Consider the following 72,089-nt stretch of genomic DNA (forward strand, 5'->3'; position numbering starts at 1 on the left):
TGGTTATGAGCTTTAAAAAATAACCTCAAAAATATTATTTTCAATTTAATATTAATAACTTAATTATAATATTAAGTATTATTATTAATATTAATAATATTCAGTTAAATCTTATAATTATTGACAAATACTCATTTCTCATAAAATTATTCTATTCTTTATGTTAGAATGTTAGGCTTATACCTTGTATCTAAATGTATAAAGACGTTGAAATACATATAATCCATCTCACTACCTGGAACAAATTTTAAATTCCGAGTGTTGTTACCTTTATTAAACGCATTGTAATGCTGATCGTTCCGTTAGACAAAAGAAAAACTATTGAGTGGAGAACAGTTCATGTTTTAAATGTAGAATATAATTATAATTAAATATATCGAGTTATATCTTATTTATAAATATATGAATGAATAAACAAATCAGTTATCACTGTATTTGAATTTCATAAAATTTTAATATTTAAAGATCTATGAAACTTTTATTGAAGTGTATTATACACTAAAATATGTCATCATATTTTATTAAATTATACAAAATAAATTTTGTGCTTTTTTTCTAATGAATATTTCAGTTGAATCTGATCTTCATTTTCTTCTTAACCAGAATTGTTAAATAGCATTATGTTAACTATTCCTTCTACTAAAATTCTCATTAATAGAAACTTTAATATGGCAATTTATATACTCCAATAACCACCACTTTATAAGTTGCTGAGAGAATTTTTAATTAAGAAAACTAACGTTTTCGATCTATTCCATAGATCATCCTCAGGTTTGAACTGACGAACAAAAATAATTCCAAAGAATGGAACACAAAATATTTAAATTCAAAAAAACCGACAACGAAGCGACTAATTAAAATTAGAATTAAAGCGCAAAAATTACACAAATGTAAACTAACAAACACATAACAATACCAAAGTTATTAGTACACGCTAACATCATTTAACAGATAATAAAATATTAAAGTTCTCCAAATACGAAACACATCGCAAATCATGAGCCATTTGTAAGTCTCTTAATTGCAAACTTCCAAGCCGACGGTAATCCCTCAGCGTCCCTGGCGTTAATGCGTCTGTTGTCGAGTCTACTCTTGTATATCTCTATTTTTTCCGCCGTCTTTGCTAAAGTTGGAGAATATATTTGTTTGACGATTTCCGCCTCTTCCCATTCAACGACGGATCCTTCGGCCTGGGCCATCTGGGCCAGTATCGTTGCGTTAGAACTTTTCCTTGCATCATATTTATGCTCTTTGATTCTTACACCTAGGTTTCTCGTTGTAACCCCTATATACTCCTGTTTTAGTCCTAATTGCTGGTTTTCATAAAGGATCCTACAAGACCCCAGCTTTATCCTTTTTCTTAATCTCCCCTTTATCAGTTCTCAGAATTTTGTAGAGGTTCGGAGCTCGTTTTAAGATCAATGTTGATTTTTTAATGTCCGCTATCTTCTTCATAATGCCCCGTACATTTTTGTTGAATGTAAACTTAGTATATCCACTAGGCCTTTGTTTAGAGGTTCTTGCGTCACTCTTTTCAAACTTCCTCACGATACCATTAATTACGTTTCTTCTGTAGCCCAAGTTCTCAGCTACTCGCATGATCCTGTCGATTTCGTTAACCCTGTCTATAACGATCGCAATAAGTAAAAGCTCTCCTGACTAAGGTACGAAAGGCTGCCAATTTATAACGAAATGGATCATTTGACTGTGGCGGGATGTAGAGTGGGCTATGTGTGGGTTTAGTATACACTTTAGTGGATAGATGCCCTTTCTTAAAAGTGATATTGATGTCTAAGAAGTGTATCTCAACTGAACTTTTCAGCTCCAGTTTCTGACGTAGGCCGTCTTCGTTATCGTTAATTCTTTCTATAAAGGTACTGATTCCTCGATTACTTCTCCATATTATAAGGATATCGTCAACATATCTCTTGTAGTAAACTGTATTGTTTCTGAAGCTGTGTAGAACTTTTTCTTCAATTTTCTTAACCACTAATTCGCATAGAAGCCCCGACATAGGGCTTCTATGGGCTTCACATTCAATTATAGGAAAGTATAATTGAATGTGAAGTAAATATTTTGATGAATAAAACTATTTTAAACAAAAACTACACGCATTTTTATTCACATTTAAAAAAAACCACATTATTTATTTGATATTAATTCATATATCCTAATTCTCCTGTAAATACATTCCGGAAGAATAGACCTACCTGTTAACAAAAATTAAACTGATAAATATAATTAGGGACATTCCCAGAAATTTTTCTAATTGAAATTATAAACAAAACCTAAATGTGAACAATGTGAAGCAAGCTACGAATACGAAAGAAGTTTTTTTTTTTTCTTAACTGGATCGATGGTGCTAAATAAAAACAAATCGCGTAGAATAAAAATAAAGGGTTAATGTTACCCTAGGTATACGAAATGGCGGCTCGTCTCTGATCCCAACAATCAAAAGACAGGGAACTGGGGACGCACGTTCTAACCTAACCTAACCTAACCTATTCTAATAATTTGGTTGCTAATAATTATGGTAATTTATTAGAATGGGTTAGGTTAGGTTAGAACGTGCGTCTCCACTGTTCCGTCTTCTGATTGCTGGAGTCAGAGACGAGTCGCCATTTTGTATACCTAGGGTAACATTAACCAAATAAAGTTTATCTACGTAAACAGATTAAACAGTGCTTTATCGTTTTTGACTCGATACAATCATCCACACAGTCCAGACCTTGCACCCAGTGATTTTCACTTGTTTCGATACTTAAAGGAGTTCCTTGGTGGTCAACATTTCAACGACGAAGAAGAAGTGAAAACTGCAGTCGTGGATTGGGCTTCTTGACAGGCGGCAGATTTCTTTGAAGTCGGAATTCAAAAAATTGTTGAGCGGTATGACAAATGTTTAAACAAAATGGAAATTATGTAGAAAAGTAGATAAAAGTATGTAGAATATGGAAAAAGATATATTTTAATGATATTTACAGTATTTTTCTTCTTATTAAAAAACGGACCTTATTTAAAAAATAGCCTTCGTAATATAATATTGAAATTGATTCATTAATTACAATGTAATTTTTAAGAGTTTATATACCGATTTTACAATTTTTTTATGATGATTATTTTAATTTGTCGAAAACGGAAAATTGTACGGAAAATTCATCGAAATCAATAAATTGTGTTCTGCCGATTTACCGTTAGAAACCAAAATAAAGGTAATACAAATACATTTAAATTCTTTCTATCCGTCTATAAATTTAATATTATTAAACATTTTTTCTTTTAAAGATGCTGAACTTTATGAAAAGATACGGTAAAAATTCATTTGGATTAAGCATCGGCGGATTCTTTTATGTTGAAAAGAACTTCATCATTCGAGTAAGTTCGTTCAATATATTCTGTTCGACTTTATTAAAGTTGTAGAAATACTATTTATAACTGAGTGTATAATTTACAAATCTATTTTATTGAAAGAATCGTAGTAAATATGTAACACTTTTTAGGTATATATATTAATTTTGTATATATTATTTTATAGACGCTGGGTGATTCATATTCAGCGCTGTCTGCGTTGATAGAACTTGCAAAGGTATTGATAATTGCAAAGGTACCTTCTTGTAAAGTTAAGATTAGAGATCCCATTTGATAAAGCTGCTGAATTAAATTGCCTCACAGGCTGACTTGAAAGTTTGAATAATAGCAGAAGTATTACAAGGAAATGAAGTATTTTTGTGTTCGAAAAAGGATGTCGATTGTAGACTTATCAGAAAAATTGAAATCTCAAAAAAGTAAAAGAAAATACTCATTACGAAACTTCAATATTTAACTCTCGATTCATTCGTAGAAAGTTACGACATTAAATTTATGCGTCAGTACATTTATAAAATATATTTTTATTTTATGTTATTGTTATTTTTTATTAACTTGTTCTGTAGTAATAATTATTAATTTGTTGTTTGTTGTATATTTAAAGTATTAGACTACTTACGGGTTAATTAACACACACGCGCGCGCACTTACACACACACACATATATATATATATATATATACACGTATATTAATATATACATGATATATAGATAACATGGTATATAGATAATACATAAACTGTATGTAGTGTTTAATTAAAGTTATAAATTATGACATAGATGAGTTCGCTTCCTAATAAATTGTGACATTAACATTAGCGTGTTAACGTCACAATTTAAGGAAACGAAAGTATTTATTTTCTTTTCGAGATTTCATTAAGGTTGTGTAAACAAAAGCACTGCACAAGCATCAAACTTCTGTATACTTACAATAAGTTTACCCAGGAACACATAATTCACAAAATTCATTTCTTCTATTATGGAATCTGGTTGTCAGTGGGCGGTTTTTCTGATTTTAGTGTTCACGCCGACGGGGTTGGAAAGTGCTCTACACTAAATTGACAGAATGTAGACTCGATGCGCTGTTTCAGTCCGTTTCATTTTCGGGAGACTACCCATTTTCGTAAATGGGTGGTAGGCTGACCTAACAGACTCCAAATTGCTTTAAAACGGAATCTGTATTTGTTGCGTAATGAACAATTGAGAGAAGCCATCTGAGTCGTGTTTCTTCGAGAATGCGATCAGTCACTTGTTAATTTACTGTACTTTTTATGTATATTGTCATCTTTACTGATGCCTCAAAAGTAAACGACAATGTCCCTTTAGATTGATTGTTCCTTTGTTATCTACCAGAATGACACTGAATCATCCCGTACGCAGTTCCGTTTGGGGGAACACTGCTTTCTCTTTCAGGCTGAGAGATCAGAATCAGATTAGAATCATCACCGACAGCGAATCTGCTACTTCTGAGATTGTTTGTAATTCGGACAACAAATTTTACATCATCTAGACTCGTGCCCACCAAGGAATGACTGGCAACGGACGAACAGATGCACTGCAAACGGCAAAGGCTGCTGCTTCTGACAGCATTCTCCTGACTACGAGTACTTATAGTAATGTGAGTAAAAATTTGCTGTAAAGACTTCTATGAGAGGATTCTATACAAGAATGGAAGCGAAATTGGAACTACTGCATGCATAGTATAACTTATCAGTTTCTGCCTAATGTCCGCGAGGCCACTACCTATAATCGGTTTTCCCCAAACCGTAATATCATGTAATTCCTAACCAACCATTTACAGTACATTTTGCTAGCTATTTGTGTAGTTTACATCACACATCAATAATCGGTGCACTACTTGTGGGGTTGAAGATAGAGCCGTTCATTACCTGTTTCATTGTCCAATTCTTAAAAATGAACGATTGCAATTGAAGCTAATTGTACAAAGCAAAGCAGAAAGTGGCCTTGCGGCTGCAAGAACTTCATAAATTACAAAGAGATTTAATTCCGCGTCCAGCATTTGGTTGTTAGGTGTCTAAAGCTGACAAGGATCCCAACCTGCACTTGACCCAATAGGAACTGGTGTAGGCCTACTGTATGGAATAATAACCACCTCTATAAATTTCGTACGTTCTAGATCTTTGTACGCAAGTTCTTCATTGTAAATATTTTATCATAAATGTATCATAGTTTCACTTGTTTTATAGCGCGGTTGTAATTACGTCTTCACGAATTTGTTCTATTCTCGTGCACACTAAAAGGCATTAACGGATTCACTATGGATATCCTTTGTATCACATCTACTTTATGCTAACACGTCTTACCTTTCTTATCTTTCTAATCTGTTTTCGGGTTTTAATGTAATATCGCCTTTTTTCTACATTACCACGCATTTATCTGTACTATCATACTTTTATATGTTATTGTGCTAAACATGCACACTTTGTGCACACAATCACTGTACCGAGCTCTTCTTTTACTGTTCATCATTACGTTATGTATTTAAACTATTGTTATAATTTAGTATAATTTAATTTGTAAAATTGTATCATCTGTCTAGTTGTGCCTCGCGGTACTAGGCATGTATATTATTTTACGTACCTAAATAAAGAATGAATATATTGAATACTGAATTTAACGGAGGAATTTCACAAATAAACACATGGTATCACGAATAAAGAAACACTTTGCAACTATTGCGGATTAATTTCACACAAGTATTCGACGTAGAGAAAACCAATGGACAAATTGCACGAACTTGTTACGGGAAGATCGAACAGATTAAACGAATGATCGGAAGGATTCATCTTCAACGTGCGGCTTAGCAGGAAATATTTCCCATTGTGCAGAATGGAAAAAAAGAATCCCACAATTTAACGGAACGATTTCGAGTAATTGCGAACAAATTTGTGTCGATAGATTAGACTGTCGCTCTTGCGAAAACTAGTTTGTTTTTACTTTCCCGGATCTGTCTACTAAAAGAGGATCCGGATAGACAGCTTTTAGATGCGATTTTTTTATTTTTCACTACGCTTTAGTATGGTACGTCGTGAGAATGCGTCCTAATAAAAATTTTTTGGAAATCCCCCCGCGTGGAAAAGCTAGAGGGTTAAGGATTACCTTGAAGAACTCGGCTTCTATTGTACTATTTTAGATGCGATTTTTTGCGTTTTTGACTGCGTTTTAGTATGGTACGCCATGAAATGTAGATTAAGAAGGGATTTTTGGAAATTCAAATCTCTGAGGGAAAAGGAGAAAGTTAGTTTTGGTCAGTATAAAGTGTAAATAATAAAGAAGGAAAGTAAATAGTGGCACATATAGTGTACATTTAGGAAATTAATAAATATTTTAATTATTTCCACTCTTCGGGTAACCCAAAATAAACGAAATCGAACGAATATTTGAATTCGTTCAAAATTCGAAAAATTCAAAATAATGTTCCAAACAAGTTTTCTTAGATTTTAGAATTTAAAATAAATCATTTTATTCGGGGCAATTCTCCATTATAATGAGAATTAACTTACTTGCCTGAGCAACGCCAGGCTCATATGCTGGTTATATTAATAAAATGGTTGTGTATATCGGGTTTGAGTTTGTTATTCGCAGTTAATTTTAGTCCCGTACAAGTTGTTGGGGTGCATTATTGTTCGGTTGAAATCCCTGCTGGCTGATATCCCGAGTCTATTTTTGTATGTGTTTAGCTATTTTTAATAAACTAAAATATTTTGTTTGCAATGATGTATTAATTCTTTGTCCACGACCCGTTACAACTAACTTAACATCGGCCGGATGGCTGAGCGGTAAACGTGGCAGCCTATCGCTCTGGGAGACCCAGGATCGATTCTGGACGGGTCGAAAAATCCCCAAGAATTTTTGGGGATTGGTCTGGCCAAATATGTCGGACCCCGTCCCTCATCACTCGGCCACTCCATTGTGGACCTGGCCGAACCCATAATGGGTTTGCTAAAAAAGGCCCTCTTTTAGTGTCTAGAGGGAAAAAAGTTTTTAAAAAAGGGGGTGTACTATAGATTACCACGTATGGAATTTCGGGACTTTGAGTATATATCTGAACTCAGAGGACCGAGACGAGTTCAACGGTACCCTACTTTTGGGCCGGAGGCAAAAATTAAGAAAGTTATCGTACTTTTTTGATGATCGCGCGATAATCGGAAGTCGCGTCGCTCTCTCCGCTAAGCCTATCCCGTGTTTAACAGGCAGTCCGGCAAGTCGGCTATATATACCTTCAACAAAGGCAGATGTTGATCCACGAGCACACTGATCGTCTACAGTTCGAGTTAAGTCCTTTTTGCACACTCTCGCGCTTGTCGACCTCGGGGGCTACGACTCCTCAGTCTCGCTATTGCTCGCGGTCGGCTCGTAATACTAGCCGACCGCGCTGTCGCGATGCTTGAACATGAGAAAAAAAAGGAACTGGCGTTCGACTGTTCGTGCTCTCAACGGACTCCTCCCTGGAGGGGAGCCGCCGGCAGGCCGCTGATTGTTTAACGTCACTAGTTATTGATTCACGGTAGTTCTTGAACAAAAGAAAAAAAGGAAGTGGCATTCGACTGTTAGTGCAATTTATTGCCGTTCAGAGTGCTTTTTTCAAATTTGTTTGCAGACTTTACCACGAGATGGCAGCACTAGCAACTACGGTGCTGTCTGCATGAAAGCATTAAAAAAGTATGATAACTTAAAAACTATGATAACTTTCTTATTTTTGTCTCCGGTCCAAAAGTAGGGTATCGTTGAACTCGTCTCGGTCCCCTCAGTTCAGGTATATATTCAAAGTCCCGAAATTCCATAGGTGGTAATCTATCGTACAGGTATACCTCGCCTTACGTCGGTAATTGGTTCCAGGACAGGCGACGTAAGTCGAATTTACTATCTCCGAATTTACTTGTCACTAGACTAAACCAGAAATTACCATTCCCAGTTCTGTATTTTATTTATAAAGGCATTTTTAATAATATATGGTTAATAAGAATCTATTTTAAGCTTACAAATAAATCTTAGTTTTTAATATAGTGCAGAAAAAAATAATCTAAATTTACGAATACATGTACAGTACAGTACATACTTGTAAATGTACAGCACATGTTTACAATTTGGTGATGTTTACAGTACATCGCGGAATCTTTATTTGTGAATGTAGTTTCTCTAAGACAGGGATGGCGAACCTATGGCATGCGTGCCCAAAGTGGCACGTAAGAGAAATCATCTGGCACGTAATGTATCATACGATTTCTGTCTTTTTCAATCATCCTTTCTGTTTATCACCTGATCATTTTTTTTCAATCGGATTTTTTACATTTATTCGAATTAAAGCGTATTCATTTAATTTCTTTAAATATCATTATTCGAAGTCTAAGACATTGGCACGCATTAACATCTTCAAAGCTAAGTATGCTTACAATATGGCACGCGGACTCAAAAAGGTTCGCCATCCCTGCTCTAAGACATTATAAAATAAGATTATTTTTTAAGGTTAAATAACAAATATAGTTCTTAATTCTGCGATAGTAGAAAATAAACTAATTTATGTTAAATTTACTAATATCGAGCGGCGCTGACAACGATGCCAAATGGTAGACATTAGAACTACAGTGGAAAACTCTAATAATGAGCACTTAAAGACCGCTAAATAAGACGACAACCCAGAAACACATGTTTTCATGTTTCGTTCTCTAGGATTTCTGATGATTATATTAACATTTACTGTAAATGTACATATTTTAATATGGTTTTATGTGCTTTTAACGCTTTTCTAGTGATATTACGACTTAAACTTGATTTTTTCATATACAGTAGAGCATCGATTATCCGACCCCCCGATTAACCGACTTATCAGTTAACCGACCGCGTTCTAGTCGGCAAATTCAAATGTCCGCTAGTGATGTAGCGTTACAATATTTGGTTATGTTTTGGCTACTTTAATATTATTTTTGTTAAATTTTTGCATGTTTTAGTTGGCAGCACTGGCTCGACCATGAAAAGGAGGCTAGTATTTAAACCAGGCCTAACACACTATACTAATAATGTATTTTTTCATACTTTTCGGTTATCCGACCAACCCGTCCCCAATTAAGTCGGATAATCGATGCTCTACTGTACTTTTTTGACAAACGACGTAACTCGATGTATACCTGTATCCCCAAAAAAGTAGGTTTCAGCACCATGTAGAAAACTGTAAGCTTACTTTAATCGGTAACAGAGGAATGAGATTTATAAATGTAATCTCCGCAAGATTCTTGAAAGTCTGTGTATTTGCTGTTCATTAAAAGCACTGAACACTGGAAGTTGCTCGCGAGTTGGCTACTTGGAATTTTTCGGGTTTTCTTCGCGTGTCTAACACCTAAATAGGCGTCTCCTATAAAGTCCTTCCAGGAGGCATTCCATTGGTAAATTGACCATGTGTTGCATTACCATATCCTATTAAACCAAACATTTTCAGAATAATCTTGTAATCACTGTTCCAGTTCTGTATGTGTAAAGCAAATGCTGAAAACAAAGTAAAAGTGGCATTTATGCAGTTTAAGAATGCTATTCTATTTAGCACTAATGGTTATCACAATTAGGGCACTGAACATTTTTTCCTGTGACATTTCAAATAGATTAAGTCCCTAACTCGAAGCACAAATAACTTTTTAATGACAGTATTATGTTGTATAACTAATTTAGTTAATAAGATTACTGTTAAATTAACCCCAATAAAGCAATTTTTAAACTGAAATTACATCCACAAATTTCCCTTTTAGGATGAAACAATTTTTTCTGGTTCCCGATCTTCGAATATATTGATGCCGGTACCAGTGGTCCACAAGAGCTAAAATATGGTCCACAAAAGATTTAAAACTTTTATTCATTTTAAATTATTATTCCCACATTGATACAAACTGAATTTAATTTTTACTAAAAATTTTATGTTTTCTATTATAACAGTACTGCTAAAGCATGTTACTCTTGAGTTTAACCATTACTTATGTTAACAGTTTTGATTAAAGTTTATTTTTAGATTGACACAGTTTATTTTTCTTAAACATTGTGGTCCCTGCTAACAATAATGAAATCAAAGTGGTCCCTGGTCAAAAAAAGGTTGGAAACTGCTGTTGTAAAGGATTTACAGTTTCTTTATGTTCCATAAATAAATATAACTGTAAGTAATAAACAAACATGAAATACAAAATGTGGTAAAATTGTACTTTTCGTTTATTGTTACATAATCAAATTAATTTTACATTTAATTATGAATGCCCATTATAATTATTTTATCAGAGAAAGAACTTACAAATGACAAAATAAATTCATACAAAATTTCTGCAAGATTTTTCTATTTACAGATATCTATTTTAAATCTTTACTTATATTTTACACTATTATATGAATGATCCATTTTAATATCATTAACGATATCAAATTACATATATTTCAATTTTCCATGGAATATTTCAATTCATTAATTAAGGCACTAGTACTGGAATACAGAGGGTAAACATTCAAATATTTTTTAGATAACTGGACAATTTCAACTGGTTTCTCGTAATTTTGTATTTTAAAAATTACGTCAATTTTTTACCCTTTTTTACATTAATATGTATTAGTAATGAAATTTATATTTTTCAAATTACAACAACACAAAGGCAAAAATATAGATAAATGTTCATAAGTACTCACTTCTTGAAATTTTCAATATGCCAAAAATATAACTGAAATTTTTTCCTTATGAAAAAAATTACATTCTGAATGTACAAACAACAAGTTTTGCAGAAAAATCATATCTGAATGAAATATCTGGGTTGGAAATTTAATAGTGGCAACAATGCTATAGAAACCAAACTCAATGCACAGCTAGACCAGATGTTGATTACTTACCTATCTTACATCAGAGCAAATGGACTTGACCATCCAACTCATGTGCCTGTGAAGTGGCAAGAGCAAGGCCTGTTGCTATCACCCAGTCTAGTCATGATATTCTCAAAATTGGAGTAGCGAAGTTGGATAAAGATTGAAAGTGCTGGTCATACTGCATGAGTGTTGTCAAGAACTCTTAGAGGCTTGTGGGAAATCTGCATCATCATACAGAACAATAGCAAGATGGGTAAAAGCTTTCATTGCAGAATGCAAAAACAAGAAACATAAGCCTCCTTTGGGTTGTCTCTGTGTAAGTAAAGAACAAGTGAATGCCAAACCCCAGGCCAGACTGTAAACATACAGCAGTCTATATTTTTGGAACAATGTACGGCCCGCTTTCGGAGAAAAGCAGAAACACTTTCTGTAGAACCCACTCATCTTCTTGAATGGCAATGCTCAAGTGCATGTTGCACTTCTGTTGCATGTTGCATGTTTCATGCTGCATGTTGTCCACAATGTGTGGTCACATTGTTCTACAATCCACTGTATTCTCCAGAATTAAGCCCATGTCTTTGACTTGATCCCTAAATGGAATAGTTCTGAACCACCCACTGCACAGGTGGTCCAGAATTATTCCAAATATTCTTCAGGCAGTAGACCAATCTATTCAGGCAATCAACCAAACAAGTTCTGCTGATGACATCCTGCAACTTCCACATTGCTAACAACAGGTCATATACATTACTAATGACTATATTGAAGGGCAGTGAAAATCTGAAACATGTATGTTTTTTGTACAGATTGTAATTTCAGCATTGCCACTATTAAAATTCCAATCCTTGTATCTTCATGATATTCAAGCTTACAAACTCCAGAATCATATCTGGAATAATAATGCCAAATACTTGTGGAAAACATGATTTATTTTGAAATCAAGTCCTTTGATTTTCTAGTCTTTTTAAATAATATCTGACAAAAATATCTTCATTTTTGAAACAGCATTCATTCTCACAGATTTTAATAGAAAATAATTTGTGTAATTCAATATAAAATTTCAGCATAAATTACAGACTGAATCTTTCTCTTTAATTGACTTGGTAAGGTTTCTCTTCCTTTTATTTAATAATTATAAAACTAACCTGAAAAAAAAAAATTAGTATATTATATAATTTCATTTATAATTGAGAAAATGTACTAATTATTAAAGTTTTCTTAAATTATGAAATTTCTTTAAAATTACATACATGTATCTACATGAAATGAAAAACATTCCTTGCAAATAAAAGGTTTGTCAGGACAGATTGAACAGAATGTGGAAACTTTTTTCGCTGCATATGCAGCATATTTACTTCCGTTAATTCTCTTAATGTTTGCATAGCAGTGTATACATCGTTTCCTGATTCTTCTGTTACTTGCAGTCACAAGTGTAGTTTTTTCAAATTTGTGTTCAAGTTTTTCAGATTTCACTTGTTTATTTTCATCATATTCATCAATTTTCAACATTGCTTTTATCAAATGTTCTTTGAATTTTTTCATGGTCATTATTAAACCAGGATTATTCTCTTTGTGAATAACATAAGCATTAATCACTGAACTTTCAAAAATGACTTCCAATGCCACTTTATGATACCAATTAAGAAATTCTTGTAAGAGGGGTATAAAACTTGGTATCTGATGTGATACATTTGCTTTAACTATTCCTGCTTTATAATCCATAACAATTTTTGGTTTTACAACATATTCTCCATTTCTATTTCTCTTTTCTATTTTAACAATATCTAGGTTATGGTATGTTGATAACATCAGGAAATCTTTCTTATCTTTCCACTTTGCAATTATCACACCATTTTCATTTATTTTACCATATATTTGCCCTCTTTTAAGCTCATTACAAAGCACTTCGTAAGGAATTCCTTTTCTGTTTGGTTCAAGAGTCCCAACCAAATGAGTATTTCTTTTTAAGAGACTATCAGCTAAAAATACCGATGTAAAAAATTCATCAGTAGCAAGAACCCTGCCATTATCTAAATAATCTTCACAAATTTTCAAAACAATTTCCGTTGGGTCAAAATTTTGTTTTCCTTCATAGAGCATCAGGTTATAAGTATAACTATCAGCACTACACAATTTGAAAATTTTAATGTGTTTCTTCTGTGGATTGGAATATCTTATTGGCAAATTATATTTACAAATAGTTAGAACAGTCCCTGGTATCCTAATTTCTTTGAACTTTTGAACAAGTATACTTATTATATACCTTACTTTATAACTGTGATCATCTTCTAATTCATGTTCTTTTTTTGACAAGGGCCAAAACCTGAATATGGTCTCAAACCTATTTTTATTCATAATATTTGAAATATTGCTTTTATATAGTATATTACTGCTCCAATAGTATTCTAAACTTGGAAATTCTACCAAATTCATCCATAGAAGGAGACCAATAAATATTTCTATTTCTTCTTTTGATGTGTGTTTCTGAGATGGATCATTTTCTTGACTAGTTTCATCATTTAACAGAATACAATCTGCATTTTTGTTTGTTTCTTCTACAATATATTTCAACACATCATCAGTTAAAAAAAGCCTAAAGCAATCTATTGGTGTTGGATTAGAAGGAAGTTTAGAATTTATACTAGGTTTTTTATTAAGAATAATTTTTCTTCTGTTAGTTTTTGTAACATCTGTCCATCCTATATCAGTAGTTATTTCACTCTTAAATTCAATATCATCATCTGTTTTCCACTGCATAGGTTGTCCATCATCATCGCAATCACTTAACTGATCAGATGTCTCTGAACTTGAACTATAATGATCTAAGTTGTCACTCCAAGAATCACTCTCAGAATCTGTCTCCAAAGAACTTCTGGAATTATCTGAGAAAGTTTCAGATTTTATCCGTTTGCCATAAAAACATTTTACATTTTTCTTCATGATTTCTTTTCTTCTATCATTTCAAATCTATAATTTTGGAAGATTATAATAAAAATTATAGGAATTTTTGAACATAATTAAAATAAAAAATATATTATTTCATGAATCACTAACAGAATTAATATAGGCCTATCAATGATAAAATAGCAAGCTTGAATAAATTTTGTTTAAATAATTTTTTCATTTTATAATAAAACTATATAAAAAATTTTAAGAAATTTAATTCTAAAGGACTACACAAACACTCAGCATTTGTAAATTCTTGATATACAAAACACTGAAAATTGTTATTTATAGTGAAATGTTACTTTACATATAGAAAATACTTGAGATTAAGTTTAAATATTTTTATTACTTGTTACCTTATAATATATTGTTGACATTCATGGATTTCTGTGTTGAATACAAATCAATATGCATGTATAATTTATTATTGAAACCAACAGAAGTTCAAATAATAAATAAGAAAAATATTGATTTATTTGTTATTTAAATAATTATTAGTTAATTCAAATGTTTTACTAAACTGCAAAACACACTGATACATTAGCAATTAGTGATTTAATATTCAATACAAAAAGTAAACATGACATTATAACTTATTATGTGAAAACTAAAATTATATTGATACAAATCAATAATATTTTTTGATTTGCTTTTTGTCCTTAGTTATTTATATATTATGCCTTTGCCCACCTTGGACTTTCTTGTGAACTAAGACTTGTTATACTGAGTGAAGAGAATCACACAATTTCAAACTAAGTCTTCTCAGTTCTTTGGCTTACATGTCCTCATCTGTATGTAATATCAAAATGTATACAACAGAAGTTAAAAGAAGCCTATATTCTGAGGGAAGTAAGGACAAGCAAGCCAAAAAAGAACTAAGACTTAAAGATTTTAATTTGAAATTGTGTGATTCTCTTCTCTTGGTATAACATGTCCTAATTCACAAGAAAGTCTAAAGTGGAAAAAGGCATAATATACAAATGGATAATTCCTATGAAAACAAAAATAGCTTAGCATTTATGAACAGTTTTTTAAAAGTTTGTAATTTTGGTTTGAGTTTATTTCATATGGTACAAAGTATTTGAGAATTAATTATGCAACACTTATACAATAAAACCCTGATTCCACATTATCCAAAGCAAACCTGTAATTCAATGTAGTGAGTACATAAATACTTTAGTACTTTTAACCTTGACATTAATGAACAAATGGCTGATATGGAGGCGACTAGAACGTTGTGGCAAAGAAAAAAGGAACTGTCATAAAACAAACACCACTGAAGAAATTTTTAAAGAAAGTTTAAAACAATGCCTGAGCATCATCACCTGGTCCCATAGCGGGGTGTATGGGTGCTGTAACACCATTCTTGCTAATTCGGTGTCTGCTTTGCCTGCCCTGATGGAAAGTTGGTGTTCGGAAATACGACAAGCCAACATTCTGGTTGTCACGCCAACGTAGTGGGCGCGAATACCGGAAGCAGTATTTTCCAATGGGATGGCGTAAACTCCAGACCTCTCTAGTACGGAGGTAGCATGGAATGGTGTTACAGCACCCATACACCCCGCTATGGGACCAGGTGATGATGCTCAGGCATTGTAATAACAGGAGCGTCGTGTTTATTTGGGAGGCCTTTCTTACCGCTGCACTAAATCCGTGCAACACGCCCACGCTTGATTTGCCTGTTATGTGGGTTAACTTACATAAAAGTTTAAAACAATAACATGTACTACAAAATGATTTGTTTCTCTTAACTTTAATCATTTAATTTGATGTGAGATATATTAAAATGTAACTACAATATACATTTTTATTCTCAAAACTATTGTATTACAATATATTGCAAAAGAAGTATAATACATGATGAAAAAAAATGTTGTTCTTTTATATGATTAAATTCACTAAGGTATAAAGAGGCTTAAAAGTGATTCAATAAAAAATCTTTTATCTTTGTCCATTTTATCCAAGTTTTCAGTTTTCTGAGATAGCATCAGTCAACATTACCTCAGATAATTGGCGGTTCTACTATCTTATCAATTCATGCACAAAACCAATACAAAACTATTCCAATTGTTTCTATTCTATGGTTCATTTCAATTAAGATTGTTAGTTCTTTATTAGGTAAAAATTCATAATTGAGTTACTAGTATGCTGTAGTAAACTGTATAAAATTTGTTTAATATTAAACTTATATTGAAAACAATTTTTTTGCACATAATCATATATAATGCAAGTCCTAGTATATAGTATAGTAATCATATAATATTGCTAGATTTTTATTCAGGCTATAATATGGCTAGTTAACTTTTTTTCACTTTTGCAATAAAAATATCAAGAACATACTTCTATTTGTAATTTTAAGAGATTTTGCATCATACAGATTTAAATTCTAGAGTTATTTGTAATTTCATTATCTTCATAACACACTTAATTTTAGAACTGATAAAATACATGCCAACTCATTCTGTCAAATATTGAACCAAAAGATATTTTCAAAATAAAATTATGAAAGTTTTTATGAGTGATATAATTCCATTTAAATATGGTTTAGAAAAATATAAGAATTAAATTTATTTGAAAATTGAAGAGAGACTGTTTTATAGTAGATAAATTAAATTTTATCATTAACAACTGATCAATTTAAAATGTAACATGATTATAATTTCTAGTAACTAAATACTTATATATAAGCTTACCATAATATTTTTTTCTCAAATCGGGACAATTTTGAGAAAATACTCACAACAGAAAATAAAGCCTACTAGGATAAGTACCTATGATTGAAAAGGCTATATAAAAAGTTGTTAACAAAAAATGAGTTAAAAGCAATTTTTAAGAACTTATTAATATTTATCACAAGTGTGAACTTTCTTTAAAAATTCTTTGTACCTTTAAAATATGACAATATCTACAATACTAAGTTTACCTTATGTTTTGCACATATCAAGTGATTTTTAATGTCTGAATGCCCACGAGTTACTAAAAATTCTAAAAAGCACAGTTCTTATTTCACTTTGTCAATACAATCACAGACTATTTTCAAAAATAGATAATCTTTTTCAATCATCAGTAAACACACATTTTTTTGGAATTTTAGAGATTAAATTAATTTAATGTACAATACAAAATAATTTCAAATGTCAACTAGCAATTTGAACCTCAACTAAGACATAACATGCGCAACAATGATGTGGCCAGTGTAAGTGTTGTCAACTCTAATTGAAACAAAATATCTAAAAAATGAAATAAGAGTATCTGGATCTCATAGGCTATGTGCTATTATCAATTCTGTGAAACAATATCTAGATGAAAAAATAAAATATCTAAATTCATTGTTATTCATTCAAAACTATATACATCCACTCAAAGCACTCAGTTGGCCATCGCAACCCTGGCAAGCCATATGTTATAAATTATGGAAGAAAATACCTAAACAACTACTTTAAAGTACTTAGATCTAGATACAAAATATTTAGATTAGCAACAGTGAGGGTAACAGAAGAGATTATTTAGTTGCCAAATCACCATTTTATCCAAGGCTACACTATTTTTACTTCTTGTATATTCGGCACTTTTAAAATTTAACCCAATAACTGGGACAAAATGACAAACTGGCCAGGACGCCGGGACTACATCATTGAACTGGGACAATCCCAGTCAAAATGGGATGTCTGGTAAGCCATCCCATATTTATATACATAGTCAGAAATTCAAAATTCCTAATAATTATTAAAGTATTAGTTTCTATTTTTGCAGTGAAAGTAATTTCAATATTTCCATTGCAAAAGAGTTTGATATTTGATTAAATTGATAATGGATACATTCTAAACATAGTTTTCAATTAAAATAGTAATATTATTCCTAAAAAGTAGATTTTGTTGTTATTTTATATTTTAAATTTTTTCTTTTGCATTTCAGATTAGTCAATTCAAAAATATATTCATTTTCTTGTATGATAAAAATATGAAAAACAATTAAAAAATAAAAATAAGTTAAATATGCATTTTGCATTAATTTCCTGTTGAATTAAAATTCTACAGAAATTATTAGTCATTTTGTTTTCAATAGTAAATAACAGCAATTGATAATTTATGATATTCATTTGATATTACCTTCAAAATTCTAAACCAGTCATGAGCAAACAATGGCCCCGGGGCCACACGCAGCCACATGGTCCTAATGTAATACCCCGGGCTTTGCCAACATAATTTTATTTTCTTGTTTTCTGCCTCTTGCTATTATGCAACACTATTAAGGCCGATATTAGTGAAGAGCATTCAAACTAAACTTGACTACTGGAAAGATGAGAATAAATCATTGTTGTATCCAGTATTTTGAGAATATGGGTACTGTTCAAAGCACTCAGAGAATACAAAGGTGTATAACTTCTGTCATTTTTTGGAGAATGTTACTTATTGAGTTACCTTACTTGCCTAACTTTTCACACCATTCTTTTGTGATTAGCTTTTTAAAATCATTAATAGAAAATGGATAATTGATCATCTTGAATTGATGGACTGATTACAAATTATACAATTTATAGTATGATTTATAATTGGTTGATTCCAAAAGAAGGAATAGAAAAATATAAAATCAGTATATTTCTTATTTTCATTAGAAGTGATCAAAATTAGTTATTTTGAATTCATATGTAATTATCTTTAGTTTAGAGCCCACACTATTAGATGTGTTTGAGAAATATCAGTTTAAATTTTTTCACTTTTTTTCTGCTTATATAAGATTACTTTCTGTTATTGAAGTCATGCAATATGCATTATTACATTTATTTTTATTTTAAAGCAGGGATTACCAAACTTTTTCACAGAGGGCCAGGTAACTGAGAGAATGACTAGTGCAGGCCGCATAACCATTTTATTCAATACAGTTCACCAATACGCAAAAATTAAAGACAACTAACATATTTATTTACCAATGCACAAACACGATGGCTGCAGCAAGCTGGTAATTGCTTTTCTTAAAAACTTCATTGTAGGTACAGTACTTACACAAAAAGTGCTCTAATATCCAAAGTCACATAGTCACCAAATTTTTTATTTCGCTGATTTTCCTAAAAATTATATTATTGTCAAATGCAAAAATCAGACTGGACCAATTTTGGAATTTTTACTCACACTTATTTTAACTTTTTCTAGTTAGTTAGTTTATCTACAATCAATGATATTTCCATATAAATAATTATATTTTATCTCATCTGTGGCACACTGTGGCAGCAGGCCGGACCTGGCCTGCGGGCCGTAGTTTTCGCGACCCATTTTAAAGTAACAAATCCGACAGGCTAACTCTCTATTAGATGCCAAAGCACGGTTAGTTAGTTAAAGTTAGTTTATTCCAGGGAATGCTGCTTACTCCCCGAAATAAACTATAACTTATATTACTAGTTTGCATATCATTAGCATATATGTTTCAGAATCTAGCATACTGGCAGTAATCGGTTAATTTAAAAATCACAATGACAACTGTAATCAGATATTCAATTATATTAAAGCAAATCACAATACTTTGAGTATTTTCTGAGGTTAATTGTTTAAATTTACACTCAATTGAAATGGCGTAACACTCGTTTAAATTACAGGAGGTGCAAAGAGCATGTAAAATGTATAGATGTTTCCTATACTTCATTTTTATTCTGGTTATAGAATTCATTGTGTTACTTACACTTCATTAACAATTGGATTCAGGGCAAATTAGGTTTCAATGCAACACATTAATTTGATTGGTAATTATTACGAAATTCTTAAGTGAAATTCTGTTATAAAATGTAAATAATAAAATGCATAAACAAAATTTTGACTCGATATTAATTTTAATAAATAAATATTGATTAACCGTCTACCTTCTATTGAATTACAGACAATCAATTCAGCAGGTGGTGAAGCATTCACGTTGCCATCTCAAATATAATTGTCAAATTTGTAAAAATTATTTGTGTTCATTTAATATTTTATTTGTAATTATAATAAATTATAAATAATATTTTTAATTAATATTTAAAAAGTTAAATTTAAATCATTATGTTTTATGTATCTTTCCATTCTGCGAACACTAAAAGTGTCTTGTCCGGATTCCACCCGTGTCCCCAGAGCGGTTAATCATATTATTAATTTGTTTAATTTAAAATACTGTACTGTATATGCTTTCCATCTCAGACTAGTAGTGTCTTGCCCCTGTACAACATACTTTTCCTGTTAGCAAGTGTCATGCCGGTCATTTATCTAACCCCTTTCAAGGGAAAATTTTTGAATTGAAATAACGTGACTTCTGGTTTGCATCGGAAGTTCCTGTATAGGTAATCGGGGTTTCCATATCTGGTCTCGGCTTTCATCTATCTAACTCCGTTCTCGAGATTAAGACAGACACTGAAAATTTATAGGTTTACAATTTTTTTAAAAATTGCAACACAATAACTTATTTATGAGGGCATTTCTGAACTCCACTGTGTGAGCAACACTGGTGGTGAGCGATGAGGAAAACAATGACGTCATTTAGGAGAGAAAAGAAACAACTTGTTACCACGTGTTTGGATCTGCTGAATAATGGCTGATGCGGTGTGTGTTTATTCGTTAAGCGAATTGTTTAATTGTAAAAATAAGACTTATATACAAGTATAGAAGAAGATATGTTAATTCTAGAAGTAATAGAAAAAACAAATGCACAAAGTGTGCTAAGATAGAAGGATTCGTAAAAGAAGTTATACCACGCTATACTGATGTTTCTTTTAATAGCCCCTTTAAATTGAACCGGTCTACAATTAAAGTAAGTACAGTACATTTTTTTTTTTTTTTTTTTTTTTTTTGTAACTCTTTCCGCCCTGTGGGCACTAAGAGGGCCTCTTACAGCAAGCCCATTATGGGTTCGGCCAGGCCCACAATGGGGCGGCCGGGTGGTGAGGGACGGGGACCGACATATCCGGACGGACCACCCCCGAAAAATTCCTGGGGATTTCTCGACCCGTCCGGATTCGATCCCGGGTCCCCCAGGGCGGTAGGCTGCTAACCTTGACCGCTCGGCCATCCGGCCGCTAGTACAGTACATTAAGAACTATCTCTTTACGCAAAAGCGAATGTATTTTTCAAAACCCGATGTGAATAGCCACGTTTCTACTGACTGACAAGGACTAAGCAGACGGGAATATCATCCAAAATATTTTATATTATCACTATTAATTAATGTAAATGCATTTGGGAATTTATCCCCTCTTCAGTACATGCTACAATGATACAATAAACTTAGTAAACAACTACGAGTATATTAAAAAGAACAAACAACCAGACTCCACATGCAGTAAGACCCCGCTTAACGCGGGGGATGCGTTCCTAGACGACAAAGCGCTAAACAAAACAGCATTAAACGAGGTCATTTTAATACAGAGTAAATAGAGAAAGAAGAACACGTGACCTAAACTAAACAAATTTTACTTTAATTTTAAGTTATTTTTATAATAATTTGCATAATAATAACACATAAACATATGCACACAGAAATGTAAAGTTCAATTTGTGATGAAGATCCTGACTTTTCTAAAATTCTTGTTTTTTGCGAGGAAGTCATGTCGTTTCATTTGTCGCTTTCTTTTTCTTTCCATAAGCAAATGTCGGTAGCAGAAGATCGCATCCAAAACGCCTCGTCTTGCTTTTTCACTCATTTGAAAATCTAGATCATTCGCTACAATTTGATCTACGATTTCGGTTATCGTTATCAAACTTTTACTAAGGAAATCTGTAGAGAAATTCTTTGGGTTCTTCGTTTTCAGAATCTTTATTTTCCAGTTCTACATGAATTCCTTGTTCTGCTAGTTCCTGAACGTTATCGTTGGCAAGACTTTCACCAGAAACCTCCAGTAACTCCTCAATATCCTGCTTGTCTACATCTCCTGTATGGATTAAGTTGACAATTCAGTCAACCTAACGATACAGCGAATAGGCTCTTCTCGTTGAGAATTCTTGGATACCTTCAGCCATAACTTCTTCCACACTCCGTTCATGCATTTATCAGTTAATTCTTGCCAAGTAAAGTCGATATTTCTTATGGCATCTATGATGTTATATATATTTTTTTTAAATTGCACAAAACAAACATAGATATAAGGGAAGTACAGCGCTACGACAAATTGCCATTTTTTGCTGATTGGTTCATGTTTGGGAATAATCGTATTATATACGAATCAATGAAATGCCACGTTAATTTGAATCGGCGTAAATTTTGAGCGATTTTTAGTCTTCAAGCACACCGCGTTATATTGAATCAGCGTTAATCGAGGCAGCGTTAAGCGGGGTCTTACTGTACTTTTATTTAACAAAAATACAAGAATTTTTAATAAATAACATTTTTGTAATCGACATGAACACTGCAAATAATAAGCATTGAACTTTATATTGTTTTTGTGCTGAAATTTGAAAAAATTGTAGCCTATAAATTTCCATGTCGTCCGTTCGAGCGTCTCTCTCCTTAATCTCGAGAACGGAGTAATATAGATGAAAGACGAGACCAGGTAAGGAAGCCTTAGGGACAAGGGCCCCCGATTAACTATACACGAATTTCCGATTCAAACCTGAAGTCAAGTTATTTCATTTCAAAAATTGGTAGTGGAAAGGTGTTAGATGGCTTCATTGTTAACAGGAAAAGTATGATGTACAGGGGCAAGATACTACTAATTTGAGGTGGAGAGCATTTACTGTATTTTAAATTAAACTAATTAATCGCTCGTTTACTACTACTAAATATAACATTATAAATAAAACGTATCTAAAATTTTAGTTTTAGTTTGAGGAACTTACATCAGGCCCACAATGGTGCAGTCTGGAACATTGATGAGGGACGGGGCCCGAATATCCTATGATGGAGCGCATTTGGATCTAGAATTATTGAAAAACAAGTAATCTCCATGTCTGTTTATTACTCCAAAAAATAATAGTTTTTGAGAAAATTAGCGTTTTTTAAATTTCAATTGAAACTCCTCTGGCAGGCGAGAACAAACAAGCCTAGAATCTGTGGGCCAGCACTCTACCTCCTGCGACAACTCCTACCGCATGCCGACTATCAAACGTTCAAGGAATTTCAAGTTTCAGTTGGAATCAAAACCTGCCATTTTCGTACGTAATATACAGACTTGAAAATCACTTATTTTTCGGTATATATTCTCCAGGTCCGAAAACGATCCGTCGTCGAGACTAAAATCGTGATTTTCTTGAATAAAACGCAGAACTTTAGTTTTTTTTTGTTTCCCAAATTAACCATGCGAAGATTCGAATCCGTAAAATAAGTTTCGTTTGTTTTTTTTTCGCTCGGTAAGCACTAAGAAGGCCTTTTAATTAATCAAACCCATAATGGACCGCCGGACAGGGTCTAACCCATCTGAGACTTACTGAAAATTTTAGAGCAACGGGCCGACATCTTAACCGAGTTTTTTTTTTTTTTTTTTAAACTCTGTCCGCCCTGTGGGCACTAAGAGGGCCTCTTTTAGTAGGCCTATTATGGGTTCGGCCAGGTCCACAATGGGGAGACCGGGTGGTGAGGGACGGGGCCCGACATATCCGAACAGACCACCCCCCGAAAAATTCCTGGGGATTATTCGACCCGTTCGGATTCGATCCCGGGTCCCCCAGAGCGGTAGGATGCCACCTTTACCGCTCGGCCATCCGGCCGTCATCTTAACCGAGTTAGTCACCGACTTGTAACTATTGATTTGAATTCATAGAAGATTAAATCAATTAGAAAATATATTATACTCTATATTAAGATTTAAATATGGAAATAAATATCTCTTTGGGGACTTTATCCGAAAATTTCCTTTCCATACTCGAAGAATTTCCCGAATTCTTCCCTAATTCCCTAATCGATTCTTAGAAATCGGGTGAATATTCTGAGAAACTGGCGAGAACGTGTGGCGCCATCTGTCTTCGCTTTTAGTACGAGTCGGATGTTCAGGGATGCTGTAATTAACGTCTGCGATATTTCTAGTTTAGTTTTTGTTTTCGATCGTTTCGCTTCACATAGAAAAATACGGCGCAAGATTTTCATCGTCGAACATTTAAGATCTTCATGAACATCGATTATTGAACACAACCGATTTCATTATGGGAAAAGTTAAAGTAAGTTGTGAGAAACTTAAGCCTTCATTTAGGCCTATTTTTCCCACTTTTGTTTATAATCTTTTGCACTTAAAATTTCGATAAGTTCTGCATTAATTATTTAATATATGCTGATAAAGGTATATTGGACCGCGCCGTTTCATCATACTTTATCGTCTTCTTATCGGTTTATGATGTTCGCCCATTTTGACATTTGTTGAACATTTCCTTCACCATCAAAATTGCAGCCGTTTGTGCATTTTAATCCTATTCTTTTACTAATTATACGTCACACATCAATATTGTATTACGTTTCCATTTAATCTATTGCATCTTCATTGAAAATGGTACGTTCCTCTTCTCTTATTATTATTTCTTTTGTTTTCACATGCTTGTTTATGTATGTTTTGAATTTTATAAAAGCTTTATTATAACCTATTTAACATATATAAGTCTACAGAAAGTTGAGAATGAAAGGAAGATGTTGATATCAACACAGGAAAGGAATTGATAATTCAATTATTTGTGTTTAAACTTGAATTATATGTCAGAATATATATTTCGTTGTATTTAGGTTGTAGAAGATTGCCAATTGAAATGTTTAAGTGCATTCTGCAGTATTAATAATCTTAAAACGATTGAAAAATATCTGTTTGTATTAATTTGTCGTGTGCATTATTTCGAACGATTTTAGAAGTTATTGCGGTATGGTAGGGTCCCACTAGTCCGAACTAATTGGGACAGAGCCCCCTTTGGATTAGCCAAATAATTGAAATAATGCAGAAACCAGCAGTAAGATGGGTCTCATTTTTATAGATCCAATGCCGTCGATGACTTTTCTTTCCATTTTTGTGCGTGAGTACTGTATAGATCTTCTCTTTTAATAGATTGTGTCAAACACTAATTTATTAATTTTGTACGGTATTAATACAGTACTACAATAAGATACAATTTTTTTTATTTTGTTGTGGGGTTCTAAATCTTTTTGTATTGTTAATACCATTTAAACTTGACTGGAAAATACAAAAAATGTATATTTTGCCAGCTAAAAAATTTCCTCTCCGCCGACCAAAACACATTCCGACTATCGGGACTGTACTGTGTTTTAAAGATGATTAATTGTTATTCGAAACTGATTTCTTTAATGTATTTAAAATATTGGCAGTTTTGAGAAATATAACAAAATAATCAACAAAGTGACCTGTTGTTTACTATAATAAAATTGATTGTTCATTGCAGTTAAAGAACATAATTTTAGATTCTACTTTTTACATTATAACTAAAGATTTTCTTATTTCTGAATGTAATTAAATTGGAACAATATATAGCTGATTCATATTATATATAAATTTTAAAAAATATGTGTATGTTTATATATTATATTTAAAAGTTATTATCTAAAAAAATAGTCTATCCATAAAACCATAAAAAAGTATTTATTCTGAACTAGTCCTCATTTAGATAAATAATTTTGTTTTTATATGTGATTTATTTTATATAAGTTAACAAAAAAAATGAGAATTTGTTTTATATATTTATACAAAAAATTAATTTTTAAATAAAAAAGTTAATTAAAGAATTTTAAATACAGCATTTAAGAAATATTAAAATGTATATTTGTAGGTTTATTTTCAGTTTTTAATGGCTTTTCTATTTAATTACTGCATTTGATATGTTTTGTAATAGATTTTCCTCTCTGCCAAATGCTATTGCAAATCAATATTTTCTAAGAAAATTGTTATTGCTCATATTCTAGAAACACCCACAATTGAAAACAGCTGCATATAATCTATACAATTTAATAATAATGATTTAAATTAGATTAACAATTATGTATTATTCATTTTTTTTATATTCTGACCTTTTAGCTTGTTAACTATATTTGGAAATTGGATAATAAATTACAATTTACTTCAAGATAAAAAATTTTATTTGTATATTATATTTGTTTAATATTTTACATTTTAAATGTTTCTGTTTCTCAACAGATTTGTGATAAAATTCTTTAAAATGTCTAGATTTTATTCAAAGATAATTGAAATATCATTAGTTGTTGTGGGTATAGTCTATCAATAAATCACTGAATTTTTTTATGTAATAAATTTTTTAAGTTAATGCTTGTTTTCTTTATTTATCATTGGAGTTTAACTTAAACAACTTTATAAATTGTTATGGTATAAAGTCATAATAGTGTTGTTTATGTCTCTGACTTTTCAATACAATTTACTGGTAAATTAACTTAATGACTCTAATATATTTTACTCTTTACAAATAATATTTTGACCCCTTAGGACAACAAAATGCAGACTAGACTAGTGGTTTTTTCCTCTTATTTTAAATTGGCAAGTAGCCAGACCTCCATCAACATCCATAGTGCAGCAATCAGTGATGAGTGACAAACATTCAGCATCCAACAAAAGAATTCAAACTTCCAAAATGTAAGGGGAATCAAGCTTCGTTACATCTTTTTTGTGGATTTTCTTAGCAATTTCCTTTTGTAGTGGGTGTTTTTCTATTTGCTTTTAATTGAGCTGCCTTCTGCATTTAATTTTTTCCAAGAAGTTTGATTATGAAATATTTATTGTTAAAATATTTAATAATTTGATATTCAGGTAACTATAAATACTTGCATTTCTGATATAAATATTATTTGTTTTATAATTATGTTTATGTTTATCACTGTAATGTTAGTTTTAATTTACATTTATATTTGTGATAATCCAAAATTGACAACATTCTAAAGAATGATAAATAATAATATAAAATATTTCATCATCTAAAAGGATATTGATTATTAAAACATTCTATTAGGTAATAATTACTTAAACAGTTTATATCTAATCTGAATATGCTTCAGAATCCCATTGTTTTTTCACAAACTTTTTTTCTTTAAATTTTATACGTATCAGTTAATATTGGTTCAGTTAATAAGTTAATTACTGAATGGTTATATCTCAATAAAAATTATTGTGTGATATATTGAGTAGAATGGGATTATTAAAATTAAACAACTATTCTTTTACTTTTATTTCAAATTTTGTTTGACACATTTAAAAAACTTTTTTAAAAATTGCTTCAGGTTATAAATATAACAAAGTATTCTTAAAAAGTGAAAATTTGGATGCTTTTTTTTCATATCTACAAAATGTTTTTTATTGGTGATATAAACATAATTTATTGAAACTTATAAATTAATATTGAATTATTAGTCTTTAAATTTTGAAACTTAATATATGATTTGCTATATATCTTACATATATATTAAGAAATTATAGAAATTAATATTACTTTAATTAAATTTTTTAATTACATAAAGTTTTATTATAATTTTATTTTCAGATCAATTTTAATACTTGTAGAAATATAAATTTAACATGTCCTACATGAAACCCATAATTTAAAAAAAAATTGTGTTTATTTAATTGTGTGCGCCATTTAACTTTGATACATAATATTAAGTACATGACAATGAGTATAACAATTACAAAAATAGTATGCAAGTTAATAAGATTTAGTTGCAGCAAGATTTAGTTTGTGCTATTACTTAAATGATATAGTCTTTAACTACATTGAACTTTTAAATATGAAAGAAGGAAAATACAGTGTACTTTTGCTAATCTAAACTAATTATTGTACAGGATTGTTTGGATTAGTGCAGTTGTATATAAAGAAAAGCAAGTCAAAAAAGACAAATTTGACATGCTTCTAAAAATTAATTCATGATTTCTTTTTGTTATTGGTTGGAACATTTAGCAGAAAAAAGGAACAAAATTTGTTCAGATTAGCAAAAGTATACTGTATTTAAAATGTATGTGTAAATTATTAAAGTATCTTATGAAACAATTCACTTTAGAACAAATTATTATTATTAATAGAATAGTAAAGTACTATTTGTTAAATTTTGTTAATTGAATTTGATTTCTATAAACTTTATTACCAAATTATGATTGAAAATTGTTGTTACCTTAAAAGATATTTTGATGATAATTTATATTACCTTTTTAATGTATTTATTTCATCAGTTGATTGTAAATAATTTACAATAAATCTAAAATAAATAATAGTAATAATAAATCTAAGAAAATGATTAATATTAATAATCCATTAATTCTTTCATAAAAATATAATTTTGATTTTAATTAAGAAACAATCATATAATAAAATTTAAAACAAAATAAACCTTTTATCAAATTTCTGATCTGCAATAATTTATACATAGAAACTATATTCCATTAATAAATTATATATACATTATATAAATAATATGTATTATGCTGATATCTGTTTCTGGAGATGGAATAAATTAACTTCAAAAAATATTTAATTTAATAATAATAATTTTTGACTTCAAGAAAAAATTATAGATTAAAAGATATAAATAATTTATCATTATTTTCATTGTCTTAATGGTGTTTTTAATTATATTTTGATCTCTGTCCTGATTTCTATGTATTAATAAATGTTGTACAAAGCTGGTCAGTAGTTCATAACATTCTTTTTAATGTATTAGGTTTAGAAATTAAATGACTGTTTCAACTAAAATTGCTTTCTAAATTAATTATTAAGTTATAAAACCTGCAAGTTTCATGACATATTAATTATATCATGACATAATTAATATTATGTTTGCAGGTTATATTTAATAATTTTTAACTTTACTTTTTAATGGAAACAGATTATTTCATATTGATAAAAAACAAATGGTTGATATTTAAGATTTTTATCTACAATCAAAACTCGCATGTCATTAAAAATTAAAAAACAGAAAGAAAATACTGCAATTCTAATGTTGAAAAACACTAATTCACAACAACAACACAACATTAAATATTGCTACTGTTAGTAAATGACAAAAAAAATTATGAAATTTATCTGGTTATTTAAACAATACAATCTATGATTTAACTAATATATCACAATAATTCTTTTATAAAATAAATATTTATCGATAATGTTTTAAATAACCAATATTTTATTAAAACGTGCCATATTTTTTGTTTTCAAAATAATATTGCACTTACAATTTGGTGCATTAGAAATGTAAACCACTCATAAATTGCTCTTCCTTATTAATGTCTTGTCCAGTAATAATATCCAGTAGATTTTTAGCCATAATATGAGTAAACTGTTGTAGAATTATTTACTGAATGAAGTTTCTCTTACAGCATAGCATTTTTTCATTCATTTTGAATTACTTTTTTCATTGTTAATGTTTTTCATTATTTTTCCTCTTTCATCCTCTTGTTTAGATACTTCATGGAGTAATTTGCTTTAAAAAGCATATAAATGATAATTTGATGAAACTTAATGACTATATTTTCAGTACTTCAAAATATAATCATTAAGTTTTTGTTTTATTTCTTTACTAAAAACTTTTTTCTTCTCTTTTTTTGAATGATTAAAGAATGTCTGACAGATTATGCTTGTTCATATTTTATTATAATATTCCTACTTGTATATTTTTATTCTATCCATATTTTTTAGTTTAACTTGATTTTGTAACTGTGTAAACTGTTTTGAAAATTTTGTTTTACATTGCATATATCAAAATTTTAATTATTGTTAATTTGATTGTTATAGATTAATTAATCAACAATATTTAAATATGTATCTCAGACTTTTTCTTTTGAGAACATTGTTGAGTTAAAATTTTGAATGGAAAGGAAATTTCTTTTTATAAAAAAAATTTGATCTTTGAAATAATTTTAACTTTAGCTTAAGACATTCATTTTCTTAAATCATATAATCTTTGTTTTTAGATGTATTTTCTAGATATAAATTCTATAAATCTTTCATCATTGCATTTTCTACTGCTAATGATGCAATTCTCTATTTAAGGTTATCTACTGTTAGAGTTTTAATGACAGAACCCTTTTTTTAAGTATTTAGATTGATATAAGTGATAACATTACAAGATATTTATAACTGTAATCTGATGAATTGTTCATTGTTGTTTATAAAATATCCAATTAAATAAACATTCTTTGATTTTATAAAATACACTATATTAATAATTAACAAAATTTTGTAAATTTAGTTATATTAAAAAGATTTTATTGATGAAATAAAAATGTAAGTATAAGAAGCTTTATTTCAATTTATACTGAATAAGTCTTATACTAAACTATAATTTATCATGCTTTGAAAATTTACATAAGTATGTAAGTGATGAATCAGCGGTTTAGTTAATCATAATTTTTAAATTGGTTAGTAAATATCCACCTCCTCAATGAAATGTTTCTAAGAAAGGGAAATTTGCATCTCAATGTAAAACTTATTAACAGTTCAGTGTACTTAATATATACATTATAAAATTCATGTGGAAATGCTAATAAACCAAAATATTTTCTTTTTGTTATAGATAACATTAAAATTCTGAAATTTATTTCGATTATAATTTACTATGCTGGTCTCTCTTTTAAACAGATCAATATAATTATTTTGAGAATATTTTTGTTTTTATAATCCAGTAAAATAAAGCATAAGTCTAATGTGTGTTGAACATAAGTATAATAGTACTGTACTTTTGTAAGATTGTGGATTTATTTTTACTGAATTTTACATCATAATAAAAGTTAACAACATAGTAATGTTTAATAGATACAGTAAATTTAAAATCAGAAAATATTTTTATTCAATGAACTTATTTCGAATGTATCACATAAGGTACTTCTATTATTTTATCAAGGTAGAATTATAAGGAATGACATAATAAATAATAATGAATTATAAAATTAATTATAATAATGAATTATAAAATTATTGATTTTATAATTCATTATTATTTATTATGTCATTCCTTATTATCATTATTATTATTGTCACCTACTTCATTAGGTAACAAAATTTTGAAAATTTTATGTTTATCTGATTTATTTTAATGTTTCTTTATCAATTTTGATGCAAGGATATAAAAAAATTGTTATATTTTTGTATAGCATCAATTTTTTATCCACAATTTACATTAGTACAAAATCTATGCACTTGTGTAATGCATAACTTATATTACAAAGCTTTAAGAAAATGACAGGGAATATAAGAGAGTACAAATCATAAATATAGTATTTGTTCAGCATTAGTTGGATCAATGCTTTAAAACAAGTAAAATGTGTCCTAAAAATTAACTTTGGATTAAATACAAATGAAATCTTTTATCCAGTAACAGCACTTCAACGAAAACTTGAACATTTTCGGCCTTCACTAAGGCCTGCCTCAGGATTTTTAATGAAACCGAATTGCCAAAGTCGAATGTCAGAACGATGATGTTCAAAAATCGCTTTTTTAAAATTTTGAACATCATCATTCTGACATTTGACTTTGGAAATTCTGTTTAATTAACCAAGTAATTTGTGAAGAACATAGTTACAATAATGTTGGATTGCCTTTGCTTCTTATGAACACTATTATCATGGCACACCAGATTTTAGATGTAATCTGCCGTCATAAATTTTTTTTTTTCTCGTTTTTAATTTTTTGTGAAACATTTCATTGTATTCTTCATTCATTGCACCCAAATTTTCTCTGAAAAATCAAAAATGTAAGTAGTGTAAGTAATGAAGTTTCACTGTCATATTGCACTTATTCTTTTAAAATTTTTCTATTAATACTGAATTCTCAACAAGTTGTTTGTGCTTGTTGTTAGTCACAAGTCTCTTATGAAATCATCTAGTTCTTGTTAATTTGTTTGGAAAATGTGACTTACTGCAAAATGTGCCTTTTGAAGTCATCTCTTTTCATTGTTACACTTACTACCTGACCAAACTTCTTCCTCTAATCTCTATGTACCTTTTAATGGTTGTGGGATAGGAAGCTCATTTCAATGTGGAACTGATGAAATAGATAATTGGACATTAGAATATGTAATTGCATTCACTCTCATTCCTACCAAATTCGAGGAATGGTAAATGGCATTGATTTCCTTGCATCCTGAAGTCAACTTTCCAGAGTTGATCTGCAATGATTATAGCAAAATTGCAGTGCCTGCAGCTTGTCTGGGTCTCTCATAAGTATTCCTATAAGCTTAATACACAATGAAAGACTTAATCCTTATGGTTAATTTTGTACTGAATTTGTTTAAGAGCAATATAATATTCACAAACGTAACAGAAATAGTGTGGGAAGAGCTTATAAAGTACTAATTTTTAGTATCTTAGGAAACCGACTATAATTGCGGTCGGTAAAACTTCCGTTAACCTAACGGGTACTTTACGTGGATCCGAGATTAGTTTGCCAGGCCTGGGCTTTTAAGCGTGCACCGAAAAATTAGTAATAATAACGATAAATATCAAGTCAGATCAAAAGTTCAAATATATTTAATTAGCAACTAGAATGTACTACGTACAAATGTCAATAATCCAAACAAAATTTATTAACGAAAATCAACAAGTCAACCCGACAATAAACTCAGCTAACTTAATAGTAATTTCCCTTTGAAATTCGACAAATCAAATACTTAGCAACTATGAACAAAATCTCTTACTAATTAAACGTCTATCCGTCACCTCACTATACGAAGAAACTATTTCCTCAATCCTTTCGATATCGTCAAATCGATCAACTCCTCTTTAGCACCTTGGATCGTCTAATTATCAATCTGGACTTCTATCAGAAAATACTTCGCTTTCGAATTAACCTCGCTCTCACAGTCGCCTCGATTTGGAAATCACCTCTCCTTCTTCGGTTAACGTACGGGTTTTATACTGTGAGGTGACGTCACACTTGAGCTGGGTTACTCCTCTTATTTACATACTTAGTTGCTAACATTAACTTTGTTCTGGCAGCTTTAAGTTTCCGACAAAGCTTATAAACCGTTTACAAAATATTTATCATAATTTTCTGGGATGTTTAAGACGGTTTATCAAGTATTTCTCTACTAGTGATTGTGGGGACTCCCCCCATTTTTTTTCTGCGGACTGTTACTTCCGCCGGGCAGCGCAAGTGCGCAAGATGTTTCCTATGGCGCTTATTTTTCCGTGAGTTGTTTTTTCTTCGTTTTTCATTACTAACAAGAGAGTGGTGGGGAACCTTCGTCCTAAATAAACATAAACCCCAAACAAAAAGATAATAAAACGGAAATAATAATAAAATAAAAAATAAGGTTCGGACTCAGTTCCTTACAAGCTTAAAGCTTTGACCATGTTTACCCTGAAATAAAGGTAAATTTAAGGTATTAATAAAAACCAAAAAATAAAGATAAAATAAAAAAGCTTTGATGATACATAAAAAAACCAGAACGACCATTTGAATTGGTGCATAAACTTGTATAAGAAACAACTGTTAACTTTTTTTTAATATTTTAGTCGTTACACTATATTTGTACTGGAATTTATTAAAATAACTATTTTTAATAAAGTTTTGATTTATTTTGTACTATTATATCTTTTACAGTTATTAATTACAAAAATTATTATTTAGAAAATTTTAAAAAAATTGTGTGAAATCCACAAAAGATATGACTAGTCCTAGATTCTGTTTTCTCTTCCTAATCAAAGTAACAGAAGAGAAGATATTAATCAAATTCTCAGAAAAAATTAAAGATCTTTGAATTGTTGTATCTTTAGTATTCGTAATTGATTAGATCTTTTAAAGCATAATGTCACTTTTACAGTTTGCATTTATATATAATTGTGATATTATGCTGAGTCAATTTCTCCTTGCTAAACAAATTGATTTACAAAGACATACTTTTGATGGTAGGTAGCAACAATGAGCATTTAAATGGTACTTTAATTCTCATAACAGATGCTGAAATATACCCAAGGAATGGAAACAAAGCAGAAAATCTAATTTGGCATTGATGTGACAAATGAATAACAGCTTTCCTGTAGAGTTTGTCTGGCATAGCCATATTAATGTAGAAACCTTAACCTGAATTGGTTGTATGTAATATGACAACACTTCCAAACCTAAAATCCACTGAGAAGAATAAAAACATTTATTAAAGAACAAACATTTTCACCCTTTACAAAGGCCATCCTCAGGTTCTACTGGTAGAATGCAAATTAACAGAAACAGAATTTAAATAACATTCATTGTGTATGAACATTGCATGCACAGGAATGCAGTAATAAATTGTAACATAAAAATGATTACAAAAGAAAACAACACATACAAAACAGTTAAATGCATATAAATATCAAAAAGTCTGGAATAAAATATACTTCAAGACAACTTGAGTGTTGATATATAATGATATGATATATATACCAAGCCAGAACTGTTTATAAAACATTACATAGTTACTAAATGTGCTCAGATACTGCCCTCCAGGCATGTGACATAGGAGTTGATAGCTGTTCCTCTAGAAATAACCCTGTATATTTCAAGAATCTATGAATATTTTAGACGCAATGGTAATGCATTTCAATGATGTAAAAAGTGAGCTCTATCAAAGTAAATCTCTACATCTGATGCATGGGCAGCCAAGGCTGTAGAAATATCATAAAAATATAAAATTTTTTAAAATTTTAAATAAGTTAAGTTCTAGAAATAATAATGAAGGATATAAAGGATTTAAATTAAAATAGAATGTTAAATATTATTTTGAGTATACTTCATAAAGTTACATTTTAGATGCTGAAATGTAATGTATGGTACTTTTAAAAATCATAAAATTTTAAAAAATTAGATTTTTTTTCAAAAAGCAATTCTTGATTTTTTTATACTAGACGACAAAAGTTGTCTTGTGGAAAATGACATCTTTTCAATAGGACTGTATATTTTATTTGTTTAAATTATATATCATACAGAAAAGTTCAGAAATGTTACTTGTGTATGTTTATATTTAATGGGTATGATTGGAATGATCAAAGATGCTTTCAATAATAATATGTATTTTTCAAAACATGAATATATACTTTTTTATTTCAAATAAGAATAAATACTGAAATAAAAAATATATATATTCATGTTCTGAAAAAGTACCTAAAAATGAAAATAAACATGCATATAGTTGAAATATTATGTAATCAGAAAGTAGTAATGACTAATATTTTATAAAATATATATTTTTTTGAAATATCTTTAACTAATTTTATGTGGTTACAATTTTCTTTCTGAAAGAATAAGATTATGCTGACTATTTTATATAATTTAGTTATTCAGATATGATTTTAAATAATTTTTTTTGCTAAACACCTGTATAAATATATTCTTGTTTTTATATTAAACATTGAATTTTCTTTAGTCTAAATACTTTTTGTACTTCAAAAATTTTTATTATTTAAAATTAAAGCAGTGTGATATGCTAAGATGATTTATGGAAGATTGTCTGCAAAATTTACAAATTTTAAATTCAAAACATTAATATCTAATCAGTAGAGGAGCATTTATAATATCTAAAATTTCTCCAACATCTGAATAAACTTATAGTATTAAAATATTTAATTTTTTTCATGTGAATAATAAAACATTTTTGGAATAATAAGAATATAGTAAATCTGTAGAATATTTAAAAATTTGTTTCATTTAGTAAAACTTGCTTATTAGATTAGGACAGGGTGCTTTGGATTAGTAAGTCATTGTAATGGATGTGTGGCCGCCAGCGCCAGAGATCCCGAACACTGTCTGGCAACACTTGCGAACGAAAGTTGGCTGGCAACGTGAAAAGGAGGCGCGAAAGTTCGCGGGTTTTTGCCTGGGTGTTGGCCGAGGATGTCGGTGACAGTTCTCACCTTTTTAATAAAGTTTTTTTGTTACTGTTCGTGTTTGTCTGCTTAGTTCTAAAGATCAGTAGGATCGAATGACAAAGTGGTGACCCGAACGTGATACGATTAACGAACTACTTGGACTTTCGACTGAATTGGATAGTGAACGACTCTGTGTCTATGAAGGAACATTTTTAACAGGACATGCAGGTATGATCAGTTTCTGAATCGTAAATTCAATAAGACGACTAACAGTGCGTGACTCGGGCTAAGCCTAATCAAAGACTATCCCGCTTTCCTTGTACCCGCATAGTTAGGCGCCCGAAATGGCGGAACAGAACGAGTTGGAAATCGGACGTGTACAGGCAAAAATGCCTATCTTCACAAAAACCAACATCAAATTATTTTTTGTGCAGCTAGACGCAGCTTTTGCCATTAATCGGATTACAAGTGAGAACACTAAGTACAACTATTTAATCAATTCCCTGGACGCGGAGATTCTATCTAACGTCAGTGACTTAGTATTTGACTGTCCAGCCGAAGCTCCATTTACTAAACTCAAAGATCGACTCCTCAAAATTTTTCAGAACTCCGCTGCTAAAGAGGCTAAAATTCTGCTTGAAGATCTGGCGTTAGGGGATCAGAAACCCAGTGTTTTACTTCGTAAAATGAGGGAGCTTTCAGCGGGCAAGATTACCGAAGAATTTCTTAGAAACTTGTGGCTCCGACGTCTCCCCAAAAATATTCAGACAGTTCTGGCTGTTAGCGGTGATGAACTAGACAAGCTAGCCATCCTTGCTGACAAGGTTGCTGAACTTACAGAACCAACCCAACTGGCCAGCATCAACTTAGAAGCCGACAATCCCGTAATCAAAAATCTCGAAATGCAGATTTTAGAACTCACAACGAAGGTTGCAGAACTTAATGTATCGCGTACTGCTCGTCCCCGTTATCGTAGTAGAGAGAGAAACCGACATGACCCGAATTTGAGGTATCGCATTAGTTCATGCCCTCGAGGAAGAAGCCTCAATCGTCAGGGATATTGTTACTACCATGATAAGTTTGGATCAGCCACTAGGAAATGTTGTTCGCCGTGTTCCTTCGACCGAACTGCTGATCAGGGAAACGAGCGCAGCCAGCCGCAGTAACGGTCTGTGGGTCCAGCCTGGCTCCTAAATATAGCCATCTGTTTGTGTATGACAACAAAACTGGCCTAAATTTTTTAATTGATTCTGGAGCAGATTTATCGATCATTCCCAATCGCACTAGGAATCAGCCTACAAAGGTTGAATTGTATGCTGCCAACAACTCTAAAATCTCGACGTATGGAACAAAGGTGCTAGAACTTGACCTGAACTTAAGACGTTCTTTTAGATGGGAATTTACCATAGCTGATGTGCAGAAGCCTATAATCGGTGCAGACTTTTTGGCCAACTTTGGACTCATTCTCGACATCAGAAACAGATTACTGGTTGACCCCCTGACTTCCCTTACTACATGAGGAAGATATTATACAGGACCACCTACTTCGGTCAAAACTATAATCAGCAATCCCCCAATGCAGGATATTCTCAATGACTTTCCACATCTCACTCGTCCTCGACCGTTTTCAGATAAAGTCAGGCACAACACAGTGCATTATATTGAGACACATGGTCCACCCGTATTTGCTAAACCCCGTAGATTGCATCCGGCTCAGCTGCAAGTAGCAAAGCAAGAATTCCAGCACATGATGGAGTTAGGCATATGCAGACCATCAAAGTCCAACTGGGCTTCTCCCCTCCATATGGTGCCGAAGGGTCGTAACGATTGGAGACCTACTGGAGACTATCTCTGAATAGGATAACTGTTCCTGATCACTATCCAGTGCCACACATCCACGATTTTGGTCAAAGTCTGCACGGAGCCCGAATATTTTCCAAGACCGATTTGGTTAGAGCTTTCCATCATATACTAGTTAACCCAGATGATGTGCCAAAGACAGCCATTACAATGCCATTTGGGCTATTTGAATTCGTTTTCCTCCCTTTTGGTCTCTGCAACGCAGTCCAATCATTCCAACGATTCATGCACGAAGTTCTGAAAGGCTTAAACTTTTGTTTTTCATACCTAGATGACATCCTCATTGCTAGCACTTCGTGGGAGGAACATAAGATGCACATGCGGCAAGTGTTTCAACGCCTTGACAAGTACGGTCTGCAAATCAATGCATCCAAGTGTACTTTTGTTGCCCCACATGTATTATTCTTAGGATACATGGTGTCTTCCCACGTCGTTATGCCACTTCCAGAACGTGTATCTGCCATAACTCAACAGAAGTGACCACAGACCCTCAAACAACTGAGAAGGTTCTTAGGCATCTTGAACTTTTATCGTAGGTTCCTATACCATGCGGCCCATCACCAAGCTCCTTTACACGATCTACTTAAAGGAGCAAAGAAAAACGACCAGCGCGAGATTAAATGGACTGACAATTCGATTCAGGCATTTGAGTCATGTAAGTCACAATTAGCAGATGCCACCTTACTGCATCATCCTTCACCAAGTGCTACCCTTGCACTTCACGTCGATGCATCTGATTCTGCTGTGGGCGCTGCCGTTCATCAAGTTACAGCACAAGGTCTCCAGCCACTGGCGTTCTTTTCCCGCAAACTGAGTAACTCTCAGTGTCAGTATTCTGCATACGACCGAGAACTTCTGGCTGTGTATTTGGCTGTGAAACATTTTTGGTTTATGCTGGAAGCACGACAGTTCACCATTTACACAGACCATAAACCATTAACGTTTGCCTTCCAGCAACGACACGATAAGTGTACACCCCGTCAGTTGAGACATCTTGATTTTATAGGACAATTTTCAACAGACATCAGACACATAAAGGGGATCGATAACGTTCCAGCTGATGCTCTTTCCCGTATTGAATCAATTAGTAGCCCATCTATAGATTATAGCAAAATTGCAAAAGACCAACAGCAAGATCCTGAGCTCCAGTCTCTCCTGACTTCAAGTGACTCATCACTTGTACTTAAGAAGTTTAAACTTTCTGATAGTGATGTCGAAATTTACTGTGATGTAACGACAGGTCGCATTCGTCCATACATTCCGCCTAGTTATCGTCGCACTGCTTTCAACACTGTTCATAACCTGTCCCATCCAGGTGTAAAGAGCTCAACAAAATTGGTAAAAGCAAAATTTGTTCGGCCATTCATCAGTAAAGACTGCCAGACATGGTCTCGCACCTGCATTTCTTGTCAACGGTCGAAGATCCAGGGACATGTCGCTAGCTCTTTGGGAACCTTTCCTGTTCCAGACGCTAGATTTTTAAATATTCATATTGACATTGTTGGTCCATTGCCACCTTCCAACGGCTCAACATATTGCCTCACAATCATCGATAGATTTTCTCGTTGGCCTGAAACAATCCCGTTGCCAGATATAGCAGCTGAAACATTAGCTTCAGCCCTGTACTCAGGCTGGATATCTCGCTTTGGAGTGCCTGCTCAAATAACATCTGATCAAGGACGGCAATTCGAATCTGGCTTATTTAAATCCCTCACTCAACTTTTTGGTACCCAAAGAGTTAGGACAACAGCATACCATCCAATTGCAAATGGCATTGTTGAACGCTTTCATCGTTCACTTAAAACTGCCATCAAGTGTCACTCTACTGAAAGATGGACGGAAGTGCTACCTACAGTCTTGTTAGGATTACGAACTGCGCTCCGTGAAGACACCAATACTACCGCGGCTGAGATGCTCTATGGCACCAGCCTCCGACTGCCTGGAGAGTTTTTCGTCCCAGGTTCTCAGAACGTCAATCCATGTTCTTTCGTCGAAAAACTCAGGACGATGATGGCAAACTTAAAACCAGTGCCTGTGGTACACCACTCCTACCGCAACCCATTTATCCACAAAGAACTGCAGTCATGTTCCCACGTATTTCTTCGCAATGATGCTGTACAAAAGCCCTTGCAGCCTCCATACGATGGACCCTACGTAGTCGTGTCACGTGGTAGCAAGACATTCACTCTATGCATAAAAAGAAAAGAAACTGTAGTTTCTATTGATCGACTGAAATCGGCTTTTATTCTCGCAGCGAGTGAATCGGACCAGTCACCCCCAACGTCTCCAATGCCAAGACCAGCGCCAACTAGACGTACCACAGACAATCCAGCCCCAACGCAACAAACTACCACACGCTCTGGCCGACATGTAACCTTTCCCGCTCGTTTCGTGTCGCAGACACTGGTGGGGGAGTAGCTGTGGCCGCCAGCGCCAGAGATCCTGAACACTGCCTGGCAACACTTGCCAACGAGATGTTGGCTGGCAACTTGTAAGAAAAAGAGGCGCAAAAGTTCGCAGGTTTTTGCCTGGATGTTGGCCGAGGATGTCGGTGACAGTTCTCACCTTTTTAATAAAGTTTTTTTGTTACTGTTCGTGTTTGTCTGCTTAGTTCTAAAGATCAATAGGATCAAATGACAAAGATGTAACTTTTCAGTTTTTATTTTATGATATTACTAACAGAAAATCATTATCCAGCTTGTGAAACACAGCTTGTGAAACACAATGGTGGGGAAAACAAACATTTTCAATTGCTAAAAGCAAATGTTTGTTTTTCCCACCATTGTGTTTAATTTTGTTTTCCCCACCATTGTGTCTCCATCCTCAAGTTAAAGAACTTATTCAGAAATGTATAACAGAATAGAATGTATGATGAAATGAACAAAAGAAGCTAATTAATAAATAAATGGTGCTGGATAATACTTTCCTAACTTATTTTAGATATGTTTAGATTAATTTACAAAATGAGATTTTATAAATTTTAAATTCTGGAGGTTTGTAATAAATAATAAATAAATCTCAAATGATACAATTGTTATATCAATATTTTATATTATTAATTATATTGAACATTTTAAATATTTTAAATTCTATTTTTTCATTTTTTATAAATTAATTTGAACATGTGTAATATAAGTTTGGAAAGTATAATACCTAACACCATCTATTTAATTAACCTCTTTTTGTTTAAATTAATTGATATGTTGAATGACTTTAATATAGTGTAATTATTAATGAATTAATATAATTTATTCAATAAATTTTTATAAAAAGATATAAAATAAATAAGGAAGAATGTGCACTAAATATCTATATTTTTCATATTCAAACTGTTTACCTACTTTGGAGTAGGTTTACAGTTTCCGTCTGCAAAATATAAATGTTTAGTACAGCATTCTTCATTATTTATTGCCTTTTTATTATTTACATTCCTTATTTGTGATAGATCAACTAAGACCAATTGAATGGTCACCACTATCATCAGACCTCTTACCTCAATGGACTTATTCTTTGGGATGTTATCAAAATATTTCATGAAAACATACACTGTTGATGAGTAATTTGTATGAATACATGTATATGTATGAAAATATATGTTGATGACAATAAAGAACTGAGCCAAAGTGTGTTTGAGTATAGAAATTAGATTACAGGAAAGTATGATACAAATTGCAAATAAATACAATCTCTTATCATATTTATTGTGAGTTTAAAACTGTTTAATAATCTTAACTTTATAATCATCTGCATGTGTTTTTCTATAACAAAAACTGCATACCTACTTTTGTACCCCCTGAATATAATTTTGTTTCAGTTTAATATCGAATTACCTAGTTTATATTTCATTTAGTTTGATAAAAACAACTTTACATTATTTAATGATGTATTTATATTTTATTTTATTAATTGTAAAATAAGTCTTTGGCATCTATATATACAGTTTTGGATGATAATGTCAAAAACTGAATTATCTTCTAACATGATCATATGATATATTTGAATATCTTAACTCTTTTAGGCACACAGTTTTAAAGCAAAAGCAAACCTTAGTTTCACAGAATTTTTGTTAATATAAAAAAATGGAAAAACTGAATGAAACACTTTAAATAAATGATTAAACTGTATGACTATGAGTAACTTCAACTTTTCAAGGTGGATTAAAATAAATTCCACCATGCATAAAAAAGCTACACAAAAGGTGGAACAGTTTTTAACCCACCTAACGCAAAGAGCTAAAAAATATTCAAATATACATGTCAGGTGGTTACAAGTAAAGTAGAGCATTCTGTAATTTAATAAGCAGTAAAGTACCAAAATTTGTATGTATACTATTTAAAACTAGGGGAAAAGGATTATGTGAAAAAAATTTAGTTCCAAAATGTGCTGATAGATGAGAATATGTCACTCTAAAACATAAAACATCATACAGAGGACCACAAAAAGAAATAAATATAAATCCAAGATGTAATTTCAAATTGTTATCACAGCCTGAAAGTCATTTATCATTTATTCATGACATTGGAGATATTGTTGACACTGCAGTTAAGCTTAAAGAGATAATCATTTTTTGAGTCAGAAAGTCCACATAGGCTATTTCGTACACATGGTATGCTGAACTCTGGAATGCAATACATATGGAGAAATGTTCCACATGCTAAATTTATTATAAAAGATTTTCTTGTCTTGAAAATTGTTTAAACTAATATCTCAAATACTGTAATAGAAATAACAGAGACTTATCACATTGCTACTAGTAACATCAAAATGACACTTCTATCATCAGAATGCAACTTTATTATTGGTATGCTTTTCAGTATGGCTGATGAGGGTCTTGTGTATTGAAATGCGTACACAATGATAGAAGATGCATTCTGATGATAGAAGTGTCATTTTTATGTTACTAGTAGCAGTGTGATAAGTCTCTGTTATCTCTACTATAGTATTTGAGATATTAGTTTCAATGCTAAATTTAGTTTAAAACAGTTAGGTTAGACATACCTCTTTGATAGACATTGGCTTTGATGTGACCCCAGATCCAATAATCACATGGTATAAGATCATATGATATGGTAGCCATGCCCAGGGCCAGATTTGAGGCGATTGGAGTCAATCAGGCCCCACACTTGAAGGGGCCCCACATCACATCAAAATTTATATATTTAAAAATAGTATATTTTACAAAAATAAATATCTAGGTATATTATTATAAAATATAAAACAACATATTTGAATATGTAAATGAACTGTTAATTAATTTTGTTATGTAAAGTTTGAGGGGCCCCGCAGTGTCATCTTTATAGCAGGGTGTACGGGGCTCTGGCCCAGGGTCCCCAGTCCGCGACTAACTTCTGAATATCAGTTACTTGAGTACTAATAATAGATGGCTGAAGGGATTCGACAAAGTTAAAACACTACGTACTGCGTGTTCTTTACAGGATTACGAGAACGTATGGTTAAAGGAAGTTTCATATTATGTGTGTTCAGTTATTGTAGATTCCAATGTAAATTTCATTTCAATGACCAGTAATTTGAAATAATTCAATTTCGTGTTAGGCTGGCCTCTACTAGGCTCCCCCATAACAAAACCCTGGCTATGCAAATGCCATAGGTCTGTAATATACTATTCTTTCTGTTTCCTTAAGGGTGCCCCATCTTGGTCCTGGCCCAGGGCCCCGTACGTTCTAAAGATGCCACTGGGGCCCCGCAAAAAAATTCAATTGGTCCTCGGATCTATTGGATCCGGCTTGGCCATGCCATCGGGGGAATAAATGACTAATTATTCTTTACTGAAATGATCTTGTAACAGCTGTTGCATTAGTCTTGCAATATGAGGTAGACCTCCATCTTACATGAAATTTGTGACAGCCTCTTTGCAGCATTGCATTTGTAAAAACTTGTAACGTAGAAAAACTAAAACACAGAAAACTTGACAATTAAAGCAAGATCAGTAAAATTGAGTACTCAGAATCAATAATTGCCTGCATTATTATTATTTCTTTACACAAAACCTGATCTGTAGAAGATATAAGAGATATGCTCTGCAAATCAACACAGCAATAACTGCTTTCTTATAAGTATTCCTGCTTTTTCTTTTGAATTATTGATGAAAATTTATTAAATTTATGAAAAATATTAAATAAAACAACTGTCTATGTCCAAATATATTCATGTCAATTCTGCTTTATAGAAAATTTTATAAAAGGCATTATTTATAATTATAATTGCAAAATATTTTTCATACTTTTTAAATTTTTTTAAAATGTCTTCACCACTCATTTTCATTATTACAAAAAATCAATAACGTGATTTTGTAAATTTGAATTTGGTTCGTTCTTTTTGTTTTTTTGTTCGAGTAACTGAAGAAGACTGATGAAATCAGTTGAAAACGTTTTTATATAGTTAAACTTTTGCTGGAATTTAAGAAAGGTGTTGTTTTCTCTTTAAATCAATAACATTCATGATTTTGGCATTCCTCTTTAAATTATTACCATTGTGATAAAAATGTAAAGAGATGATAAAATAGTTTCCTTTAATAATTGACTAACTATAAGTAAAAAGTATTAAAAATAATTCTGCTGTTTAAAGTACATCAAGAGAAGAGGCAGATAATGATATTATTTTGAATAACTGCTAGTTTTGAATTTTAATTAGAGGAAGAATGGTATAAAAAGGAAGGTCAAACCGTGAATGTTATTTAATGTTTTTATATCTATGGCATCAGCTATGATGATGATTTTGTATTCTGTTTTTTTTTTTTTTTGAAACCTTTTATTAAAGTTTTATTTAAACTGAATTTTAAATTTAATTGCATTATTTTTTATTTACATGCAATGATTAATAAGTATAATAAAATGTATCATTGTCATTACAAAAATTAATTTGTTTTCAGAGGTGTTATTCTGTGTAGAATGGGGTGCATGTTTACAAAAGGAGAATTGGAAAATTCCAATCCAAGAGTATTTCATGTATGTATTGATTTTATAAATTTTAAAAAAATGCTTAAGGATTAAATTTAATTGCTAATATTTTCTATTAGGTGTGGAATGTAAATGATCTTGGAAGGCATGTAAATCCTGGTAAAATAGAAGTGACTGAGGTTGATCTGATTCTTCGACAGAAAGGGAAAACTCCAATTCATTGGCCTTTAAGAAGTCTTAGGAGATATGGTTTTGATGCAGAACTGTTCTCTTTTGAAAGTGGACGAAGATGTCCAACTGGACCAGGAATTTATGCTTTTAAATGTCGTCGGGCCGAAGCTTTATTCAATGTGCTTCAAGAATGCATACAAAATTCTGGTGGGGGAAATGGAACGAGTTTTTCTGTCTCTTCTTCTAATACAGAAGATATTCATAACAACTTGACAAATTCTGTGAATGTTGCTTCTAATAGTGGTATTAATGGCAATGTTGCTAATCAGACTCCATCAGTTGATATGGATGGTTATTTGGAACCTATAACTAGTAACAACAGTTCTGTAATGGCTTCCCATTCACAAACTGGAAGTAATTCAATGAATGGGTTTGTCAGTTTTCCATCTGGAACTGCTGTGGAATCTTCTACAACTGTTCAAGCTGACTGCCGGATTTGCAATCAAAATGCAAATTCTCATTATGCAAATGAAACTGTTTTTGCAAATACAACTTCTAAAGATCCTCAGTCTAATGTTAATTTAAGTCATCAGTATGTAAACTCATCTGTCATCACTGAAAATGCACAGAAAAAATGCAAATACAATAATTCTTTACAAAGAAGTAATGTAAATACTTCACTGTGCATGTCATCATCAGATACTGTTTTCCCTTCTGCAAGAATATGTCCTTCGGATAATTGTTGTCTACATTGTATGAGTTGTGTTGATTTAAACACAAACTATGCAAAATTAGATGACTTACTCAAACAAGAACAGTCAGTCAAACAGCATTTCTATGTCAATGTGAAACCTGAAAAATCAAGCACTGTGACAGTAAATAAAAATATTGCAACCCCAAGTTGTCAGGTTATAGAAAATGCAACAGTTACATTACCTAGCAATCAATTGAAAAGTCCTGTTGTTCACTTTTATGCTAATTTAAATGCATCAGTTCCCAATACAAGTTCAGATTTAACAGATGCAATGGGTGATTTACAACAAGTAAATTACATTGTGCTTGATTTGGATCATTCGACAGATGGTAAAGAACAAGTTGTGTCTCCAATTTCTTCCACAAGCATGACATTTCCTCCTTGTTCTCCCCATCAAACACCTGAAGGTTATGCCACCATAGACTTTGATAAAACTGCAGCCTTGTCAAATTCTTCTAATCCTTACTTGTGTAATGACGACAGTGTCAGAAAGACTCGCCACAATGGTACCATACCTCTCTCTTGAAAATTAAATCAAAAAGGTGCTTAATATGGTGCTGAGGTTTGAATTGCTGGTCAGTTCTTGTTATTGTGATAATTTAACTCAAAAAATAACTAATTAAATTTCTTAAGAATTTATCATTATGTTAGAAGATTGTGAATCATATTGAATTATAAATATCACAGTCTACATTTTTTCTATGCTAATTCATAGATAGAAATACATCGAATTGTATTTTTGATCTTTTAGAGAGCATTCAATGCTTAGCCAAATAGAATTAAAACAGTAACATCTATTTGTATGTAAAAATTATCCATAGAAAGAACATTACCAAAACAAATTAGTCATGCATTAACCAAAGAAAAGTGCAGCTAAGTCAGAACCCCATTATTATATTATTTAAAAATGCTTGTTATCAAGTTTAAATCTTATTTGTTATATAAATATATATATATAAATATATTAATATATTTAAATTATATATATATATAAATATATTATATATAATTTTAGTATTTTAAAAATATATATATTAATCTCTGCCCAAATTTAAGAGGGTATTCTTGCTCATATCTAGAAATTATCGTTAATTTTTCTGTTATCTTTGCACTTAAGATTATAAAATAGAATTTAAGAAATTTAATATAATGTTAAATTACCGTATTTATTCGCATATAAGACAAGGTTTTTATTCATTTTTCACTGCTTAAAAAACCTAGGTCATCCTATATGCGTGAGCAAAGGATTCTCTGCATTTTTTCAATAATTTTTGTGAACTGTGTATTTGCCTCTTGTGTTTAAAAACAAAAGTATTTTATTTGGGTCATTTGAATCATTCTTGTGTATTGTCAGGAGTAAAGGTGAATAGCATTAGGATAAGCAAAGCTTTTGAATTGAATTTCAAATTCACATAGGAGCCCAATATAAGTTTTAATCCATTTTCATGTGAAAACAGATGATAATTTGGAGGAACTCATAAGTGTAATCGACGGAGAGTGGATTCGACTGTTAAGAATTGGCAAAAAACGTTTACGATTGTCCAACATTACACAAACAAATTACGTTGTTAACTTTACAAGATTTTTCGTTAAAGTTTAAAATGCCAGTAATTTTTGCAGAACAATGTGTGCATTTATGTGCATTTGATATTTTTTGTGTTTAAACGAAATAAAATTAGAATTGTATCAATAAATCTACTTTTCTTTATTTTGATCTTTAAAGTCACACCTCATGCTATATGCAAGATCGTCTTATACACGAGTAAATACGGTATGTAATGGAAATCTGTGTATGCCAGTGTTCTGTTGACAGATATTAACCACCATTTTGGTTATAAATTAATCTTTATTGAAAAACCTGTGCAATTTTTCTACAGATACAGAGGCCAAAACCAATAGAAAAATTAAGCCCAAGTATAATAGCTGTTTATCTATTAAGAATTTAAAATTAAATAGTGAATATTCTAGTCTTAAGAGTATTAAATTTGAAAAGAATGATGTAAAAACTTTTTTAGGTGCAAATTATGCTAAATTTTGCACAGTGTACCTCAGTTTGGTTTAAGAGCTTGTAAAAGCAGTCACTAGTTTCTAGTCTTTTATATAATTCTTAGTTTAAATTTTACAATAAAAATATTTGATTTAATGCAGAGATAGCATGTAGAAGTGGCCCTTTGAATCCTGCAGAAGTATTTTTGTAGTCATTTTTGTATCGGTAAGAATTGCATTTTCTTATTGATGATCATCTTCGGAACTTCAAGTTCATTGATATTTATCAACTTATTTTTTTATAAATATGTATTTATTTATTTCTTGAGTAGAATAAATGTATTTTAAGTTTGCCAATATATCTCTATACATCCTTCCTAGAATATTCCATTATTGTGTATATATAACTTTTCCTTTCTGTTAAAATTAGCAAGGCTAAATTTATTTTATTGTGCATCAATGTTTCAATTTGAAGATGTACTGCATTGTAAATATCATTTACAAATAAAATAGTAATTGCTTTTAGTTAAAATAAACATTTATTTCAATAAAATAGTATTGATTTTCAATTTTATATGATTTATTTAGAACATTAAGAGAAATGCTGTGGTCAGTGTTTTGATTTCTATAAATGTATAGTTGAGAAAGATTTAGTCTAGAATTTTAAATGGGAGTATTAATTTATCTTTGGTGAAGTTTCAAAAATATGTTACATTACTATTTTTATAAACTTTTTGCATCTAGTTATTGGAACTGACGCGATCGATATTTAAATACACGGAGGGAACGTTCTTCGGCTTGGCGCCCAAAGATTCGCATAAATTAAGACCAATTACGACCACGGAAATGAATAAAAAAATTCAAGAAATTCGATTCCGCGAATCATTAAGTAGTCACCCACGTAATACTTTGACTTACAAATTACTTTAAATAATGGATAAATTAAACACTGTATGTATTAACGGGAAAGATAAAAAAAATTCAATTGAAAGATAGTATTTCTTTTTAAATTTGCTTTGTGGGCACTAAGACTTCTTTTTTGTAGGCTCTTACCATGGCATGGATTAGGCCAAGCCCAAGATTGTAGAAATTGCGTGGCGAGGGACGGGATCTGACTCATCTGTGTGGCAAACTTTACAATATACCCGACCTTTACGTCACCTGAATAGGCGGAGTTTGCGACACGACAAGCAAGAGATAAAGCATGTTGCAAGTTCGTCTTGTTTGTAGTTAGATTTAAGGCTCTAAAACAATTACCTGTATCTTTATTCGAAGGAAACGAAGATAAAAGTTACTTTTAGATACTTTATATACATGTATATATATATACTGTACTAGTAAATTTGTATGTCAAAGATGACGGATTGTATGATTATTAGTAAAATGAAATAACTAAGTACAATGTTTTATTACAAAAATTTAGTGCGCGTCATAAAACTATTTTAAATATAGTATTTCTGGTAGATGTATTATTTTGATCATAACTGTAAGTTTTATATGCATGAAAAATTTTATTGGCTGAACTCAACGCAATTTTAAAAAAGTTATTCTCTGATTAGTTTTGTTGACGGCTTGTCCAACATTTTTTACAGATTTTCCAGGCCGGCAACTTATTGTAGAACTTTAAAGATAATTTATTAAAAGCAAAAAGTAATTTGACTAGGTTAAAATTGAAAACTTTCCCTGAAAGCAGTTAATAGATTTCCTTTAACAATAGAGCCGTGCCGGTAAAGTATAATGTACAGGGGAAGCCACTAATTTGAGGTAGAAAGCATATATTTTAAAATAAATAAATTAAAGATATGATTAAAAATTGCAGCCCGCCATTTGACGATGTCACAATAGATAATTGCTCGTTTATTTATATATTTTCCATGTTTATCGTTGAAATTATTTATCCATGAGGGACATTCGACCAGGGCCATGTGTAAGGCCATCCGAATCCTTCGCGTTCCTGCATAGACGCTGTAAACTTCTCGTCGTAATGCGACTGTAACGCTAGCTAGCGGCTACCTAACACATTAACTGTACTTTAGAGCACAGCTCAAGAACCAGTATATTTATTGACTCTGGCTTTACCGTTTATTCGTAATTACATTTTTAAATTTTATATCATGTATAAAGAAAAAAAAAGTATATTTGGTTTATAAGAAAATTTAAGATTTTGAAATTACAGATGAGGATGTGGATATATTGAAAATAATTATATTTTTGATTTAATTTATCCATGTTTTAAATAGAGATCTGTTTAAAACTCTTATATTGCTACATATTGTGAATGAAATATTTTTACATAATCTTCTGAGTATAGCATATCTGTTCAATACATAGGAAACTGTAAAATAAGTAAATAAATTTAAATTTAACCGTTTTATTTAATTACATATGTATGACAATATAATTAGGAAAACCATAGCTATCTTATAATACATTTAAATAGGCATAGAAATTTAATCCAGATAAAGTTAATAAATTATTTAAAAAATACTTTAACATTACATAAAGTGTGCTATAAAATTTTATTTGATTCAGTATAGTGAGAAATAATGTTTGAGATGAAATATTTTTGTATTTTTGACATGAGAAATTACATTTCTTATGACAGTCACATTGACTTCACATATTTTGGTAATTTATATAATATTCTGCACTATCAAAAGTAGAATATGAGTGAAGATTTATTGATGGCCCACTACACCTGTCCTTTTGTTTACATAGGTTTAAAATGTCTTTCTTTCAGCCTCCATTGTCGTTACTAATCACTATCACTGTCAATATCTAATAATACTGTCTGAACTCTTGCCATCCTACATTTACTTATTTTATTTATCAACGCATAACTCATTATCCACTAATCATCTCCAAGTTATTATGTGCCTGTAAATATGTTGAATACGTTTTCTAAATAGTTGGAATTTTCTCTTTTTCCTCTAACAGCCTATATTTGAAATCCAAGAACTAAAACTACCGATTTTTAATCCCCTTCTCTAACCTATTCCTAACGTTTTTGGCTCAACTTTAATCTCTATCTCATTAATAAACACAATATAAATTGTGAACAACACATATCATACCTTTTTTTCTCACTGCAAACTACAATAATTCACCTAATTTTAATATATAAAAAAGATATGGGCTTAATCTTGATGAACTCCAAAGCCACACTAAATCCTAAATCTCCTTTTTTGTAACACTATTCACTATCTATTCTATCTTAAACATGGTTTAACATTTATATACATTTCCATAATTAAATGTATATAATTCTCATCATTCTTTTTTTTTTTTTTTTTTTTCCTGATTCAGAGTTCTCGGGAATCCCGAAAGAATCTCATATTATTAATAATGTATATGCAGACTTAACTATAAATTTTTTGACTACTTTTTCTTACCCTTAACGAAAACTCCTAAAAATATTTTAAATGAACACAAATTATAAGCAATAAACCAACAGCCTAATCAATTTAAAGTCTAAAATCGCGAAAGTGACAGTTAATATAAATATAAATATTAACGACATTTACGAATAAATAATGTTCAAAACCGAATGAAAGTAATATTTATAAGTGGTCCTTTAAAAAGGCAAAAGTAATATCTGACTTTAAAACGAGAAAATTTCATATATTAAAGTTAAAAGAATTTGGAATGTTTTCAGCTGACTCTCCTTATGTTCAAGCCAAACTTAGCCGTGAAACGATAGCAGCGCTCGAAGTGTCAGAAATATTTATTACGCCAGTCTCGTATCATTAGAGCTATTGGTAACGCAAGGACTAGTATATCTATCGTTTCTGCTACAGTGCTACTGATTACGTGATCGACCGCAAACCGCTTAAATCATTATTAATTCGATCGAATAGCAATATATTGAAAATTTTACAGTTTTATGCACATCTAGAGATCATAAAGTTTAATTTGAGACCTCATTTGCCAAATTTCATCAATTGGAAGTGTGTGAACTAAGTAATTTAATTAAAGTATACCTAGGTAACACCAATGGCGGCGCTTCTGTTAGGTTAGGTTAGATTAGATTAACTACATTTTTAGTAGACGTTTCTTTTTTTTTCTTTTGTTCAATAACTAGTGACGTTTAGCAAACGGCGGTCTGCCGGCGGCTCCCCTCCGGGAGGTCAGTTGGGAGCACGAACAGTCGGAAGTGCGGCCATAGTGCCGCACTAAGTATAACTTTGACCAGTAATTTTGTTCGTTTTTAAATATATAGATATGTCTACAACAAAATGATTTTTTTTTTAAAACTCTTTCCGCCCTGTGGGCACTAAGAGGGCCTCTTTTAGTAGGCCCATTATGGGTTCGGCCAGGCCCACAATGGGGCGACCGGGTGGTGAGGGACGGGGCCCGACATATCCGAACGGACCACCCCCCGAAAAATTCCTGGGGATTTTTCGACCCGTTCGGATTCCGGGTCCCCAGAGCGTAGGCTGCACCTTGACCGCTCGGCATCCGGCGCACAAAGACTTAAGCTGACTCTACCCTTTGTTCTTTCGTATCACAGGCCGGATTTACATAAGGCATTTGGGCCTGTGCCAGGGCCCCACAAAACAATTATGTTAAACTATTTTTTTCTATTACCGCGACAGCCTAGTGTGGCCTAATCATGAGGGCAACAGGCAGAGAAAACCAAACCCGGGAAAAAACCTATGAAACATCGGAAAATTTCGGGAAAAAATTTCACATAGGTATTTTTCAGTTAAATTAAAATAATTAGTTTTACACTATAAAATATATGTACGTTTACAATAACCTTATTTTTAAATGAAATTTACAACTTCCTAGTTCAAATCTAATTGAAAGTACAGTATTTTGTGTAAATTTTCTAAATCATCAAATTTGCCTACTCTTAAAGGGGGACCCCCACCGAATTTGTGCCCAGGGCCCCTGGATCGGTAAATCCGGCCCTGCGTATACAGCTATCAGTTGTTCTTCAAGTCTTAATTCTAACTATAAAGGAAGCGAACTTGCAAAATGCTCTGTCTCTTGTTTATCGCGTCGTGTAGTAAAGTTCACTTATTCATGTGACGTAAAGATCGGGTACAATGTAAAAAATTTTTGCATCCATGAAAAATTCCGGGGATTCACTAACTGGAGAAACCTCAGGAATTTTTCTAAAGCGGCAGGCTGGCTCCTTTTCCACTTCCGCCATTTTGGAGGTCTTTTATATTTTTATACGTGAGTTTTCAATGAGTAATTTACGCATGTGTAAGTCTTCACTTAACATTGTGTCGTTATAACGTTGATGAGGGAAACTACGTTTATAATCATTTACAATTAATAAGTTTTCTTTATAAACAATAAAATTGATGGTGTTTCTTAACTTTTTTTGCCTTATGTGAAAATCTTTCTATCAAGTCCAAGTCCATTATGGGTTGGACTGCGTTGTGAGAGACGACGTTAGGGCGATGCGATAGATTTTCTCAGTATGATACAAGTCTTAGAAATGCCGCCCTTTAAATGCTATTTATGCCGCTTCTTATGGCGCCGCCTGATTCGGTCGTCTTTCTGTATCATAGCACGGCACGGCCCTGGACGACATATCCAGAACGAACCACCCAGAAAAATTTTTCCAGTTCTTCGATCTCGAGGCCCAGAGTAGTATGCTGACCCAGAGGAATCCGTACATTGGGGCACTTGGAGCACGTGCCCCCCTTTTCCTAATCCCCAAGGCAGCCCCAAATTTCATTATCAACAAACAACAGAAAATTCTAGCTAGTCTATTCTACAAATATAAAAGAAACTAATGAACGATATTTTTCCATTGTCCCAACTTTGTCGTGTGTTGCCAATTTGCCGAGCATCACATTTTGAGGTGTAATAAAGATAAACGTTAAAGTTAAAATCATGCTAAAAGTTTGGTTATATTTAGACTAGGCAGCGCCGGAATGAATAAGTTTTATTGCTTCTTATAGATTCCCTCGAAGACCGAATGGCCAAGTCTTATGGTGTCAGAGGACCGAATGGCAGAGACTTATGGTATCGCTCTGGGAGACCCAAGATCGAATTTTGGAGAGCAACACCAGGAATTTATTATGGCCGATCTTTTCTCACAATCAGCCTTTCGCATCATGGGCTTTAGCCGAAATGCTTGGCAAATTATGGGAATAACAAAATAAAAATTTGCATAATGGAAAATAAACATTTTTCGTATCTGTAGTGTAAATGTAATCTTATAATTATTTAGTTTTACATTTCAAATCACTTATGTAAATTATTATTCAGTGTAATTTTTACGTGTAATTTTTACGTATTAATAATCTATTCATAGATAAAATATAAAATACTGGAAGAGATAATACGAGAATAGTTTAAATTTTTGACTAGTAAGGAATTTTTCAGTGTTGCCAAGCCTTACGTCTCATTTCATTTCACGTTGATTGGCGGCATTTCCTTCACGTGTTACGAAGTTTATAGGATTACTCGTTTATGCAAACGTAAGGTAATCAGTTTTTAGTAATTAAATTATAATATCAGTTTTTATGCGTTTTATAATTAAGAATTATAGCATGAATCTTAAAGATAACATTTATTGAAAAGTTTTTATTATTGATTTTAAACGAGAAAATATATATATATAATTATATTTTATTACCGTTGTAGTAATTGATCTTTTATTGAAAATTATTAGCTATAAGAATGATATTTTTAATTTACTGCAGCTGGTTATAGACATGTCTTCAAATAAAGTGATCTTGGTAACTGGTGGCACTGGATTGGTGGGCAGGGCCATACATAGAGTAATTCAAGAAGAGAAAAAACCAGATGAAACGTGGATATTTATCTCTTCTAAAGACGCAGATTTAATGTAAGTTGATTATCCTTTACTCAAATATCATTTGACATTCACCTAACTAAATGACATTTTCAAAAATTTTCATTTTGCTAGCAATTTTATCAAGATTATCAAAGTTCTATAATCAAATAAAAATTTAGGTTAATGTTACCTATGGTTCCAAGATGGCGGCTCGTCTGATTCCAGCAAGGAAACAGCGGAGATGCACGTTCTAACCTAACCTAACCTATTCTAATAATTTTGTTGGTAATAATTATGGTAATTTATTAGATAGGTTAGGTTAGGTTAGAGGTTAGGTTAGAATGTGCCTCCCACTGTTTCCTTACTGGAATTAGAGACAAGCCGCCATCGCTACCTAAGGTAACATTAACCAGGACAACAGAGAATATTTGGGATAAATTACAGAATTAAAGTTTTCAGTGTATATAAATTTTTAAAAATTCTAATAGAAGATGTGGAAAACTGTGTAGTTGTTTGAAAAATAAATATTTAAATAATACAAAGTAAAACATTATAAATAAAAGTCACAAACCTTATTGTGCTTTGCACTTAGTTATGAAAACTGTTACTAACATTTTTGGTCCACATTTAGGACCTTCGTCAGGTAGAACTCCCTAAAAATCAGAGTTCTGCCTGAGGAAGGTCCTAGGGTGGATTATTTGTTAGTGACATAAGTCTTCACAACTAAGTGCAAAGCAGAATAAGGTTTGCTTTATTTATAGTAATTAATGCTTTAATGTTAGAAGATTACTTTATTAGTAAAACACTATACAAATTTTGTTCTAAAACAAATTATATAAGTCTTAAAATGTTCTTTTATTTAAATGAAATAAAAATTTGATACTTTAGTACTTGAAAATTACTTTAAGTAATGATTTTGATTTATATTAATTGCATTTTATCATATAGATCTCCTTCTAGTGTGTGAATTGTATTGAGATAATTGTTTGAGTAAAGTATTTTTCAGTATTTTTGTTGATAATTCAAACTGTTTTATTTCAATATTTTGGTAGTTTTGTCGATTAGGTCATTTTATTTCTGCAGTCTGATAAGTTGTAAATATGAAAATTTAATAATTATTAGCGAGGTTGAGGCCAAAGTTTTAAATGCGAAAATGTGTACGTCGGACGTTCAGCACTGCTTTCGTGTAAGCCTAGAAGTTTGACAATGGCATTTGGAATGTCGAGCATGATTCTACTGACTTTCCAAACACCATTGTCAAACTTCTAGGCTTATAGGAAAGCGGCGTTGAATGTCTGACGTACATGTGTTTGCATTGAAAACTTTGGCCTCAACCTTGCTATTAATATATTATGAATAATGAATACCTGATTTATATTTTAATTTTAATATGTCCTTATTTTTACTAAATCACTTCAAAATACCTTTTACTGCTCAAGCAATAAAACAGTACAAAACAGAAAAGAAAATGCATGAAAGTTTGATTGAATTGATTTTTTTTGATTCAGGTACATTATATGCTTAGATTTTTAAACAATACTAAATGGTAAATTAATTCTCAGTACAGAAAGGAATTAACTTTTTCAACTCATATTACCGTTACATAAAATTTAATAAAAATAAAGATTTTATTTAATATTAGGTGCATGCAGAATATAGCTCCATTTTTGATATTTCTTGTTATTTTAAATTAATTTTTATATTTTTTTTATTCATGTACTGTTTATATCTAGCAGATAGAATATAAATATGTTATTATACTGCTGTTATATATAAGTCCATTTTTTATGAGATTATTTTTTTTTATTTCAGGTGCATGTAATAAATATAGGTGCTTGATTTTACATCAAGCATCTATATTTATTACATGCACTTGGTATTTTCATAATTGAGTTCGTTTATTCTAGTGCTATAAATTAATAAGAATTAAAATGAATTATCAGTTATATGCTGTTGAGAGTTATTGTTAATATTTCCTTAACACAGAAGATTTCATAGAATTTATAACATCACTTTTTAATATTTGTTTCTTTTAGTGATGCACTGAATATTCAGCATTATTTTCTATCTGGGTATATTTTATATTTGGATGAATACTAAACACATGTATTAGATATTTGTAACAAATATTTCCTTATAACCAAACTTTTTGACCAAATAATGTCATTTTAATCTGGGGAGAGAAAAGGGAGAAAAAATACAAGATAAAATGCAAAATAGACTGAAAAAACATTTAAAATTCGAGATATTTAAAGATATTGTTATTTCTTCTTTTCTGAAATAAATATAACTTCAACAAATGGTCTTGAATAACTATTATTTTATTAATAATCACAATTCGAAAATGATAAATTATAATAATGAAACATTAATACTTCTGCATTCATAAGAAGTGAGTTTGTTGGTTGTCATAAACACTTCCAGCTTCACCAAACATACCAAATGTTCATTAAAGACACCACATTATAGGATTGCCAAAAAAAACACAAAACTATGGAGAGATTTAATTTTTTTTTCCTTCCAAATAAAAACATTTATAACCTTTTATTGAACAGTAGATGCTGCTCTCTACTTTATTCTAAGGCTTATTCTAAACCTTCTGATTCAGCAGTTCTAAATAGATCAGCTGATATTTGGCTGAATATTCTGTATTTGATAGTGAGAAAGGCAAGAATGATTGGTCAAAAACCCTTCTTTGATCCATCCCTAATTTCTTTATTATAGAAATATATCATACTTTATATTTATGTTTATAAATTTTTAATTAAAAATAGTACAGTAGACCCCCTATAACACAGTAGATATGTTCTGTGTTATATGAATTCTGTGTTGTATGAGTCACTTAGATTTTACAAATACATGAGCCATTCACAGCCCGGCACTTGTGCAGTTTAGGGGGTACGGCTGTTTGAAAGGTTTTCTTCCATAAAATTAATTGATTCTAGACTAATTTGACTTGAACATTTCCAAAACACATATAATTTTTTGGGAATAATCCATATAAACTATGCTATAAACAAAAAATTGTAGGAATACTTACCAAGTGTGCACCATTTGAAGACGCCATTGCTTAAGCTTGTTTTTGTTGCAGAGCGACTCATCGAATGGCGGACATGTTTCCTGATAAGTTATCTTTCTGTGAAAAATTCTCTGAACTTTGGAGACATCATTAATAGAAATATTATTTTTATGGCCATTGAATAATAAATGTTTTTTAGTAGGTCTGCTGCTCGTTTTAACTCAAGGGTTTGTGCAATGTCCACTATTTGTCCAGATTTGACCAATCCTGTCGAGACATGAGTCAGCCATGACAATCTGTCTCGTTCTTTTACCGTGTTATACGAGCCTCTTTTAGCGTGTTATATAAACACGATCACAATTTTTCTGCTGTGTTATATGAACCTGTGTTACAGGGGGGTCTACTGTATTCTGTTACTAGTATTTAGTCATTCTGAAAATTTTATAATAATGTAGATGAATATGCAAGTAGTACATATGTTGATTAATAAATTAAGTAGTTTATATTTCCCAAATAATCATTGTTGTTATAAAAAAAGATATATAAAAAATATGGTATATTTTTTATATTTTTAATAGCTTTTACCTTTTTTCTGCTATGTTATAATCAGTCAAAAGAAATTTAACATGCAATTCTTAACTATTAGCATTTGATATTCAAAGTTTATTCAACAGTTAATAACATTTAGATATGAAGCGAGAGCACTTTGAAACATTTTGCAAATGAAAAAAATTTCTAGGGTCAATAAATAGGGCACATGATTTTATTATATAATGCAATATGTAATTCTGTAAGTGTATATAATTCTTTAAATTAGAATTTAAATGTCAATCTTTAATTGTAAAATTTGTTTTTTTATCAATATATTTGTTTCTTTCAATATTGAAAATGGTCTAATATTTGTTTCAGGAATAAGGATCAAACTAAAGGTCTCTTCAGAAGATACAAACCAACTCATGTCATTCATTTAGCAGCCATGGTTGGCGGATTGTTTCGCAATTTGAAATATAATTTAGACTTTTTGGTAAATATTATTTTAATTAACATGTTAAAAAATTCTTTTTGTTAACTGAGTTATTTCTTTTAATATTAGAGGAATAATATATTGATTAATGATAACATTCTTCATACTTGTTTCGAAACTGGAGTTGAAAAGGTTGTTTCCTGCTTATCAACTTGTATATTTCCAGATAAAACTACATATCCAATAGATGAAACTATGGTATGAATTTTATATTTTTGTGTATTTGCATTTATTTATAAAATGTTTCAAATAATTTAATCTGTTTTGTTTTTAAAATAGTCTTTAATATATTTAAAAACAAAAATGCCGGAAGGGTTTTTTTAGATGCCCAAAATCATTTATTTGATTAACATTTTGCAATTCAATTATCTCAAGATCACTTCAGATCACTTCAAAACAAAATTGAACATTTCTAAATACAAATTCGGTTACTTAAATATTCTTAAATGGATCAAATAGCAGGACACAAATATATTTTATATATTTAGAAATACTTGATTTTGCTTTGTTTTATTATATTTATTTGAAAAAGAGAGAGTGATAATAAATTTTAGCTGAGAATCTGTGTCTTATTATAACCAGTTTAGTAACATTATTGGTAAGAGAAAATTGGTGTTATATCAGTTTGTCTAAAACAACAATATTTAAATAATGAAAAATAAATATTTTTATTGATTTATGGTTCTAAGGAGATTGCTTCATTTATCAAGATTTTTCCATTCCAAAAAGATTTCAGTGCTTCTATGTGAACTCATCCAAAGTATATGAATATAGATAAACATTAAAAATGACAAATGAAATTTAGGATAAACATTCTATAGAACTACTAAAAATTTAAAAAAATTATTCTAGAGAAAAATATTGTATAAAAGTTTGAATAAACATTTCTGAAGCAGAACAAACACTTCACATATCATGTTTTTGAGTTGTTGTAAAAATAATTAGTACACTAGTTAGTAGTTAGTTAAATAATAGTTATACTTTCATTAAAGCATTATCATAAAAACATAAAAATTGTATACATAAAATATGCAGATCTTATAATTATATGGGATTAAATGTATTTTATAATAATTAGATTAAAATCTGCAAGTTCTTGCGAAAATGTAAATGAAATATATCTGGATGACTACATTAAACAACCCAAAACCTGATATATACATACATAGCCAAACGATCAACCTTAATACTAGGGCTATAAATCTGTAAATTAGTGAATTTATAGCCTGAGTATTAAAGGCAATCGTTTGGCTATGTATCTGTATATCTGGATGATTTTAGAGTTTTTCTTCCCTTTTTGAAAAGCGTTCAATTTATCTAATTTTTAAAATATCACTTCTGAGTTAAGAACAATTAATTATAAATAAATGTAATTACGAATACCATAAATAAATGTCTTAAAAAGTTTGAAGTGTATGTATGATTACTTAGAATCTGTAAACTTTTAGAATATCAAACTGAACAATCATATTATCAAATATATGAATGATAAAGGCTGATAAATTATTTGAACTATCTTTATAAAATAATGAATTTGTTAATGATTTTTTTTATGAAATTCAGATTCACAATGGGCCACCCCACCCATCTAATTTTGGTTATTCTTATGCAAAAAGAATGATTGATATACAGAATCATGCATATAACATTCAACATGGTTGTAAATTTACAGCTGTGATCCCTACAAATGTTTTTGGTCCTCATGATAATTTCAATCTTGAGGATGGACATGTACTCCCAGGATTGATACACAAAACATTTTTGGCAAAAAGTAAGAAAACAAGTTTTTTTTATTGTATTAATATGTCGTTAATAATAATAATAATAATTTTTAGTGAAACAAGAACCATTGATTGTATGGGGAACTGGCAATCCTCTACGTCAGTTTATTTATTCGTATGATTTGGCAAGACTTATAATATGGGTTTTACGAGAATACGAGGAAGTAGAACCTATAATATTATCTGGTAAGAAGCATTCTGGTACATACATTTTTATATTATTTTATTTCTGATATTATAATTATAAACTGTGAATAATAATAATCATGTTAATGATATTTACTTATATAATTAAATCTGTAGGCAACCTACTATTTCTTTGGAACTTATTATTATTTATTTAAATGAATAATAGAAATAGAATGTTGATAGGAAAACTTAAATCTTGTTTTAAGGCATTCTTTTGAGATAGAATTTCATTGCTTTTAACATCTATTTATGATTAAATATTTATTTGTGTATCATAACATTTTATTAATAAAATATTTGGAAAGAGTACAAACGATGACTGAATTTACTCTACATTAGCTACTACTGTTCTAATAGGAATTTATATTTGTTTATAAAACCTAACCATAAGATAATACAAAATAATAAGATGTAACTTTTTATTAATATTTTTGTTTCTTTTTTATATAACGTAGCATTGGTCAAAATTACTAATATACAGTCAGACCTCAGGTTTCAAATGGTTTGCTTTTTGAACAATTTGGGTTAGGAACATTTTGAATGTGATATTTGCCCCAGTTGCTGAACAGGCTACTCTGCAGAGCCTGCCACCAATGGTCAATTCCCTACACTTCTTGATTTAAAGAGAGCTGATTTGACCAATCAACAACAGGACTACTGGTTCAGATGTTAGTGGCACTGAGATTGCCTTGCTTCATGTAATGAATCATCAATGATGATGCTATTTAAATTACATTTCACATGCTGGAAAGATACTATTTCTGTTTTCTGGTACACACCACCGTTGATTTTAAATCAAATTAATGAATCTCAATGAACATGGTTTTCATTAAAGTAATATAAATGGCATTCAAGAATTTGTGTTTGAACATACTTCAGTTAAATTAAATGACAAAAATTTATTAATACTTCAAACACTGTAAGACTGGAATAAAGTAAAACACATAAACTTCTGAACCTTATAAATGAAATTCCAGCATAGTTTAATGCAGACAAAATACAAATGTTTTCAATCTACATTGGAGATTGTCTTCAGGTTAATGTGTTTCAAAATGGAATGTGAGGAAAGAAACATTTTAAAATTATTTGTAAACTTAAATACATAAAAATTGCACAAGTGTATATAATGTGATACAAAATAACATAAATTCTGTAATACATAATAAAATATAAGTATAAACAAGAATATATGAAATGTTATTTAAAAACATTTTTTTTTTTTTTTTATTGACTGTCTTGGTATAAAAATTGCTAGGCATTAGATAATTGTTTTTCATCCTTAAAATTGATGTAAAACTCCTCCTTTCAGATTTGAATATCTCGAGAGCTTCTAGTGTCCTCATTTGATTGTCATGCTTACTTATATCATTGTATAAAGGACACTTTGTCTAGATAGGCTTGAATGTCATTGTCCATGGCATACCTGGCTAGGATGGTGTTATATTTTCTTTATCAATATGATATCTGTGTTCTGCAAGCCTTATTTTAAGTGATTGTGTGGTGGCACCAATGTACTCAAGATCACACTTGAATCTATTGTCTCTGAACAGAATCCTATAAACTCCTGGTACCCTAAGCATGTCGGTATTGTATCTTCTGTTTCTGAGGATATCATAGATAGGGGGAACATGTTTATAAGTTAATCTATCACCCTTCTTACAAGCAGTTTCTTTATATAAGCTTATGTTGTGGTTTTAATCTAGAATGATGCGGCACATGTAGTGAGTGCTCCCAATCTGTGATATATTGTTAATGGGTGTCAAATTCGGGCAGGCAAAGAACTCCAGGAATTTTTTATAAGAGAGTACCCCTGTTGGAATCTGTATTAGCTAATTGATGAATAAGGTGTTTATGGTAACCATGTTTTATAGCTATATCCTCCAGATATTTTAGTTCTTTTAGTTACAGTTTTTTTTTTTTTTTTTTTTTTTTGCATTATTTATTAATACTATGTACCCAGTTAATTAAACAAAATAATAATTAAAACTAGTGTTTAATTTTATTTTTATTTTTGGTATAATTAATTAATTAATTTTAAATTAAAATTGAAATCAAACCTATTGAAACAATATTTCATAAAGCACTTGCTGTTGGTCCTGATTGATTTGGTCATATTTCATGCAGGCAGTCAGGGTTGAGTCTCTATTTATAGCACTTCTTTGTAAAGTGTTTCAGTTTTGGTTGACAATGATGGAACATTTTGCTTTTAATTGTCGGAACATAGTGACGACTAATACATGACTTCGTGCATTCCTTGTCAACAAAATAACTCTGGAATGAGTTGTCCGATCTTGATGAAATTTTCTTGGACGACTCACCATCACTCAAGGATAAACTGATTAAAATTTCAACTTTCAAAAATGATGTGTTTTTGTAGAACTGGAGATAGGGGTTTTTCTGCAGTGTGGATCATTTTTAAGAGTTGAAATTTTAATCAGTTCATCCTTGAGTGATGGTGAGTCGTCGTAGAAAATTTCATCAAGATCAGACAACTCATTCTAGAGTTATAATGTTGACAAGGATGCATGAAGTCAAGTGTTAGTCGCTTCCTGCACGCACGTGTAGAAGTGTCTTCTAGTGGTCAGAAAATATGACAAGCATTAAAACAGTAATTTTGAAAAGTAAATGTTATCGCTAACTAGATACACAATAAATATAAAGAATCTTTATAGAATAATAAGTTTAAAAAAGTTTCTTTTTTTCACTTATTATTCTATAACATGGAGCAGCAGTGATCAATATTGATGGCCTTACGATCCATTCTCTCCTTCGTCTTCCTATCATTAGTATGAAATCTTGATCTCTAAATGAAGAAGCTGCACAGAGATTGCAGATTGAGATGAAGTTGCTCAAATTCATCATCATCGATGAAATGTCAATGATTGGTGCAAGAATGCTTTACATGATCGAGAGAAGATTGAGGGAGATAAACCCTGAGAAAGATGAGCCATTTGGTGGATTCTTTATTTATTTGTTTGGTGATTTTCGTCAGCTTCCTCCTGTTAAAGATACTCCTCTCTACTCGAGTGTTTTTTACAATGTATTGTAATGTCCCAACAAGGTAGGGACCTTGTTGAGACATTACATTACATTCCCATTTGATTCTTTTGAGAAGTTCATTGAACTTAGTAATTCTCATAGACAAAATAGCACAGATAGTTCCTTCACAGAAGTCTTACAACATCTAGCTTCGGGTGATTCCTCTGATACGGATCTGAACATTCTAACGACAAGAAATCGAGCCTGTTTATCCAGAGATGAACTTGACCAGTTCCAAACGAGAGTAGAGCTATATCCAACAAACGAGCAAGTTAAACAGAGCAATGAAGGCTACTTGCAGTCAACTGGATGCCTCTTGCTTATATAGCATCTGAAAACACTCCAGATATTGCCCTGCCTTCGTCCAAAGATGACTCAGCTCTTGGTCTCTCCAAGTATTTGTATCTCTCAGTTAATGCCAGAATCATGCTGAGAGTCAACTTATGGGTGCAAAGAGGTCTCGTCAATGGTTCACTAGGAACTATACACTACATTATATATGCTCCAAATGCTCGTCCTCCAGCTCTTCCTCTGTTTATTTTAGTGGAATTCGATAGCTATCAAGGACCTTTCATCTATTGTAATTTGTTTCCAATAATCCGCATAATACACTCTTCAAACGATGGCAGTATATTGCGATCTCATAGACAGTTTCCCCTTACTTTAGCATACTCGATGATTATACATAAATCACTGGGATTAACTCTTCCAAAAATCAAAATAGATATAGGGGAAAAAAGAGACAGCTATCGGTCTTACCTATGTTACATTGAGTCGAGTGAAAAAAATAACTGACTCGGCATTTTTAAAGAGTTACAATAAAGATTGCTTCGAGTCAATCTGTAAGTTCGAGGCCCATAGTGATAGATAGAATTTAATGAAACGTTGGCATAGCAATTAATTAATGGCTTATTCTGACCTTATATTTGTACCTTTAAATGATCCAATAGAAATCAAATATATTGTTGAGAACGAACGATTCTGTGTTTCTTTTTTCCCTCATAATCTAGAAAATAAAGGTGCAAGCAGCTTCGTTCCGACTATACGCTGATGCAGCATTACTTAACTAGTATATAAATAGAATAAATACAGGTATAGATAAAATAATAATATATATATATTCTATTGCCTTTTATAGGAATTTTAATGCATGAAATACATTTAGCTAAAAAGGTAAAAAATGGTTTTGTTTTGGGGTTGGAAACAGATTAATCCATTTTACATAGTTTCTTATGGGAAAATTTATTTTGGTTTTAAAACAAATCGGTTTTCGAACAACTGTTAGGAACAAATTAAGTTTGAAACCCAAGGTTTGACTGTATATTGGGTTTTGAATTGTTGACTATAATTTTAATCTATTTTAGCTTTTACACAGCTTTTAATTTTGGAATCTTATTTGTTTAATATATTTTTATTCAGTTTTGTAATTTATTTAATGTATATTTTTCAGTGGATGAAGAAGATGAAATAAGTATCAAGTCAGCAGCAATGATGGTAGCAGAAGCATTTAATTTTACTGATGAAATTGTTGTATCCTTTCATAAGGTCTAACATAATTATATAATTTAACTAGACTTGAGTGTTTTAAATTCCCTTGCGTAACAGTGAGTTCATATCTCTGAAAAAACTTTTCGGAGAAAAATAAAAATTTTAAGTGAAGCCAGATTATCATAAATATACATATATAAACATAAAGCCTGACGATTTATATTAAAGCCAAATGATTATCAGATTAAATCTGACTACGTTACTGCTACTGATAATCATATGGCTTCAATTATAATAAATATAATTTTTATGTTTTTATTAATGATCAATAATACAATTTTATTAATATTAATAAACTGTTTATATTTTATTTAATAATATAAGCAGTTATATCCACAACAACATATGGCATTAAATGTTTTTACCGTGTTCCTTCAAATACTGTGTGTATACTTCAAATATACATTGAAAAAATGTGAAGGTCAAGGATTTACAATTAATGTTCACTATTACCTTTGTTCTGGCAAATGTACCAAAATGCACTTTCAGTCTGTCTTGAGACTAGAGGTCTCCATTATCTGACTCTCTTGTTAAGGTTCAGAAACACAAGACATAGACACAGTACCGTGATACATTGCAGCAGTTGCCACATCGGTTCATTTGTTGTAGTTAGTGATGTAACGAATATTCGGTTACTACCCAGTATTCGGTCTATTTTTCGCTATTCGGCCAAATACCGAATACCTAAAAACAGGAGTAAGAAATAACAAAAACACAAGTATATATATATAAATGGTTTGCTGTATATTAGCTAATATGACGATTTTAGTCTCTGTAATCCAAATTCTTGGTAGACAAATCTCACAGCAATTTAAAACTTATTGGCAAATTAAATTTATTTTGTAAAGACTACATCAAATGCATTTCGGGCTGGTGTAATATCTTCCAGTCTTTCTTCAGTGAATAACCATTGGTGGTAGTTACAATGATATTTCCATAGGTAAGGGTGGTAAACTTTGCACACATTTATAGGAATCAAATTTAAGAAACTTTTCACACACGTGTATAATAAACATACTAAAACCTCCCATCATTAAAACAATTTTTTGACAAACAATTGTATAGATAATTCTAAAGCACTACAAATTTTTGACATCATTAACATCAGTATACCACAATCAACACTTCACAACAGTATCACTTGATTACTGTTGTGAAGTGTTGATTGTGGTATACTGATGTTAATGATGTCAAAAATTTGTAGTGCTTTAGAATTATCTATACAATTGTTTGTCAAAAAATTGTTTTAATGATGGGAGGTTTTAGTATGTTTATTATACACGTGTGTGAAAAGTTTCTTAAATTTGATTCCTATAAATGTGTGCAAAGTTTACCACCCTTACCTATGGAAATATCATTGTAACTACCACCAACGGTTATTCACTGAAGAGGGACTGGAAGATATTACACCAGCCCGAAATGCATTTGATGTAGTCTTTACAAAATAAATTTAATTTGCCAATAAGTTTTAAATTGCTGTGAGATTTGTCTACCAAGAATTTGGATTACAGAGACTAAAATCGTCATATTAAACAAAAACACAGTAAATTAATCATTTTGGAAACTTTTATTAATGCTAAACATTAAATTATAATTATTAACGTTAATAAGAAATAGCGTCTAACTCTAGTAAATTATTTCGTAATTAAATAATAATATAGCCTTTATCTAGCTTGATATCTTATGGCATTGATGGCATGTAGGTTAGAACGTATCGGGCATTAGTGTTATTGTTTAGTTAATTATGTTATATTCGTATTCTTGTATATTTTAATCTTTTTTACGATATTTTAAAATGATTTACGAAACGTTTTATTGAAACTTATCATATTTAATGAAATAATTATTTATTTCTAGAAGATGAGTAACTACTATATAATTTATTTTATATATAAAGCAAAGAATGGGCATTTCTCATTATATGCAAAAGATAACATTTGAAATCATGTTAATTTTAAAAATATTGACAAAAACAATAGCAACAAAATATCACAAAACTTCACAAATAGAAACCCCCCAATAATATACTTGAACTGTTTCACATCTGGGAAGAAACTAGACCATATGTCCCCACTAAAGTATATATCCTTAGGGTACTATTCAGTCTACAAATACGTAGTAAAAATAAAATTTTACTGCTTAATTAAAGAGTTAAAAAGATCGATTGCAAATAAAATAACTTATAAGTTATAACTTACATCTAAATACCAACAACTGCTGAATCATATCGGGCTATTTACAGCTATTACATAAATTATAAACCAATTTGGCACTAGAGGTAGACGTTAGGCTCAATCTCATATTAACTTTAATAATTATAATTTAATTAATACATTTAAATAATTTAGACCTACTGGAAGAAAAAATCGGTGACATCGGGCCAATAGAGAGCAGGGTGCGCGATCCTTGCATAATGAGGTTTGCGCGCTAATTTTTATATGTGCGTTAATCAAGCCGAATAGTTTGGCCGAATATTCGGTATTCGGCTGAGGCTGAATATACTATTTGTTACATCACTAGTTGTAGTGTACATGATGCTTGTAAAGTGAATTTGGCTGTTTTTTCTCAATCTCAGTTAGCTGGATTTCTTGTTATCTATTTTTGTTTTAAATGGTTTGGTGTAGATGTAAGATTTTCCATTTTCTTGCTGACAAAACTAGTAGAGATAAATGGCTTCAGTATTGCAGGAATAAGTGGAAACAGCTGAGAAATTGAGGTTATGTTAGGTTAGTGGATCAAATAATGTTAAAAATATTGCAAACACTTCATAAATTTATAACTTTTATAATGTAATATAATTGAATCTTTTAGATACATTTTGAGGAGTCACAATTTGAAGTTAAAAGAGCAGACGAGAGAAAATTATTGCTGCTGATACACAAAAATAAATGTGTATGTTTGTAAATATGTCATCCCTTTGTTTTAAATTATATTTTTAGTTATTATATTTATAAATTTTAAATCTGTGGGTAAAACTTTTCCATAATGTTCATCTTAAACTGAATGATAAAAATATGTTTTATAAGTAAGTTTGTAAGTAAAATCTAGCCATGTACAGTACTATAATGTCCAAAATCTTCACAAAAAAATTGATAAAAAGGATGGAAAACTGCATCGGGTAAGTAGAGGGTCTGTTTACCAGATGCAGTTTTTCATCTGAAAAATAGAATACATCTTTGTACTGTAATCTGTTCACCTTAACTAGGAGTTTGAGATTTTGATTTTCAAAATAAAATATATCCTTGTATTGCAGTGGTTAATATCATTCATCTTTTTCAATTTTGAAATAGAATACAGTGTGACCATGCGCGAAGGGCTCCCTATGCTTCAGCACCACTCGACTGAAGGGTCAACATTGTGTTGGCAATGACTACGATGACAAATTTGCCAGGACTGATATCACTGTGATTTTCGGACAGACACAGAAACAGTTATTTTCATTTTTCACGAGTGGTCGTGTATGTAAGTGCTTGGGCTAGGGAGGGAGATGGTCTGAGACAACTAGAAGTGCACACCACTACGAATTTAACAATTAATAATAATAAAGTATGTGTAATTTATTTACACATACTTTTTACAAATGTATATAGAAGTTTGTTAAAACACTCAGCTGATGCTAGTTATATAAAACATGTAGGGGAAAAGGTAACCCTTATTGTTAAGATTGTTGGTCCCTGACTGCAAGAAAGAGAGTTTACAATTGTACATGCATCAGTCAATACCTTAGTTTAGTTGAAGTGGTCCCCTTTCAGAATCGCAGAATCGGTTATCGCTGTACTCCTGGTCTGTAAGGTTGTTTGAAAGAAGCTTTGATGAATCGAAAAGGATGGAAGTCTTTTGATGTCTTGAGAAGGGCAGAAGATGGGCAATGGCTTCAGCAGTACCCAAAAAGGATGGGCTTAATACCAGTCTACAGAGGATGAACCATCGGTGATGGCAAATTTCCTTGCATCATCAGACCCGTACTTTTACTCTGGGAGTCCTTCCGTTACTGTCCTTGCCCTTTTTTGGTACTATTTAGTTCTATGGTCCAATGGCGATTTTTCTGTTAGTTTCCAGTGGCACATTTGATGTGTCACCTTAAACAAGGAAACAAGTCTGTGGGAAAAGTTATAATCATATCTTTTATGATTTTTTTCTTTCGAAAAAATTTGTTTTTAAGTTCAGGCTCTCACCATAGTATCTTTGTACTGTAGTAACTGTAAGTTTTGACTAAAGAAGTTTGAGTTTTTCAATACTTTAATACTGTTTGTAATTACAGTATTAAAGCATAGTTCTTGGATCAGTACCAATTTGTAGACCGTGTTGTGGTGAAATTTGTCTTGTGAGAGGTTGTATAACAACATAATGTGACTTATTAAACAGAATAAATCTGTTTAAAATTTTTGTCTACAAACAATATATAAGTATGATTTCAAAGTAAAACAATTGAAATTAAAGTTTTCAATCATTTAAATTAATATTTTATAATAATTAAGAATGATGTAATATATTAGAAATTAGATAATTTAAATGAATAATTATGCTGCTTAATAATCATTTTATTATAAAATAAACAACAGAATAATTGAAGTTGACATTTTTATTTGTTGGTATTGCCTACTGTTTAATAAATTTTTATAGATAATTATTTTTATAGTGAATTAAATAAGTATAAGTTAAGTTTATATGCATAGAATCATTTAGGAACTTTCTTATTATCTTTTGTTAACACTTTTGAATATTTACTGTAACTAATAAAACTTTATAAAAATGCTTGCTTTGAGTGCCAGTTTGCAGTTTGTGTATTGTAAAAATGCATGTGAATATAGAAGAATAAATATATACTTATTTTAACAAGTATATACAAATTTCTTTAATTTTCCATTTCAAAACTAAATAAATTTATCCTTGTGTCCTTGTATTGTATTACATCAACCATTAACATAACTTTTTATTTTTAAATCTGTATAGTTAAAGCCTTGAAGTAAATGTTGGAATAACCTTTAAATGAAAAGACACTATTTGATATTACATAAGGAATTTCATGGCTTAAACTTGAAGGAATGTACCTTTTGTTCAGCACCAGATCCAATAGGTGTGAGGCCCGATTGAATTTTTTTTTGCGGGGCCCCTCAAACTTTAAATAACAAAATTAATTAACTGTTAATTTCGTTATTGAAATATGTTGTTTTATTTTTAATAATAATATACCTAGATATTTATTTTTGTAACATGTACTATTTTTAAATATATAAATTTTGACGTGATGCGGGGCCCCTTCAAGCGCGGGGCCCGATTGGCACCAATCGCTCTAATCGCCTAAAATCCGGCTCTGCTTTTGTTGCATGTACAGAGCATCAAATCTATACCATAGGCATGGAACTAAGGAACCGAAATGGTGATTCCATAAGGATCATTGGTGTTCTGACCTTTGTGTTTATAGACCTTGTTCTTGTCTCTTTTTCATTCAGTTGATGCTGCGTGGGTCCAGTTAATTTTATTAAAAATTTTTACTTTGGCTTTTTCCTTTTTCTGGGGCCCTTATAAAACTTGAGTTCTAGAAGCTTTGCACTCACGGCACCCTGATGGCTGTCCCTGCAAAAAATATAAATCATTTCATTCCAAGATTTAACATAAAATACTATTATAACTCAAAAACCTGTCTAGCAGAAAAACAAGACTTTTTGGAAACCAATTGTAAAAGGTAACCTTAGAAAAGTGGAATTTTTCAGTTTAACAGTAGCTAAATTCTAAATTATAATTAATGCTGTAACTTGCAGGCTTAAAAGATAATAGATTTTTTTGTGATATGATTTATTTAGTCTATAATTTTTTTTTTGTTAAGCTAATACTTTCATTGTCCATGGAGTAACTTGACAATACAACATTGCTGATTCTTCTCCAGAAGAGTTAGTTAATAAAAATAATTTTTTTAAAATGGAAAATTTTGACCATTAAACAGCTTTTAATGTATTTGGGAATAAATCATTCAAGTAAAAATAATTTTATTTTCAATATTAAATAAGTACTTAACATAATAGTTTGACAGTACTAAGTCTGATGGACAATATAAGAAAACTGCCAGCAATGCCAAACTAAGGAGATACTTACCAGACTTTCAATTTACAGATATCAGGACAGGTAATATTAATATTTGCTATTTATTTCTGTAAATAAATAAATAAAAAAAATATTTTATATTTTGACTAAAATTAATTTTTTACAGCAATCAGTGAAACTGTAGAATGGTTTATAGCCAATTATGACCAAGCAAGAAAATAAAATATACATCAGAAATTATATGTTTTGTTTCTGAGGAACTGTAAAAGTATTTTTTGTTTAATTCTGCAATTTATTGAATGGCCTTTTCAGATCTTAAGTTTGATTATTTTGTATTTTCTCACCATTTTGTAATATCATCAAATATTGTAATATTCTGAAAATCTACGTTTGGAAATATCAGAGCTTAATATTATTATTATAGTGATAAATTATTTAAAATATGAGATGAAATATTAAATTTTGCACATTTTTTATAACCTATTGTTTTGTCACTTGTATGGTTTGTTATTGAATGTCAAATCTGTAATACTGAGTACAGAGCTTAATTTTCACAAGTTCATTACAAAAGCTTTAAGAATATTAGCAATTTTTATATAATATACATATATACACACAACTATACAAATTAATATTAAAGCAAGGTTTGTTTGATGTACAAGTAATAACAATGTAATGTAATATGCACTTTACAACATAAATGCATTTGCAACATCAGAATTTCTGATATCACTTGACTATTTTTGATATTTAGAATAGAAAAGTCTGTCATTATAAATATGGATATGTAAGATTTTATGTGATTAACAATAGAAATTGATTTATTATACAAAAAATTTTTTAAAAGATTCCTTAAGACAATACATACAAATGTATCTTTATTCCAATCCAGTCCTTTCAAATGCACATTTGCGGAATTAGATTGTTAATTCCTCAAATGTGCGTTTGAAAGGACTGGATTGGAGTAAAGACACGTTTGTATGTATTGTCTTAAGGAATCTTTTTAAAGATTTTTTTATATAATTTAAGTCCTGGCCATATTTTAAAATTGATTTATAAGTATTTATTTTAGCTAATGGACTTGGGCTAATTGGTCTAAAGAGGCCACAATTTTTTGCTGCAACACAAG

The 72,089-nt window shown here is 31.0% G+C and overlaps 5 protein-coding genes across 7 annotated transcripts; 3 read left to right on the forward strand and 2 right to left on the reverse strand.

Moving 5' to 3' along the window:
* Positions 1-1,615: 1,615 nt before the first annotated feature.
* Positions 1,616-2,014, reverse strand: LOC136972318 (uncharacterized). Its single transcript, XM_067266872.1, has one exon. It carries the CDS (start codon positions 2,012-2,014, stop codon positions 1,616-1,618), a length of 399 nt encoding a protein of 132 aa, XP_067122973.1.
* Positions 2,015-10,550: 8,536 nt separating this feature from the next.
* On the reverse strand, positions 10,551-20,074 carry LOC136972346 (piggyBac transposable element-derived protein 4-like). Its single transcript, XM_067266903.1, has 3 exons — positions 20,007-20,074; positions 12,460-14,176; positions 10,551-12,354 (listed from the first exon to the last, which is right to left on the reverse strand). The coding sequence occupies exons 2-3, from the start codon at positions 14,147-14,149 to the stop codon at positions 12,350-12,352; spliced, it is 1,695 nt and encodes a 564-aa protein (XP_067123004.1). The 5' UTR covers positions 14,150-14,176; positions 20,007-20,074; the 3' UTR covers positions 10,551-12,349.
* A 3,862-nt stretch (positions 20,075-23,936) lies between these two features.
* LOC136972347 (fibroblast growth factor receptor substrate 2-like) lies at positions 23,937-46,552 on the forward strand. Of its 2 annotated transcripts, none has more exons than XM_067266904.1 (3): positions 23,937-24,261; positions 44,617-44,692; positions 44,764-46,552. In XM_067266904.1, exons 2-3 carry the CDS (start codon positions 44,636-44,638, stop codon positions 46,093-46,095), a joined length of 1,389 nt encoding a protein of 462 aa, XP_067123005.1. In that variant the 5' UTR covers positions 23,937-24,261; positions 44,617-44,635; the 3' UTR covers positions 46,096-46,552. The 2 variants fall into 2 exon arrangements, with proteins under 2 accessions (XP_067123005.1, XP_067123006.1); XM_067266905.1 differs by lacking the exon at positions 23,937-24,261 and adding an exon at positions 24,277-24,587.
* On the forward strand, positions 36,212-37,033 carry LOC136972319 (uncharacterized). Its single transcript, XM_067266874.1, has one exon. The coding sequence runs from the start codon at positions 36,212-36,214 to the stop codon at positions 37,031-37,033; it is 822 nt and encodes a 273-aa protein (XP_067122975.1).
* Positions 46,553-53,925: 7,373 nt separating the features above from the next.
* Positions 53,926-71,443, forward strand: Gmer (GDP-L-fucose synthase-like protein). Of its 2 annotated transcripts, none has more exons than XM_067266919.1 (9): positions 53,926-54,003; positions 54,224-54,369; positions 58,247-58,361; positions 58,431-58,559; positions 59,925-60,132; positions 60,197-60,328; positions 64,821-64,900; positions 70,942-71,041; positions 71,127-71,443. In XM_067266919.1, exons 2-9 carry the CDS (start codon positions 54,236-54,238, stop codon positions 71,180-71,182), a joined length of 954 nt encoding a protein of 317 aa, XP_067123020.1. In that variant the 5' UTR covers positions 53,926-54,003; positions 54,224-54,235; the 3' UTR covers positions 71,183-71,443. The 2 variants fall into 2 exon arrangements, with proteins under 2 accessions (XP_067123020.1, XP_067123021.1); XM_067266920.1 differs by having other exon boundaries at positions 53,926-53,998.
* The last annotated feature ends 646 nt before the right edge of the window (positions 71,444-72,089 follow it).

Source organism: Centruroides vittatus, unplaced genomic scaffold (genome assembly GCF_030686945.1).
Source record: "Centruroides vittatus isolate TY-2023 unplaced genomic scaffold, ASM3068694v2 contig_290, whole genome shotgun sequence".
Lineage (NCBI taxonomy): Eukaryota > Metazoa > Arthropoda > Arachnida > Scorpiones > Buthidae > Centruroides > Centruroides vittatus.

Bases quoted from the DNA above. Each gene is read 5' to 3' on its own strand.
- LOC136972346 (XM_067266903.1), bottom strand. From the start codon at position 14,149: ATGAAGAAAAATGTAAAATGTTTTTATGGCAAACGGATAAAATCTGAA.
- Gmer (XM_067266919.1), top strand. From the start codon at position 54,236: ATGTCTTCAAATAAAGTGATCTTGGTAACTGGTGGCACTGGATTGGTG. The intron at 60,133-60,196 runs GTAAGAAAACAA...AATAATTTTTAG, and splicing joins CAAAACATTTTTGGCAAAAA to TGAAACAAGAACCATTGATT. The intron at 60,329-64,820 runs GTAAGAAGCATT...TATATTTTTCAG, and splicing joins AGAACCTATAATATTATCTG to TGGATGAAGAAGATGAAATA.
- LOC136972318 (XM_067266872.1), bottom strand. From the start codon at position 2,014: ATGTCGGGGCTTCTATGCGAATTAGTGGTTAAGAAAATTGAAGAAAAA.
- LOC136972347 (XM_067266904.1), top strand. From the start codon at position 44,636: ATGGGGTGCATGTTTACAAAAGGAGAATTGGAAAATTCCAATCCAAGA. The intron at 44,693-44,763 runs GTATGTATTGAT...ATTTTCTATTAG, and splicing joins CCAATCCAAGAGTATTTCAT to GTGTGGAATGTAAATGATCT.
- LOC136972319 (XM_067266874.1), top strand. From the start codon at position 36,212: ATGGCGGAACAGAACGAGTTGGAAATCGGACGTGTACAGGCAAAAATG.